At 43.6% G+C, this 61,199-nt stretch overlaps 1 protein-coding gene and 2 long non-coding RNA genes across 5 annotated transcripts; all 3 read right to left on the bottom strand.

Annotated features, from left to right (window-relative positions):
* Positions 1-3,536: 3,536 nt before the first annotated feature.
* Positions 3,537-6,252, bottom strand: LOC138919415 (uncharacterized). 2 transcript variants are annotated; one of them, XR_011429580.1, is made up of 5 exons: positions 6,187-6,252; positions 5,720-5,830; positions 4,895-5,076; positions 4,268-4,371; positions 3,537-3,792 (listed from the first exon to the last, which is right to left on the bottom strand). It is a non-coding gene; the product is annotated as an uncharacterized lncRNA (long non-coding RNA). The 2 variants fall into 2 exon arrangements; XR_011429579.1 differs by having other exon boundaries at positions 6,117-6,231.
* Positions 6,253-19,988: 13,736 nt separating this feature from the next.
* LOC138919414 (butyrophilin subfamily 3 member A3-like) lies at positions 19,989-33,483 on the bottom strand. Of its 2 annotated transcripts, none has more exons than XM_070244172.1 (10): positions 33,321-33,483; positions 32,208-32,351; positions 29,237-29,362; positions 28,633-28,980; positions 26,939-27,220; positions 25,205-25,363; positions 25,016-25,036; positions 23,752-23,778; positions 23,273-23,299; positions 19,989-21,729 (listed from the first exon to the last, which is right to left on the bottom strand). In XM_070244172.1, the coding sequence occupies exons 3-10, from the start codon at positions 29,319-29,321 to the stop codon at positions 21,200-21,202; spliced, it is 1,479 nt and encodes a 492-aa protein (XP_070100273.1). In that variant the 5' UTR covers positions 29,322-29,362; positions 32,208-32,351; positions 33,321-33,483; the 3' UTR covers positions 19,989-21,199. The 2 variants fall into 2 exon arrangements, with proteins under 2 accessions (XP_070100273.1, XP_070100274.1); XM_070244173.1 differs by having other exon boundaries at positions 32,208-32,354; positions 33,321-33,479.
* A 17,683-nt stretch (positions 33,484-51,166) lies between these two features.
* LOC138919413 (uncharacterized) lies at positions 51,167-53,149 on the bottom strand. The gene is made up of 3 exons (XR_011429577.1): positions 53,000-53,149; positions 52,058-52,249; positions 51,167-51,471 (listed from the first exon to the last, which is right to left on the bottom strand). It is a non-coding gene; the product is annotated as an uncharacterized lncRNA (long non-coding RNA).
* Between the last annotated feature and the right edge of the window lie 8,050 nt (positions 53,150-61,199).

Raw genomic sequence — 61,199 nt, 5'->3', positions numbered from 1 at the left:
GTGAGGCAGAAAGAGATTAAAGGACTTTTCACAATTAGAGAAGAGTGACTCTTTCTAGACTTTGAAATGAAGCTATTGGGTCCCAGAGTCTGCTGCGCACCAAACACCACTGACTATACTAACAAAGAGCCATGTGTTGGTGCTGTGATAAGGGGAGTGGTGAGAGAGGGCGGGGAAACTTCTTGGAGGGGTGGTCTGTGAGGTATGACTTGGAAGAAAGGAAAGAGAGAGTGGCTAATAAAGACAACACCAGTTAAAATTTGAAATTCAGATAAACAACAAATAATTTCTTTGTATAATTATTTGCCAAACATGGCATGGGACAAATTCAAATGGGCATCCTGTATTTTTATTTGCTTAATCTGGCAACACTCCCCATTAGTCAGGCATTTCCTTGTATAAAGACTGCATGTCAGGAGTTGAGGGTGTGGAGAGGATGAGACTGTAGAGACAGACAGGAGCAGGTCGCAGAGGGCCTTGGACGCCATGCTTAGCATTTTATACTTTATTCTCATGGACATTTAAATGGAGACGGGATGAGAGGCCCATATTAAATGTGTGCTTCATGAAGGTCTCTCTCAGGATAAGGAGGAGGAAAGGTAGTAAAGGAAACAGGAATTAGGGAAACTGCTGTAACAGTCCAGGGGAGAAACTGCAGTGACATGGACAGAGGCCATGTGGCTGAAGAGGAGGGGCAGCTCCAAGAGGTGATAAAGAGAAAGAAACAGGGATGGCTTCAGAGGGTGTCACCTGTGCAGTTGCACAGGACCCTGCACTCAGAAGGGCCTCACACTGATTTTATGCTCTGCTGTTGCCATCTTGAAATTCTTAATAATTTTATCTTTGAACTTGTGGGTTTTTAAAATTAAGATATAATTGACATATAACATTATATTAGTTCTAGGTGTAAAACATAATGATTTGATGTTTGTGTATATTGCAAAATGATCACCACAATAAGTCTAATTAATATCTACCACCATACACAGTTACAAATTTTCTTTTTCTTCTGATGAGAACTTTTAGGACTTACCCTCTTAGCAACTTTCAAATATACCATATAGTGTTATGACATTATATCCCCAAGACTTATTTATTTTATCACTAGAAGTTTGTACCTTTTGACTCCCTTAACCCATTTCATCCACCCCCATCCCCTGACTCTGACAACCACCCATCTGTACTTTGTGTCTATGAGTTCAGGTTTTGGGGCTTTTTTTATATTCCACATACAAGTGAAGTCATTCAGCACTTGTCCTTCTCTGTCTGACTTACTTCGCTTAGCTTAATCTGGTCCATTTATGTTGTTGCAAATGGCAAGATTTTCTTCTTTCTCACGGCTAAGTAATATTCTATGATATATATACATACCACATTTTCTTTATCCATTCATCTGTTAATGGGCACTTTGGTTGTTTCTGTATCTTGTCTATTGTAAATAATACAGCAATGAACACGGGGGTGCATATACCTTTTCAAGTTAATGTTACTGTTTTCTTTGGATAAATACATAGATTGGAATTTCTGAATCACCTGGTAGTTTTCTTTCTAACTTTTTGAGGAACGTCCATGCTCTTTCCGTAGTGGCTGCACCAATCTACATTCCCACCAGCGGTGCACGCGGCTTCCATTCTCTCCACATCCTCACCAACATTGGTGATCTCTAATCTTTTTACTCGTGGTCATTCTAACAGGTGTGAGGCGATATCTTATTTTGTCTTTGATTTTCATTTCCTTGACAATTAGTGACACTGAGTACCTCTTCATGTACTTGTTGGCTATCTGTATGTCTTCCTGGGAAAAATGTCGGTTTAGTTCCTCTGCCCATTATTAAATTGGATTGTTTGGGGTTTTTTTTGATACTGGGTTGCATGAATTCTTTATATATTTGAGATATTAATCTCTGTCAAATATATGATTTGCAAATATTTTCTCTCACTCATTAGATTGCCTTTCATTTTGTTGATGGTGTCCTTCTCTGTGCAGACACTTTTTAGTTTGATGTAGTCGAGCTTGATTGTTTTTGCTTTTATTGCCTTTGCTTTTGGTGTGAAGTCCAAAAAATCATCCCCAAGACTGATGTCCAGGAACTTACCGCCTATGTTTTCTTCTAGAAGTGTTATGGTTTCAGGTCTTATGTTCAAGTGTTTAATCCATTTTGAGTTAATTTCTGTGTATGGTGTAAGATAATGGCCCAGTTTCATCCTTTTGCATGTGGCTTTCCACTGAACGTATGTTTTTTAAGTGAAATCCAATGGACCAACAGAGTATGTTCATGGGTAAAGTATGTATGCGCAATATGGGTGTCCACTATTCCTTGCCAGTCCATTCACAAATAGCATTAGTGATGCCCCATGAGCACATGTTTCCAGTGGATCCACATGCATGGGGGTTCAGTGAAACTCAGGGTATGTATAGGATAAGCCAATTACGTCCACTACTGAGTAAATTCAAGTGCTGACAGCGGCTAGAGGTCACGCTTCCCTTTTGAACCAAACCTTGCTTCAAATGCAAAAAGAAGTCAACAGAGTTCTAAGAAACATAATTCTGTCATATCCTTTTGTGTGTTACTCCCCTGTATTTGCCAAAAATGTGTTTTGAAAATAATGACATAGATGGTAAGGAAAAGAGAGAGAAACCTGTAGTTGCTTTTCTTTCTGCTCCTTTCTTGAGCATCAATAAACCAAAGATAGTGTTGGTAGGGTGTATACATACCAAGAAGAGAAATAAAAAGAGTTGAGTTAGTTTTGTACAGGGCATCCACCCTTATGGTAAGAATGGGATACATGCACAAGCTATGAAATGCAAATGATGCAAGTTTAGTGATTCCACACATGTGTCAATGCTCTTATATTTGCATTTGAAACTAACATTTCACATTATAAAGATGAATGGTAAAATTCATGGTAATAATTAAAAATTCTAATGTTCCCTTACTTAGAACAGTAACAAACAGCAAACAAAAGCCACTATGACAAGTCAGGAGAGAGAGAAAGACTGTAGAAGATAGAGAAAAGTTTTATATTTTTGTAGTTTTAAACGCACTTGTTCCTGCTTTTTAAACAAGGGTACCACATTGTCAATGTGCACTGAGCCTTTCAAATTATGTGACCAGCCACTATAGAAATGACGCCTATTAGAGGTAGGGTAGAGGGAATGAGTTTTCTGGCATGATTCCAAGGTCTTGGTTTGGTGACTGAGGATGACAGTACCACTGCTGGCTCAAGGGAGCCAGGAGGAAGAGCAAGGGGAGATAATGAAAGCAGCTCAGTAAATGTTGTGTTTGAGATGTCAGGAGGACATTCAGACAGACACATCAGGCAGATAGACACCCAGGCCTGGGCTTGAGAGAGAGTTGGGTTACCCACAGAAGGGAGGCCTCAGGCAAATAGTGAAGGTTGTTCAGGGAGCAGTCAGAGAGAGGGAGAGGAGCTCTGAGGAGACCTAAGATGCAATGGGAAGCAGTGTGGAAGGCGGGACCTGATGTGTAGAGCTGGATTTGCCCATGACAATCCAGTACAAGAGATGTCATATTATTAATTTTTCTAGACAAATTTAATTCTGGCCCAGGATCCCATTTGAGAGATTGTCAAGAAGCCCTCACCCAGTCACTTTGCATGGCTCCACGTTCCTCTGCTGGGGGAGCAGCTCTCTCGAGGTTTACACAGTTTTGCAAGCTTCTTTAGTTTCACAATATTGGTGCTAAGCACCTTAGCTGAGAAAGGAAAAATGTGTCAGCAGCCTTCTTTCTTCTTTTTTTTCCTGCCCATCTCCGTTGTTGCCCATCTTCTTCTGCAGGTATGAGAGGTGGATTTAGAGGGATGCAAATAAAACTTAAGTTCCAGAGCCTGTTCCAAAGACCTGTATTTAATTTATATGCATAATTTTGTATATTTTCCTTAAAAAGGGCCCTAAAATTGTATAATCTTCAGGGCCTCAGAAGGCACAGTTTTTTCCCAGATACTGCATAATGTACACACCAAAGCCCCAGACCTGCTGATAAGGCCATGTGGTCTAGGCCTGGCATCTTGATTGCACTGTGAATGTTACACAATTCCTCTGATGCCATTTTCATCAGAGCTATTTAGAGAGGGGTTCCCAATCTGGGGAAAGGGAGGAAACTTTTTGAGATACTACCTCCCTGAAGAACTATTGCTATTTGTTTATATTCTAAAGCATATAAGGTATATATACTGCTTAATGTATTGCCAGCTGCTGCAACAAACATCTCCCAAATTGTCAGGGGTTGAACCCAACAGTAACTGACTTCTTGCTCACGTGATCCTCAATGCAGTTGCTGCTGGCTGGCAGGCAGGTTTCACAAGTGCGACTCCTTTCATCTGACTCCCCATCCTGAGAGCACAGAGTCCTCTGCATGTAGCCAGAAAGAAGGAAGAGAAAGTGGCCACTTCCTTAAAGTTTCGGTTGTGAGAAACACTCCTCTCTTCCACCCATATTCCACTCTTGAGAAACACACCCTGGACTCACCTATATGCAAGGGGGGCTGGGAAATGAATTCCCTGGCTGGACAACTGATTACCAGTGGTAACTCTATATTATGGGAGGTAAAAATATGAATTGTGGTAGACAGTTAGTTTTCTCAGCTTAAGTGGGGTAAGCTGGTAGTAAGACCACACATTCAGAGCAAATCCCACTTTCTGGTAACACTGGGAAGAGCAAATAAATGTTGCAGAAAATATCTTCTACTTTGTTTGTTTGTTTGTATGGGGCTTTCATTAGCCAAACGAGAGGCGCTCTCCAGAAATGTTACTCTCAGCTCCAGGGATGGTAATTTCTCCCTAACAGTCAGAGCACTTGTAAAGGCTGCTCCAGGCTCTGAATGAAGCACATACCTTTAAACACTGTTTGTCTTTGTTTCAAAAATAGACTGTACCTCAGGCCAATTTGTGGAATTGGAGAAGTTCGACTTCAGGATATCCAGTCTCCACTTGGTACTCAGTTTCAGATGCCCAGGGCCTGCTCACTTTTTAACTCTATCCCTTATCAGACAACCTCCTGCAAGGCAAGGCCTTTACATATTTCATATTTGAATACTTGAAGTGATGGAGTTAGAGCCTGAAAGACAGGGGTAGGTGCCGAAAAAAAGGTTGAACAAAAAGAGAAAGAAAGAGAGAGAGAGAAATTATCATCATTATTGACCTTAAAAACTCATTTGCTGTACTTCTTTTCCATTGCATCTGAAGTCTTCTCTTTCTCATTGTGGAATAAAGGCTCTCTCCTTCCTTAAACAGACTCCAGGCAACAGGAAGCAGGTGGGAGTCTTCTGGTGCAAGGGAGTCTCCTCACCTCCGGATTATCCTTTATCCAATATCCAAATCCTGCCCTGGGGTTAATCCTGTTTTCAACACTTTCCCTTTAGGGGAGGGAGAGCAAGAGCCTTTCCTCCTCCTGTTCCTTCCCCACCTTCATGCTTACCAAGATGATTAAGCTGCTCTGATGCACAAAACAGGGAACCTCAGGCCCAGCCAAAATAGCCCCTAACCAATCAGTGTCGAGAAGTTACCATTATTATCTTTTTTAAAAAACAATAATGGAAATAACATTTACTCTGTACTGGGTATGTGTATTGGACAGGTTTCTACGGCAATCGTGCCTCAAAACAGACACTGAACATCTCAGGAAATTATGTCAACATTTACTTTTCTCCTTCATGGGTCTGCAGGGTGACTGGACTGCAGCTGGTCTGCGGTGGGCTCACCTGGGCTTGACTGACTAGATTGGATTCCAGGCTGGAGGTTGGGTTCTTGTCAACTTCAGAGGTTTCTTTATTCTGGGACCAGGAGCTACAAGACATGAGCTTCTCCAAGTCCTGGCAGATGGCAGAAGCGGAGGAGCCAAGTCAAACCACGCAAGCCTATTTAGAGCCTCTATTTCACTGACATTCCGCTATCCAAGCAAGTCACATGGCCAACCCCAAAGTCAATGAGGTGTGGCACTGCACAGAGTCATGGATGACAACAGAAGAAGTGGGGACAGTGAGCCTATCCATCACAGGAGAGAGCTTTCACCACAAAAGTAACGTGTGCTAAACACACACACCAGAAATACACACACAGGCACATGCACACAAGCACACAGAACATACATTATCCTACCGATAAAGGACACAATTGGAACACTTTTCTCCTAGTCTCCCACCATCCACCCAGATGCTCAAGCCAAAACCTCAAAGTCATCCTTGCTTCTATCCTCCTCTCGCTCCCAGCACCTAATCCATCATCAAGTTCTATCTCCAAATAAGGCTGGAATCCACTACATTCTGCAATTCCATGGTAACCACCACAGTCCAAACCTACATCATCACCTCAGGCATAGCCAACTGCAATTGTTTCCTAACTGGTCTCCTTCCTCCACACTTGCTCCTGCCCCAGGGACCCACCACAGGATAGACACAACATGTACCCACAACACGGCAGACACAGCATGTACCCACCACACAACAGACATATCATGTACCCACCACACAACTGATAGACTGAACTTTACCATGTTGGGCTCCTACCTATACCCTCCAATGGTCCTTGTAGTTCAAATAACATCCAAATTCCTTACCGTACTCCAGAGCAGTGCTTCTCTAACTGTAATGGGATATCAGTCAACTGGGCAGGGATCTTATTAAAATGTAGACTGACTCAGTGAGTCTGGAGTGGGGCCTGAGATTTGGCATTTCCAGCGAGCTTGGTGCTTCTGATTCACTGACCCTAGTGGAACACCCTATCTGACCTGGTCCACCCCTTCCTTTCAACCACAGCCTATAACAGGCCTTCTCTCTATTCTTCTCCCACAGAGAAGTCTTCCTGCTCTAAACACTTGGCTTCCTCTGCCTGGATGCTCCCCTCTTAGCTCTACATGTGGCTTACTCCCTCTTGTCGTTCATGTTCAACTCAACCATCACCTCCTCAAACAGGCTATTCCTGAGCTCCCAAGCCCCCAGCCCCATCTTACTTGGGAGTTTCTCAACCTCAGCACTGTTGACAGTGGGGAGCTGTCCTGTACATTGTAGGATGTTTAATAGCATCCCTGGGCTCTCCCCTCTAGATGCCAGTAGCATAACTTCCTCTCCCCATTTTTAGTAATAAAAAATGCCTCCAGATGTTGCCAAATGTTCCCTGGAGGGCCAATCATCTCCAATCCCCAGCTGAGAACCACTGCTCTTTCTCGACCCTTTTATTTCCTTCATACCTCTGGCCTATTACGCTCTGTCATTATCTTGTTTACTTGTTTATCGTCATTCTAGAGCGTGAACTTCTGCATGCCTTGGTCACCTCTGTGCCCAGCACTTTGAACAGTATCTGACACATAGTAGGTGTTTGGCAAATATTTGTGGAATGGATCAATGAATGAACGTGTTTTTCTTCCAAATGAACTCTTAATGTTTTGTGGTCTGCCTTTTTATACTTAGCAATGTTCTAGGAAGACTTTCATGTCATTTATTTCAGTATATTTTAAACTTTTTAGAATAAAAATTTTCAAACATACAGAGTAGAGAATATAACATAAGGAGTCCCTCATGTGTCCATCCCCAGCTTCCACACCTTTAACATTTTGCCAGATGGAAAGTATTTTATTTCTTCATCCTCACTTCCCCCCGAACCTACACCATATGATTTCATCCATAAAGATAAATCTACAATTCATAAGAATGTTTTTATATAACTGCAATGCCTTTATTATCCTAGTAAAAATTAATCATACTGCAATTTCTTTGAGTCATCTAAAGCTGGCCATATACCAATTTCCCCAATTATCTCAAAAATGTGTTTTTACAATTGGTTTGTTCAAATCAGGGTCCAAACAAGGTCAGATCATTGCCATTTAGTGCATGTCATAGTCAGTGGTGTTTGGGGGATGGGGATGAAAACTAGTTTTATTAACTGCTGTCTATTGGCTTATTCTTTCACAGGCACTGTGCTAGCATTTTATACAGGCGTTATCACATGTAATTCTGAAAACATCACTTTTAAACTGTAAATGATAAACTCATTCTGCTGATAAGACACCGAGGCCCAGAGAAGCTGAGTCACCTGCCCCAGGTCACGGAGAGAGGAACATGTTGCTGAGATTTAAAGACAGAGGTCTTATCCCAAAGTTTCTGCTCCTGACCTTCATGCTGTTCTGAATCTGCACAATAATAGAGAAAACGGTGGACAATGATTCAGGTTATAGATATTATAACACAAATATACTATGAAGGAAAACATTTTGACTTTATGAATGAAAGTAATGCAGAAACGTGTTATGCCCCCTGCTGACTGTGAGCATGATGCAATGTGACAGTTGTATTTCCACTAGACTGTAAGCTCTATGCTTTTTTTTACTTTTTCTTTTTTATAATTTATTTTTATGGCAGTAACATTGGTTTGTAACATCATATAAGTTTGAGGTGTACATCATTATATTTCAGTTTCTGTGTGGACTGCATCATGTTCACCACCCAAAGACTAATTACCATCCATCATCATACACCTGTGCCCTGTCACCCCTTTCACCCTCCTACCTCCTCCCTTCCTCTCTGGTAACCAGCAATCTGTTCTCTTTATCTATGTGTTTCTTTCTTGTTTTTTATTAACTCTAAACTTAATTTCCAAAAATGATCAAGAGGAGAGTTCAAAAAGGATTTGTTGAGTGAATGTGTGTCATTAGATACATGTCAGATTAATTTATAGGTAAATTTTAGTTGAATCATAAACTGTGAGATTTAGAAAGAATTATAAAACTCGGCTAATTTAGTTGCCCACAAAGCGCAGAAACCCTCTAAACTACATCCTTCAGTGGCAGCCATGAGATTTCTGCTTAAACATTCCCCATATGGGGAACTCACTACCTCACAAAATGGACAAGGCTAATTGTGAGAAAGCTTTTTCTCCCACAGAGCAAAATCTGCCTCTATGTACCTTTCATTTTTGTTTGCAGTTCTCCTCTGTGGAGCAAATCAAAATTAATCCAATCCCTCAAACATTACAGCTCCAAATGTTTCAATTACAGTAATAAACTCTCTCAATTTCTCTTTGCATTGTTCACGTTTACAGAGCACTTGCTAAGGCCTACAATAACTCCTTTGTTCCTCACCAGAACCGTGTGAGGTGGGGGCCGTTGTCCCCATGTCACAGATGGGAGACTGCTCAAAACCCTCCCTGACCACTCCCCTTGCCCTGCCCCTCTTTCTCTCTCTTCATGATTAATTTTTCTCCATAACATTTAGGTCACCACCTGACATGCTATATATGTTACTGATTTATTTTCTGTCATCCTCGCACTAGCATGCCAACTCCCTGAGGGCAGCCTTCTTTTTAAATTACTTTATTGAGGTCATATTGCCTTACAACATAGTGTAATTTCAGGTGTACACTCTTATATATCAGTTTCTGCATATACTGCATTGTGCTCACCACCAATAGTCTAATTTTTGTCCGTCACCATATACGTGTGCCCTTTTGTTCCTTTCACCCACCTGCCACCCCCTTGCCCTCTGGTAACTACTAATCTGTTGTCTTTATCCATGTGTCTGCTCATCTTCGACATATGAGTGAAATCATACAGTGTATGTCTTTGTCTGTCTGGCTCATTTCGCTTAACATAATACCTTTAAGGTCCCTCCACGTTGTAGCAAATGGGACGATTTTGTCTTTTTTTAATGGTTGAGTAGTATTCCGTTGTATATATACCACATCTTCTTTATCCACTTACCCATTTATGGGTACTTGGGTTACTTCCACATCTTGGCTGTTGTGAATAATGCTGGAATGAACATAGGGATGCATAGATCTCTTTGTATTGTTGATTTTATGTTCTTTGGATAAATACCCAATAGTGGTATAGCTGGATCATATGGTGTTTCTATTTTTAATTTTTTGAGAAATCTCCATACTGTTTTCCATAGTGGCTGCACCAGTTTGCATTCCCACCAGCAGTATATGAGGGTTCCCTTTTCTCCACAGCCTCTCCAACATTTGTTATTCTTTGTCTTCTTAATTATGGCCATTCCGACAGGTGCGAGGTGATATCTCATTGTAGTTTTGATTGGCATTTCCCTAATACTTAGTGATGTGGAACATCTTTTCATGTGCCTGATGGCTATCTGTACATCTTCTCTGGAAAAATGTCTGTTCACATCCTCTGCCCATGGTTTGACCAGGTTGTTTGGTTTATTGTTGTTGAGTTGTATGAGTTTTTAAAATATTTTGGAAATTAACCCCTTGTTGGATATATGATTTGCAAACATTTTCTTATAGTTGGTGTGTTGTCTTTTCTTTTTGTTCATGGTTTCCTTTGCCTTGCAGAAGCTTTTTAGTCTGATGTAGTCCCATTTGTTTATTTTTTCCTTTTGTTTCCCTTGTCTGAGTAGACCAGGTATTGGAAAAGACTCTGCTCCACCCTGCTGCCTCTGTGTCTGAGCTGTGACATGAGGATTGCACCTTCTGATGTCATTCAGAATTCCCACCGAAATTGATTTAATAACTGCGAAACATAGTAAAGGTCCATTCACCTTGACATTCCCCAAATGTTTCTTTTCACTTCGTCATGTATAAAGTAAACGTATATTTTTTAATCCACAATGTTTCAGGTTGCAAATAAAATAAAATGTGTGTAGGAATCCTTATCCAACTGGGTTGTTATTGCTTGGAGAATATGAAAGGATATCTATAATATGTTGTAAAATGTAAAGCACCTACAAATGTCACCAACTGCTGTCCAGAAAGTTATTTTTTCCCTCAGTAACCTGCCTTCCCCTCCTCTGCTCTTTCCACCTCTGATTCCTCCTTCCATCCTTCCTACTCACCTCTTTCTCCTCCTTCCCCTTCCTTCCTCTCCTCCTTCCTCTTCCCTTTTCCTCCCACTTGTCCTCCTCCCTCTCCTCCTCCTTCTTCACCTCTCCTCTTCCCTCTCCCTCTCCTTCCCCCTCTGTCCTTTTCCTGCTCCTCCTCCTCCCACTTCTCAGGGGATAATCTTTAGGCTTCTCCGCCCCCTAGTGGCCACTAGGCGTCACTGCGTGCGCTGTGTGCCTGGGAAACAGGGAACCACTTCCCAACCTATATGGGAGAGGCCTACAAAGAGGGAGCCAAGGGCCATGCACAGACGTAGATTTCCCCCGCAAGGAAGTTGTAACAGAATTAGAAGCTCCCCTGAATAAATTTGAATTCTGTAGGCCGCAAACACAGAAGTAAAATTTGTACATTTATTTGGAAGTAAACTGAGATTAATTTCAGTCCCCAATGTCCTTTTCTGGCTACTCCTAAGTCAGTGGGCTTTGTCTTAGTCAATTCAGGACTTCATCAATCGATTTTGAGGCTCCCTGTTTCCTCAATTGTATCTCAGTTTGGGGTGAAGAGAAGAGCTCTGTCTTGTCCAGGTTCAGGGAAGAGTCACCAGCTCTGCATTGTCACCTGTCCCCTTGGGCATCTGCTTCCACATCCTCGTGCCCTGGGTTCTCTGCATGGAACTACACACATCCTCACTTCTTTCCTCTGCATCCTGGCGAGGTGTCCTTGGCCTCTGTGCCCCTCAGACATCCACACCCAGCAAGCGAACCAGGAAGCTGCGGAGCTTCCCTTCCACCCTGTGGTTCAGCCTCAGTTCCTTCCCCCACAGCTGCGTCCCCCTCCGTTCCTACATCTTAGTTCTAATGTCATCTCAAACCTGTTTTTTTACTGTGATATAGTAAGAACTACATTTTATATCGTGAGTCAGGACACACATTCAAATTTATATATACTGTATGCTCTTATATTTCCATTCTGTTTTATTTGTTTTTTTTTTTAAATGTTGGTCACTACTCAATATACGGATTTCACAATCCATTGATGGACCAGGACCTGCAGGTTGAAAAGCACTGTTCTGTGGTTATTGTCTTACAGCATAAACATTATGCCCCAAGTCCTGCATGGCTCTGCTTTTGTTACCCAAAAGACAGTTTTGAGACTCAAAAATTTACTTTCAAATTATAGTTTTTGACATGGGGTTTAAAAAATAATTTTGGGGGCCAGCCCCGTGGCCGAGTGGTTCAGGTCGCAGGATCTGCTTCGGCACCCTGGTGGCTGGGGGTTCACTGGTTTGGATCCTGGTTGTGGAATTACACACTGCTCATCAAGCCATGCTGTGGAGGCGTCCCACGTAGAAGAACTAGAATGACCTACAACTAGGATATATAACTATGGGCTGGGGCTTTGGGGAGTAAAAAAAGAGGAAGATTGAGGGGCTGGCCCCGTGGCCGAGTGGTTAAGTTCGCGTGCTCCGCTGCAGGCGGCCCAGTGTTTCGTTAGTTCGAATCCTGGGTGCGGACATGGCACTGCTCATCAGACCACGCTGAGGCAGCGTCCCACATGCCACAACTAGAAGAACCCACAACGAAGAATACACAACTATGTACCGGGGGGCTTTGGGGAGGAAAAGGAAAAAATAAAATCTTTAAAAAAAAAAAAAAAGAGGAAGATTGGTAACAGATGTTAGCTCAGGGCCATTCTTCCTCACCAAAAGAAGTATACTAAAAAATAATAATTTTGAAACTTAAAAATGCATATTTTTATTCTGTTATTTCTCTTCATATTAATGCTATAAGATTCTTTTGCGCATGAGGCAAAGCAGACAGTTTTCTCATGAAAAACGATAAACACATGGGTTAACATTTCTTAGTATTTTCTTGCCTCCCTCTCCCCCTCATATATATAAAATACTGCAAACCACACATCTATGTCAAATCATTGTATAGATGTGTACTAGATTCCCAGGGCTGCAGAAAGTGCCACAAACTGGGTGACTTCAACAACAGAAATTTATCTTCTCACAGTTCTGGAGGCTGGAAGTCTGGGATCAACGTGTCAGCAGGGTTGGTGCTTTCCGATGAGGTTGAGGGAGAATCTGCTCCAGGCCTCCACACTAGCTTTCAGTGGTTTGCTGCAGCCTTTGGCATTTTTTGGCCTGTAGAAGCATCACCCCAATATCTGCCTTTGTTTTCTCATGGCGATCTCCCTGAGAAACTTGTCTTTCTACCTTCTCCCAAGGAGAAAGGAGCTGAGTCAGTCCTGTATTTCCGACTAAATGCAGTCAGAGCTCAGAAAATCCATTTCAGTCGTCTGTTAGAAGGACCTCTCTTGATTTAACTCAAATGTGATACCATCTCCTCTACAAAGTCTCATCTATGAGCTCTTTTATTTAATGATGATGTTACTGCACAAAATGGGGTTCTCCAACAGATGCACATAAATACACCAATTAATTATGGCATCACTTTATGGCAGAGAAATCAGCTTTATTCTGTGAGATCAATCTGCAGGGAGATGGGGGTGTGCACCCTCACATCTCTTACTCTCATTCAGGATTTGGGGCAAAATTTAAGAGGTTAGGGAGAACAGACTGGCAGTTGGAAAAATTAGTGGGACAGGTTTTGATTGGTGGGCTTCAAGCATTTATGGTAAGATTCTAAACATTTATGGTAAGGTTCTAAACATTTATGATAAGGTTCTAAACATTTATGACAGAGTTCTAAACATTTATGGTGAGGATTTAAACATTTATGATAGGGTGGAGAAGAAGTTTGAACACTGGATCTTCCTGAATAAGGGGCCCCTCCCTTCTGATAAGAGTCCAGCTTTTAAGTTCCAGTCCTGTCCTTGTCCTTTGGTTCTGTGGGAAGGAGAAGCTTTGGTTCCATGGTCATTTCAGGTCAAGATGTTTTCTTCTGCGCATGCTCTAACTACATGACTTTGCAAATTTTCGGAAAGGCAATTCTTAGTCACTTTGTTGGTAAGAAGGGGTCAGTTGAATTGGTCCTGGAGAGCCCACGGTTACAGTGTAACTACACGTGAGTGAAGGAAGAGATATAAAGACCAAGGTTAAAGAGGGATGGTGGGTGTGGGAGAATGAGGTTGAGGCTCAGAAGACCTAACTTAAGCTCCCACACTCTAACCATCACTAACTGATTCCATACCATTGGGTGTCAGATTGCTTTATCAGCTTAAATAATGAGTAAGATTTTTCTCATTTAATAGGAGGTCCTGCAGTAGGACATGGGGAGGATATGGTGAGGTGGCAGCCCACAGCCATCCTTGCTCCCTCTAGTGGTCTTTTCTGTACTGGAGAAGCGGGAAAACTAAAAACATTTCTCAGATTCCATGCAGCTATGATTTGGGAGAGATTTAGTTTTGTCAAATCAGACGAACTCATGTGGGATGTAGATGATGGAAATGAGGCAAAGGCTGCATTTCTGCAGGTTTGAGTGTTGTTTTGAGGCTGAGTACCTGAGGGTTACTATAAATATTCAATAAGATCACCTTTAGACCTTGTTCCCAACAGAGACATAGATGAAAAGAAGTTAATCTTGTCGATTTGCTGTTTTCTTGTTTAGCCTGAGGGGTGACTCAAGGGTCACAAGGATTTATGAGCTTGTTTTACATAAGAAAGAGAATGCCTTCAAGGAAGTTATGATCACCAGATAACCAGACTTCAGTTGCCATTGATGCCCATAAGTCAGATTACCCAAGGACTTATTTGGAGTGAAAGAGACACAGATCACCCCTTTGTTTCTGCAAAACTCCTCCTGCCAAGCCCCTTAGCTCTATAAAATCCCCTGCTTTCTTCTCTCATTAAGGTGGATTTGAGAGAACCTATCCTCCCACCTTCTCATTTTTTCCAATTCGAATAAACCTGTCTTCATCTCCAAGCATCCATGTCTCAGTGATAGGCTTACTGCACCCCAGGCACATGGACTTGAGATTGAGAGGTTCAGCATCACATTGGTTTTCCCAGGTGGTGTTAGCAGAGTCCTCAGTGACCTATTACTGATTTTGTAAGAAGTGAGAGGCAAGCCGGACGGTATCTGCTTTGCTGAAGCGGATGGTAGCAGGTGCTGCACGGTTCTGGAGGTGGCAGCAAGAAGAGCTTCCTCGTGGTAGGAAGCCCTTCCTTGGCTGTGGCAGTGGCATTGTAGTGCTGATTACAGAAGAGCCAGCAGCCCCCTTGGTGGCTCAGTTCTGCAGCATGGCTTCGGGAGTCAAATCTGAATGCTCAATATAGAGAGCACCTTGTAATAAATTCTTTCCTGCTTAGACAAAAAATGCATTCTATTCTCTGCAACTGAACCCTGCCCAACACTGGCAACAACTCCAGGGCATGTCATCAAAGATCCAGATTCTTTCCATCTTTATACTTTGCAGGCTTAGCAAATCAGATTAGCTCTCCTCATGGTCAAAGATAGCTGCAGTTGCCCCTATGATCATAGCCAGGCTTAGTAACATCCGAGAGAAGAATTTCTTTTTCTTTTTGATTGTTTTCTTAACTGAAGTGTGCCCTGAGTCAACAAAAGTGCCTGTCACATAGCAGGCCAATAAAAAATGTTTGTTAAATGAATGAATGTGTCACTAGAACTACAGAAGAGTCTGTTAAGGGGCCGGCCTGCTGGCCCAGCAGTTAAATTCACACATTCTGCCTCAGCAGCCCGGGGTCCACTGGTTCGGATCCTGGGTGTGGACCTATGCACCGCTTGTCAAGCCAAGCTGTGGCAGGCATCCCACATATAAAGTAGACGAAGATGGGCACAGATGATAGCTCAGTGACAATCTTCCTCTGCAGAAAAGAGGAGGATTGGCAGCAGATGTTAGCTCAGGGCTAATCTTCCTCAAAAGAAAAAGGCTCTGTTTACTTTTCTGCTAAGAGGATACAGTGCCGCGAAAATGAAAAGAATATTTCTTTTAAAGTAACACACACACACATACGCAACATAGGTTGAGTTTTCATATTCTAATACTTTGGTTTCTAACCACGCAACTCCAACTCAATTAAGGAGAAAAACAAAAGAATGTATTATATTATTATAAAGATACAGTGACAACTTGTGGAACTCAAGAATAGCGCTCCAGCTGGGCCTCCAGCCAGGGCTGGGAACCCGCAGAGGCAGAGAGGCAGGCAGACCAGGCTGGCCTGCAGTTGTTGCTGAAAGTCAGTATGCACTCAGGTCACTGCTAGGCACTCATGTCTGTGGGCTGCATGGGCTGGGGCCTTGGGCAGCAGTGCTCATGAGACAGCCAGACCCTTCTGTCTGCATAGACTTGGCTGTCCCCATGGCATTCTGGATATGGTCCCAGCACCAAGAGAGGAGCAGCTACCTCTGTCTCCAAGAAAATGCTTTCCTCTAGCCCAGGGACCTGGAGTCATTTTTCTATAAAGGGCCAGATATTGTATATTTCCTGCTTCGCAGACCACGTGATCTCTCTCATAATTACTCGTATAGCACAGCCATAGTTAATCGATATGGCTATGTCCCCAGAAAAACTTTTTTATGGGCACTGAATCACAAAAATAATTTAGCACCCCCTTTTCCAGCTTAGCAGAGGGACTGTGCTTTCTGACCAATGCTTCTCTACCTGGGGCAGCCTTAATCCACATCACCTATCCTGGCAGCCAGGAAGCTTCCCCTTCTCTGGGGGACCCCACCTTTTCTGTCACCAGGTTCCCTTCCTCTACTTACCACCCCGCCCACACTCCAGAGCTGTAGAGCTTCCCCTCCCTTTCCTAACTTCTAGAATTCGCTTCTGCATTTTCTTTTCTCATTGACACTCAAACGGTGATCTTCTGCTTATCCTTCTCTCCAACCTGCTCATGGGTACAGTCACAACCAGAGAACAAACTACGTAGGAAGCAGAAAAGATAATTTTCTTATCTCCTTGTTACTCACAGTGTGTGGGGCTGCTGGACCTAGGACTCTGTACACTATGTGACCACAAAGTCCCAAGATTTCCAGTGCATGGTTTAGAGATCAGGATTTGCTGGCTTTGTGTCAGCCAGCTAATGGTATCCCTGAGCCTGCTCTCTCCTAGGTGTTACATAGGATATACAGAAATCGTTAAAATTGCACAACTGCAAATAGCCTTTTGAGATGATCTGGCCTTTTTATTTCCTTTCTCTGTTTTCAGAAGCAAGATACTTTCATCTTTTTTGCAAAACCTTGAGATTCCCCAAGGTTTGTGGTGGTGCTAACCAAGGGGAGAGAGGCCTCTGTGTGTAGAAGTATGTATGCGGTAGTGGATGGGGTTGGGATGGGGAGGTGATGAGGTAAAAACAAGCAACCCTCTGTTTGTAGGGGCAGTGGAGACGTAAAGGGAGACACAGGGAGGGGTCACAAGGGTAGAGAAGGAAGCAAGACAGCAGCTGCAGTAGTAGACTGTAGGCCTTGTCATTCATTCAAAACCATTGAGGGACAGATGCTGAGGATACTGAGAGGAAAAGCCCTTTTTCTCAGGGAGGTGGCATTCTAGTGGGGCAGGAAGATGGCAGCAAGGAAAGACTTTGTAGTTGGGCTTCATGTTCTGCCAGTAGATGGATCCATTCAGTCCAACACCCCCTACACCCACACAATGCTTCCTTTCCATGCCCCACAGACCTCAATCAGGCCTTTCTAGAGATTTATTAATCTTCTTAATAATCTTCCTGAGGCACATTTCTTCACATTTCCCTCAAGAACCTAAGTGCTTCCCCTGGAGGTCTCCAATTTCTTTCTGGTTCAACTCAAAACTGTGCTATTAACACACTAGCAATGGCTCCACAGTATCCTTCCAGGACTGGGTTGCTCTTGGGAAAGGACAGAAGAGGGGGCTGTGAGAGTCTAAGAGCCTGGTCTGACTACAGCTTATACCTGAAGAAAATAAGGCCCAGGGAATTCTGAGGAGGTTTGTGCCAGAAGCATCAAGTGAAACCTGGCCTCAGCTCCTGTGGTAGCTGACCTGAGGCAGAGGGAAACACCTGTGTTCTGAGCATGATGAGGACCCATTGCCCACGAGGTAGCTCAGCAGGAAACAAGGTCCAACTAGGGTGTGCCACTGCAGATATGACAAGCTGACCCAATCATTCTCTGTCATAAGAAAAATAAACCTAGAGGGTGAGTTCCTTACTGTGAGTCTCCTCCAGCTGCAAATTTCTTCCAGGTAAGGCCAAGACATCTTGGCACACAGAAAAGATATTTCAACTCTGCCCTGTTCAAATTCCAAATTACAGACTCATGGAATCAATAAGCATATGAAAATGGTTGCATTAAGTTGATAATTTTCAGGGCTGCAGCAATAGTAACGAGTATATTTACCTTGTCATAAGATAAGAAATTTCTCAGAACACACAGCATGAATAAAATTGGGCCCCAAAGGCACTGGAACCAAAGATGGGAAAGTTGCTCAAACTCTCTCCATCTTGAACCTCTCTCTCTGCACTCCTCCTTCAGTCTAATCTCTCTGTAGATCTCCCTCCTTTAGCTTCTCTAGACCACACTGTGGATGGAAACTGCCTTCCCACAGCTCCCATGAATACCTGCTACTAATCAGGTATAACTGGCTACACATCAGTCAGCCATTCAATCAAAATGTGCAAGGTGTTCCCTCTGGCCTAGTGTGGGTCAGATGTCCATCCAAGATCCAGTCCATGTCAGGGGACAGTGGAGCCACATTATACGGACATATGTTGGAAGACAGGAAGTCACCAGTGCTAAATTAATGGGGGTAGAGTGTGGGCACATAGGTCTTAACAAACATTCAGTATATTCTCAGAAGCAGAGACTTATAAAGAAATACTGTTGATGCCCAATCCTGTAGCCCATTGATCCACTTCAGGTAGACAGTTTCCTGCAAGGGAACAATTTCTCAGGTGCCTGCCCTTCTTCTCCACCTGAGAGCTTTCACTACAACCAATGATGCTTGCTCCCTTGCATACATGCAGCCCAACCTGGAAGTGCAGGGGAACATCCCAGGGACCACCTTCAACCAAGGGGGATAAGAGTTTAGATGAATGACCCAGGCTCCCCAACCCTAATAGGAGGATTCAGAGGAATAGCCTATATTTTCACATGATTTCTTAGAGTCTCCTGGGTGGGACCGAGCCTACTTGCCCACACGATAACCAAATAATTAACATATATTCTTGAATTTTTTACCTAGTTGGCATCTCCTCTTACCTATTTTCAAACTTGGGTTTCCTGGGATCACTTCCAAAATAGACTACCTGAACTCAAGTCCATGACTCAGAGTCAGTTTTGGGAAACCAAACTGAGAGATGGGATAAGGTAGAAATTTCACCACATATTGTATCCACCAGTGAAATTTATCTTTTCTGGAGAAGTACACGCTGAGCTGTATACCTTAGTCTAGTAAGTGAAGAAAGAGCTACAGATAAAATTTCCAAAGATTCACAGGCATCTCCAATCATGGAGGCCCCTAGTCTATAGAGGGGCCTACCAGAATGGAGGTCTCCTCCTCCTTCAGAGTGAGCGAGGCTGTGACTATGGTAAGTGCAGCAGGCTAAATACACCACACCATCATCTCTGCAACCCATGAATATGGTACATTATATGGAAAAAGGAACCTTACAGATGGAATTAAGATTTTGGACCTTAAAGTAAGGAGATTATCCTGGAATCTTAGGAAAATTATCCTGGAATATCTGGGTGGACTGAATATAATCACCTGAGTTCTTAAAAGTGGAAGAAGGCAGAAGAATCAAAGAGATTTGAAGGAATAAGAACCAAGAGACATTCAAAGATTGAGAGGGACTCAAGCTGCCATTGCTGCTTTGAAGATGGAGAAAGGGGGCCTCAAGCCCAGGAAGGTGACAACCTCTAGAAGCTGAGAATAGCCCTCAGTTGACACGCAGTAAAGAATAGCAACCTCAGTCCTACAACTGCAGGAAACTGAATGCTGCCAACAATCAGAATGAGCAAATAAACAGATCCTTCCCCAGGGCATCCGGAAAGGAACTCAGCCTGCAGGCACCTTGATATTTGCGTGATGAGACCCATGTTGGATCTCGAAGCTACAGAAATGTGAGATAATAAATTTACATTACTTTAGGTCCTGAAATTTGTGTTAATTTATTATGGCAGCAATAGAAAACTAACAAAATAAGGATTTTGTGAAAATATTGCAAAGAAGGAAACTGTGAAACTGTGGTGGTTAAACAGTGTGAGTTTAAAATCTAGGAAAAGCTCAGTTGAAGAGTGAAGATTATTAATAATTTTATTTGAGAAATGTAACTTGACAACCACATGCTGAGTAGAGTGGATACCGTGGTGAACAATAACAGTGATGATAATGAAGAGTAGCCTTTCCCCAGTATCCATCAGTACAAAGGAACATCCATTGACATCAATGCATGATCATGGGCGGAAATATCCCTTTCCTGGAGATGGAGTCTACAGTGTGGATAAAAATACCACTTAAGTTCATCTAGCTTCTGTCCTCCCAAATTGTTATTCCATAGACAATCTTTAGGTGTTAATTTAGGCTTGTGGAGAACTTCAAAGTAGGAGGATTGGTTCTGGCTCCTTAATCATGCATCACATTGACAGAGTGAGTACTCATGTGTCCATTGTTAGTGAAGGGTTTGGTCTCTAATCCCTTCACATCCTGTATGATGCAGTCCCTGTGAATTCACTCTCTGGACCACATCGCCCTGCACACTCAACCCAATGAAGTGCCAGACCTATGGCTCTGACAATCAACTTTGAAGGTACCAAGTGGGGATGTGGCCTCCATAGTCACCTACAGTGAGCCTCACCCTGGGGTGCCCTGAGCAGCAAGACTCAGGGCTGCTTATAGTACCTTGGGGAAAACAGGACAGGAAAAGAACAGGGTAGGGCCAGGAGGTAGGACAGGGCCTCAACTTCTCCCAGCAGCACAAATTTCTGTGTGAATTATATAAGTTACTTCACTTGGGCCTGCCTCAGTTTCCACATTCTCAAAATGAGACCACCTCACAGGGTTTTTGTAAGGGTTAAATGAGTAAAAGTCACTTAAACCATTTAGCACAACACCCAGTACATTTTCAGTTATCTATACATTTTAGTTATTATTGTTCAAATTCTAACTGTCATTCACTGCTGAGTCACCTTGGGAAAGTTAATTCAATTTTCTGCATCCCTGTTTCCTTATCTATAGAAGGGAGACAATAAAGTGGTACCAAACTCAACTGTCATATGGAATAATGGAATTAATATGAGTGAAGTGCTTCACACAGTGTGTGTATTTAGCAAGTATTTCATTGTTGTGATGTGTTGCTATGAAGGAGGAGGCCCTCAGCTCCACGCTGGGCAAGGGGAAGCTAGGATGTTACTTCATCCTTAGAGTCCCTTCCAATCAGCAGAGCCCAGGGTGCCTGGGGTCTCCAGGGAAAGCTCAGACACCAGGTCAGTAACAAGAGAACTCTGCATTCAGGTCAGTGCTGGGCAAATGGTCAAGGCAGTGGGATCTAGTGTTGAAATTCCAAAAATAGGGCACAGAGGCCCGGAGAAGGAGGTTTGCGGGAACGTGTAGATATGAGATCCATCCACAGCATTGTAGAATGAGACCTCACCAGTCTCATAGTCCAGGAAAACCCCCACTCTTTGAGGAGGGTTGGCAATTGTCAGCTTGGTCCTGAAGTAAGTGAGAGCTTGATAGTGTTCCCCATTAGACAGCTCCATAGTCCAGAATCCATTTGTGGGTGCTCTATAAATGAAGTATTTCCTCTCCACATTCTCCATGCACACCCCGACATGCCAGTTTTTCCTGTCTCCCACCTCCACCTCCCAGAAATGTCTCCCTGATGTGAAGCTCTCGCAGCCAAGCACATAGTAATCCGAATCAAATCTCTTAGGGTTGTCTGGCAGATTCTGTCGTCGGTCCACCCACTGCAAGCTCCTCTGGTCCTCAGAAACAAGGAGATTGGGGTTTGCTGTGTTCGGATCCAGAATCACATCCGCTGCAGAAAGTTTGGGCATGGGTCGTGGGCTCAATCATTGTTCCCAGACCTCAGATCATCAGACCTTCAAGATCTTCAAGACATGGGTCTGGCAGAGGAGGGCCGAGTCCAGAGCCTGGTGTCCCCAGCCTGCCTTGAATGTGACCCTCTCAGCAACACCGAAGGAAAGGGCCAGGGGTCTTTTGTTCAGTGGAGTACAGTGTTTAGGGTCAGGATCTGCCTAACTTGACGTCACTAGTTGGCTCCTTCCTTCCATCTTTTTCCTATTTCTCTCCCCAAAAATGATTCAGTCCACCTGTGCTTTATAGTCACATAGATTTACATTTCAATCCTTGCTCTGCCACTGCTGAGCTGAATAACTTTTCTCTTTCTACAGTCTCTTTTTCCATAGTCTGAAGCTATATATCTTTGAGCCTTAATTTCCTTATCTGGAAAATGGGGATAAAAGTACTAATCTCTGGGTAGAAAAAGACAACAAATGTTTTATACGAAGCCCAGGGCCAGGCATGGAGGAAGTACCTGATGTTATAGTAGCTCCATGCCTTTTCTGTGCTAGAGGGCATGTTGGGGGCTTTCTGTGCTCCCAGATCCCTTCTCTTCCTTCCTCTACCCACTTCTGGGCCCCAGCAATCTGTCCTCTGTGGACAGCATCACTGGGCTCCCTTGCCTTGGTTACCTATTGGGTTTGGCCAATGGGAGGTACTAGCTGAGGATTGGAAGGAGAGAGAGAAGAGAAGCAAACATTTATTTCCCCCACTTCCTCCCAGCCAGTGTTGGATGGTGATGGCCTAACACAGGCATGACTCCTCTCAGGCAGCCCTGTCCTTGAGCTACGGCTTCCTCTGGGCTCCAGTAACTTCTCCCTCTCCCTGTTCCTTCAAACCTATGGGTGGTGACAGATCACCACTGTTGTGACCCCTGGGGAACATCACATTCCCTTGTTGGTTTCCTTTAACCCTAATCCTGCCTTTGTAAAGAGTTCCTTTTCTAAACCTTCTTCAAACCACCCAGTTTGAACATGCCGTTTATTTGCAGTTGGTTTTTTATGACCCATACACATTCATTACCTCATTTAGTCTTTACCTCTACCTTCACATAATAGAGATTATGATCATCGTTTAAAAACGAGGAGACTAAAGTTCAGAACGTTAACTGACTTAGAGACACTCAGCAGCAGGAGGTGGCATAAGAAGCTTGGGGAAAGTAAAAATCTTTGCACATTGCCTTCTCTCCTTGGTCATTCCACGTCCTCCCTCTCCCTGCAGTGTTAGTTCACTCTGCCTCTCCTTCCCTCAGTCTACCCTTTATGCCTCTTCCTTCCCATGAAGATCTGTGGACCCAGGAGAGCAATCCTCCCTGCTTCTCTGGGCTCTCAGCAGGAAGGCCCTGGAGATGGGCAAACCTTTGAGACCAGGACTTCAAGTCACCCACTTGGAACACTCCCAGTCATGGGGAATTTCTTCCCGGAATCTCAAGAGTTGGAGAAAAACGGCATAAGGTCCCTCAGGTTGTTGTCCTAGGGAACATACAGTGATTCACTCACCAGCTTGGAAGAGGGCCATCTTCCATTCTGAAAGGCAGGAGACACAAACAGGGAACGGGCATTATTTCTGTTCTTGCTGCATCCATTCTCCTCACTAAGCTTTTTCCCTCTCCCTTTCTTCAGTCTCTTCCAATGTCCAGCTTCCTTAATCTACAGCTCTGCCGAATCAGAATCTAAAAACTAGTGGACTTCCTTCACTCCATCATGCTGGGGCTGCAGGCGAAATGGGCAGGCTTTGCTAGGGTGTGAGCCTACGTGCCAGCAGGGTAAGGGGTGACTGAAACTGGCCAGAACCTGTGTCTGGAAAGTCCTTTCTGGGGTTTCAGAAAAGCATGGGTGGTGTCTCCCACAGAAAATGAGCCTCTGGGCTAGATCTAATTATTACTACTGGGAATGCCAATGGGTCATACAACAGAGAAAATGTTTAAGTGCTTAGTACACATGTGCCAGGAAACTCAGAGAGCATCAGGGTCACTCACCATCATAGTACAGAGACTTCAATCCACCTACAATGGAAGAAAGGTAGAGATGTCACCTGAACTATGTCACTTCTGTGTGATCTAATTTCTCTTCTTTTGCACCAACCTAATCTTTCTTTTTGACCCCCATCCCCTCCATCCCTACCTTCTCCCTCTGCCTGTTCAATGCGCTCCTCCCTCTCCTCCTTAGTATGAAATCTGAGAACATCAATAAGAAATAAGGGTGACTGTTTGGGGGCAAGCACAGGGAGGCCATGTTTTTAATGGGGAACAGGTCCTTCAATCTCTCTCCAGGAGGGGCCTACAGACTCTTCAGCCCAGCAAGGCACCAGGGAACATATAGGGGTGCACTTGAAAAGAAAGGAGGAGGAGGAGGAGGATGGAACTCCCTCGATGAAGTGCCTTCCCTATTCCCATCAATTGCATGCTGATATACCACAGGCACCATGCAAGTGCTTTCCCAGCTGAGACCTGGCAGCTCTATTCTGTATGTATCCATACTCCCATACAGGGGCACAGGTGTCACTGTGTGTATACCTGGACATGTATATGTACTAGAATCCATCTTTCTCAGGCTTTATGATGTCCTGCCCACTTCGAAAAAGAATCGGACAACTTAATGAGGGAATTTCAGACACTGTTTTTTTAAAAGCAATTCTAACAAGTCTATGACAACTAAGCCACTGTGGTACTCCTTTTTTTTTAATGCACTTTTCTCTCTCCTTCTTCTCATATTTCCTCATTCTTTTAAATCTTACATTCTTTGTTTTCTTCTCAGCAGCCTACAGATTATGTAAAGCAATTAGTGAGATTCCCAGCATAGGGAGGGCACTTTATCTAGGGAGTTCCATCCCCCTCCTCCTCCTTTCCTGTCAAGTGCACCCTGGATATTCCCTGGTGCTTGCTGGGCTGAAGAGTCTGTGGGCCCCTCCTGGAGAGAGATTGAAGGCCCTTTTCCCTAATAAAAACACAACTCCCTTATGTTTCCCCCCAAAGAGCCAGGCTTATTTCTTTCCCTTGGTAAAGGGATCCTGGATATTTTTCAGCCCTGGGCAGAGTTAGGGGTGAGGAAAGGGGCTGGGAAATATTGGAGCAGAGAGTCTTAGAAGCAAATTCAGAGAAAGTGTCAGAGACGCTCAGGCATGAGCCATGACAGGCGATCCATCTCTCATACATCTGCAATGGAAGGAACCTGAAGGGTCATGAAGCAGCTTAAGGCAGAGATACCGAGCCATGGTGGACCCCTCGGGGAATCTGAACTTACACAGTATACGCTGGAGGCACCCTGGAAAATAAGCAGGGAAAAAAATTACTGTTATGTGGAGGACCTTTGGAAAATAAAACCTACTAATGACCCAGTACAGTGGTTGGTGCTTGGGGTGGCGATGGAGTGAGATCCTTAGGGGCACCCTCCCCTAAGCCAGTGCCTCAGGTTCCCTCCCTGGTCTGATACCTCTTTCCCTTCGTTCCTCTTCCTTTTCTGCTTGCTCTCTCTTTATCACCTGCTGCTGTTTCCAGAGGAAGTAAGCAGCCCCTGCAAGAAGCAGCAGCAAGACAGGCAGGGTCCCAGCCAAAGCTACTATCCAGGGCCTGGCTCTCCAGAAGAAGGGGTCTGCAATGGAATGGAGCATTAGCCTCTCATCCCCAGGGTGGGGATCACAGAGTTGATCTCATGACCTTAAATGATTCTTCTCCACCTAAAGTCGCAGAAAACTCTGGGGAAAACTTCGGTAAACTCTTACCATAAAATAGTCTATTCCTTGTCTTGAAATGTCTGCTTCTCACATGTGAATAGGAGTTACTTGAGCATCAGAATCACATTTTTTCTAATTTAATTTTTCAATAGTTTACATTTACATGGTTCAAATATCAAAAAAATATAGAACGTTGTCCAAGTCTCCCATCCACTGCCTCCTCCCTCCCCCCATTTATTAGTATCTGATTAGTCAGCTTAACATGGTTGTTAAGAATAGGCACTTTGGAGCTGGAGGGCCTGCATTCAAATTCTGGCTCCTCCACTTGACTGGCTGTGGGATCTTGGACTAATTCTTAACCGCTCTGTTCCTGGTGTCCTAATCTGTAACATGAGGGAAATAATAGTACCGTACTCATAAGGTTAAAGGATTAAATTAATGCTTATGAAGAGTTTGACACGAAGTGAGTGTTATTCAAGTGTGTATTAAATTTTTTAAATATAAATATCCTTCTATTTTTTTCTTTTTTACACCAAAGACAGCATTCTACACAAACCACTCTGCATGTGGCTTTTTCTCTTCATCTCAGAGAATCTGCCACATTAGGACAGAGCAAATGTTTGTGTTTTCTTTCCCAGCTGTGCAACATTCCATTGCATAGAAGTTCCCCACTGGTGGACTTTTGCATAAGTTCAAACTTTTCCCTATCATAATGAATGCTACAACAAATAGCCTTTTACATGAGTCATTTCATACATACGCATACATTTCATACAAGCATATCTGTCAGAGAAGTTCCAAGAAGTGGGATTCTGAGATGAATATATAAGTAGTTGGGAGAAATACTGCTTACTGCCCCTAATAGAAGTTGTGCTAATTTATACCAAAAATATACCAAATTGTACCTACAAATGCCTGAAAGTGACTCTCTCTCCACAATCCTGCCATCAGAATGTGTGATCTGCAACCTGGTTTTGTTGTCTTTTGTTTAGTTTCCAATCACAAGTGGTAAATGTTTTAATACTTGCTCCTCTATAGACTGAGATGGGACATCACCTTATGTGTTATTCCCTTTTATGTGAACTAATAATTCATGCCCTTTGCTCATTTTTCTATTTTCTATTGCTCATTTTCATTTTGAGTTGTTTTATATTGTAAGCAGATTAGTTCCTTCTATAAGACATCAATCGTACATATTTTTTTCCCATTTTGTCATTTGTCTTTGCTTAAGGGTCTGATCTTTACCATGTTCCCCCAGTTCTCACTGCTTGTCACAGTGCCTGGCACGCAGGAAATACTTAGTAAATATTTGTGACATAAATAGCTTTATGGGGAAAAGAAACATGCCAAAAGTAAGAAAAAGGCTCTGGATCCCTGCTCTGTGCCTTATATTCACTACAAAGATCCAAATCAGCAACAAAGAATTACACGTCTTCCTTCTTTCAGTAGCCACAGCTAAGCACAGTATACCTAGGACTAAGCAGGGTACTGACCTGCGATGGAAATCCTGGCTGACTTTTCCTGCCTGAGGAGGGGATTTCTGATGATACAGGATACCTCGTCTTCAGAGTCATCTTTCACGATCACAGATGCTGCGACTGCATACAGACCTGCTCCGTCCAACTCCAAAGGTCCTGGCACAGCTGGCATGTCTGTTCCCTTGGCGTCTATCCACTGTATTTCGGGTCGAGGATACCAGCCAGCGGACATGCAATCCAAATGGATCCCTCCATCCTCATGACCCTTCATTTCAATGTGACAATCAGAACCCAATGCTGTGGAAGGATAATTGAGCCTGAATTCTTTACAAAGAAGCCTCTTGCATTAATGAGAGTCTCAACAGGAATCCAATGACACAAGCACATTAGATAATTCAAGGGGAGTTTCATGAAGGAGGTATTTACAAATGCATGGTTGTGGTGAGGGGAAAACTACATAGGATGGAGCAACACCCCAGGGCCAAGAATAGTGGAGCTGTTACCAGCCACCGCTAAACCCAAAGGGAGGTGGAAAAGAAGCCATTTTGAAGCCTTAAAGAAGAAAATCATATAGAGACAGCTTTCTTGAGAGGAGCTGGGAGCTTTGGGAATGGAATGCAGCCAGCTAGAGGTGGTCCTACAGGGAGAAAGCCTATGGGGTAAGTACCTGGACCTCTCTCTCCTCTCCTTCCCTCCATTCTCTGCTTTGGCCCCCTATTGACCAACCCAGCCAGAAACCACAGGCAAGACAGAGCCCTGAGAAAGAGAAATGCAGCCCTTGACATCTGGACATCGGCCTGGTTTCAGTGTTCTCCTGTTGAACATAAGCAATTTCAAGGTACGTCAACATCAGACAAAGGGACCTTGTCACTATGATGGGTCAAGACAAAAAGAAGACCACTCAACAATCATGTTTGACCGTAGAGGAAAACATGTACACAGTCCAAACCACAATCACGACTAAACATTTCCCTATCCTGGCTATGAGTGACTGCCGCTCCTTAACCAATTACGGCTTTAGCTTCACTCTAGTCTTCCTCCTGATAAGACTTAAGACACCCACCCACAGAATCACACCCTCCAGTTTCCTGATAGACCCAAGCCAGATCAAAGTCCCACTTCCATAAACCCTCCTGAATCCCCTAACAAAAGCCCAAATTCTATACCAATCTTCTCTAACACCATCTTAACTGAGACACCCCACGATTACCACACATGAGCCTTCTCCCTCCCTGCAACAAGTAATAAACACAACTTGGTCAACTGCTGGTGTGATCCTGGGGGCCTTTGGTGGGAGAACATTGGCAGCACAAATGCTGTCCTACAAGTCAGCCTCTGGGGGCCCAGAGCAGTGTGCACCTGGAGGAGCCACAGAAGCCATCTGGAACACAACTGAACCCAAACAACTCTGTGCCATCACTGAGGAGATATTTTCTTATTCTTCCTAACTCTGACCTTTCAATTCCTGTCTTAGACCCTGGTGGCCAGCATGAGGGAGTTCGTTGCTTGATGTTATATGGTACAAGAGGGATTATTCCTAGACGAAAACCTGTGTCTTTCCCAAGAGCCTAAGAAACAAAGTGGGAAGGCAGTGGAGGCACTTCCTAGTGACCAGCCAGGATGCTCTGAGGTGGATTTGGAGGAGGACTTCTTCCTCCACTTCCAGGTCCCAGGGAGGAATGAGCTGAGAACAAAACTTGGAGGCTCACCTGCAACTTCCAGCTCCACCATGGCTTTTTCATAGAAGTTTTCATCTTGGAAATAACACAGGTAGTTTCCACTGTCAGAGGCTGTGACATCATAAATTCGGAGAGTAGCCTTCCCTTCAGTGATGCCATCTCTTAAAATCGAAGTTCTCCCTCGATACTCTGCCATCTGATTCTCTTCTACCTCCTTCCCATTTGCATACTCATATACTACCTCCCTAAGGCTGGATCTCACCCACAACAGCTCCATGGTCTCCGCACTCATCTTCGGGGAAAGATGACAGGGTAAATCAGCGTCTTCACCCACCATGGCGAGGATGGGGCCAGGGGGTCCAATCACAGAAAACTGAGCTGATAAGTAAAAGGAGAAGCTCCATCAGAGGAAGTTGGGACAACGAAGGTAAGGGAGGGGGGATCTCACACAGGTTGGTGAGGTACGGAAAACCTAGAGAGGAACAGGATCCTGACAGAAGTAAAATTTGTCTTAATGGCATGTGCGCCTTCAATTAGGATTGGATTTATAGGTATGATAAGTTGTCAGAGGTTCTGACAGGGCACTAACAGGTAATTGTCTTCTTCAGATACATAAAATCAGAATGTTCCCTACCTGAGCAAGGGGTAAGCAGCTGGACCAAGACGAGGCAGACAAAGAGGTCGAGCAGAGGGAAATCTAAGGAACTTGCCATTTTCATCTGTGCTGCAGAGAGACGGTGGAAAGAGGCAAAACTATGACCTGGAAGAAGATGAAGAATTCCACATTAAACTTCCATCTCCAAAGGCTGACTCAGGGTGAAACACAGAGTCACTAATATGGTGACTCAACATCCTTTCCTACTAAAATTTCTGTTTGAGAGTCTCTTAACCTTTGAGTTCCAACATAAAAAATCACTCGTAAAAATATGAAATGTTAAGTATACATACATTTAACATATAAATGTTATGTATGTCCTGATAAAGGTACATGTATTAACCCTTAACCCATCAGGAAATCCTTGACTCTACAGTCCAAATGTGTCTCTCTCTGAGTCCCCTGATTCAATATGTGTCCCCTATAATCTGTGCTCAACACAAGAACCTGAATGGTGTTTGAGTCACATCATGTCACTACACTGCTCAACACCTTCCAGTGGCTCCCATTTCACTCAGAGTAGATGCTGAAGTCCTTACAATGGCCCACATGGCCCTCCAGGACCTGCGCCTCTCACTTCATCTGCCTTACTCTCCTCATCTGCTCCAGACACACTGCCCTTCTTGCTGGTATTTGAACAGGCCAGAACAGAGGACTTCGGCCCTGACTCTTTCTTCTACCTGGAACTCTCTGACCCCAGTATCCACAGGCTCACTCCCTCACCTCCTTCAGGTCTTCCTCTAAAGTTCATTCCTCCATGAGACTTTCCCTGACCACAGGATTATGGCAACTGCTCCCAACCCCCTGAGCCTGCTCTTTTGCCCATTGAATTTTCCCCATTTAACATATCATGTGTTCACCGTCTGTCTCTACCTGCTCAAATGGAAGCTCCACAAACTAAAGATATTGGTCTATTTTGTTTACTGATATGTAAGAGCTGGTACAACAGTGTGTGGTTCACAGGGAACCCTCAGTAAATATTTGTTGAATGAGTGAATGGATGAGGGGTAACATATTAACCAATAAATATTAGAATTTTAAATCAATTTAGATGATCAGATTAACATGTTGTCATCTGGCAAGATGGGAGGTGGAAAGTTATGAAGACAAGTAGTGACCTGCCTCTGTAGTGACCTGCTATTTTAGTCTGACTCAGAGAGCACAGCCTGGCCTCCTGTGCTCCCACTGGGACTTGTCCGTATTAATGTATTTATTCCTACTTTCCAGTGAAGTGGTTTCAAGGAACAAGCATGTCCTGAATATGCATGTAAGAGTGTTACAACTGGGTATGCTTCAGTGCACTCTTTTCACAATTGTTCTTTTGAGGAGAAATATCCATAGGAAGGAAATTATTCATTTCCTGCCTTTCTTTCTCTAGATGTTCACCAATGCTCCTTGGCAGATGGCCTCTGGGCTCACCAGCAATGGGTAATTTCCCTGGTCTTAGTCTTTCCACTGGTAGAGAAGTGGGTTTCAGAGGCAGAGATGTAAGAGCTGGGACTTATGAACAAGGGGCCAATATGTCCAGCCGGGAGCACATAGCAGCCTAACAAAGCTCATGCCTCTACAAAATGCTGAGGTTCTCTAAGCTCAGAGGCAGGACCCCTGCAACTCCCCACTCCCAGCCCAGTGCTCCCAACTGTTTCTTGGCTCAGAAAAGCAACTCCACCATCTTTTAGGCATGGTCTGTGGCATCACTGTGAACCTTTGTGATAAGGAAGTGTGGGGCTGTCGCCAGCTGGCAAGGCTTGATTCAAACTGGAGTTCATGCTTGGCTTCCATCCCAGCCACTCCAGATTTGTTTGAATCCCTAGATAGTGGAGAGCCTGAGAGCAGGCCTAGGTGGATTACTCAGAGACAGGACTGAGACCTCGGGACCTAAACCCTCCCTTCCCCCTTGGTCCTCTCCCATCTTGTATCCTCTCCTTCCCTGAAGATATCATGTGGGATTGGTTGGTGACAAATGACTTGATGGTGTGCACATCTTGGGAGCAACACTGTGGAATCCTCCAAGCCTCAACCCATAGCCATCACCACCTTCAAATCATGTCCGCATCAGACTCTGCTTAAGATCCAGGCAGACCCCCTGGTGGAGGCTCTGGAGTCAGAGGCTGAACCCACCACTTCTTAATCACAAGACCAGTGAATGGGAGAGCTAGGAATAAGACCAGCTATCACCCATCTTATCATTCATTCATTCAATAAACATTTACTAAGCACACATTATGTGCCAGGCCCACTCTGTTAGGTGTGGGAACAAAAAGGATGTGGAAACTAGGTAATGGCACTCGGATTCACAAGCTGTGTGAAGTCAGCCATGTGACAAAACCTATTTGAACTTCAGTTACTCATGAAACAATGTGAAATATGAACTTTGAAGTGTGCATAATCAGCCCAGCAGATCCCCTTCCAGATCTGGGTCAGCAAAGCACTTGCATGAATCCAGAGAGAGGAACGTGTAAGGATGACACTGCAGCATTATCTTTAAAAGTAAAAGAGCGATCAAGAACCTAAACATTGGAGACTGGTTAGTTGAATAATGGCTCATTGCTACAAAAAAATTCAATGAGGCAGTTAAGACTAATTTATAATCACTAACCCAGATAATCAAGATATATTAAGTGAACAAAAAGCGCATTGCAGAACAATACTAACGATTCTATTAAAAAAAAACAAAGCTATAAATTTGTATATACATTTTTGTCATTGCCCTAAAAGAAGACTGAAAGGATACAGGCTACACTGAGAGTTGGGGATTGAATAAAAGATACTTTTATCCTTTTTGCCCTATATTTTGAAAATTATATGAATGTTTTAAATTTTAAAAGTTTTCGTATATAACTTAATAATAAATCATTGTTACAAGCAATTATAGTGACTGCAACATATTTGTTGTTCAGAAAATACCAACTCCTCAAAAACAAACCAGATGAGGCCCCAGTCATAGTACCTGCAAGTCCGGGAACTGCCGGGGGACAAGGGAGTAGAAGTCTGGTCAGCTGGCGGTGCTTCAGACCCTTGTCTGAAGCCTGAACACCTTCAGACAAAATGTTGTCTTCCAGTCCATCCTCTCCTCTTCAAACTGTTCTCTATGCTGCTAGAGAGAGGACAGTATTATTATTACTATAATAGCCAAAATTTCCCTGCTGTCCTCAGAGTGGGGAAAAATGTTTACACTTACTTTTTAGGGTATTTCTTGATTTTTGTTCCTAATTATGCATAATTTTAAAATAGGGAAAAATATATAATTTAAATACTCTGTTATGGTAATGATAAACTTCACTTCACGAGAATGCAAATATTTCTGGAAGTATTTTGGCCATATATATATATATATATATATATATATACACATATATGCCAAATGCCTTAGAAATGTTTCATCGTTTGATCCAGAAATTCCACTTGTACGAATTACTCTTAAAGTAAAGCAATCAGATGTTAACACAAGGAGTTCTGTTTAAGGCTGTTCAACACAGTAAAATCTACAATAGCAAACTGTAGACACAATTTAGATACCCAAGGTGAATCCAATTTTGCTACAATTATAAACGAAGCTCTTTATTAAAAACGTAATTCCTAATAACTGTATGATAATCCCTCTGCGATTGGACAACGTGTTGTTTATTCATGCTCCAACTGTTGCATATGGATACGTATGCTGCAAATGGAGGTTGATGCAGATTTTTCTATATTATAAATAATTCTGTAATGAACATGTTTACATATAATTCTTTGAGGCACTTTTTTTTTTAGAATCTATTAGGATGCCTTCCTAGACGTGAGCTGGAGAGATTGAGTCCTCTGCTCCTTTCTGGCTAGAGTAAGTTCTTAAGAATACCCAGTTGGCAAGTTTCTTCATTCAGGTTGTCTCTCTCCCAGCAAATTTCCCGATGCAGGGCCTTACCTTTTGCACCTGCCCTCATCCCCCATCCCCTCATCTCACACACAAGCATCAAACCCCTTTCTCTGGGTGAGGAATTCCCTGTACCCACTCTCAGCTTTTTAGCCTCTCTCCTTCCAGGGCCTGTGGCACTGGCTTTTACCAATTTCCCCCACTTACCCCTTGGCATTTCCATCTGAAAATTATAGCCCACAGAATGAAGGTAATCAATACTTCTCCGTTGTAGTTAACAGTCAGCTCTGAAAGAAAGAGAAAGGAAAGAAAGGCTGTTTCCTGTGAGAAAGAGAAGCAGTCTCTCTTTGGAAGAATTACTTTTCTGATTGGCTCAGAGGGGTATTTCTCATCAGTTGCTGGGCAGACACCAATGAGGAAGGTAGAAGGAAAACTGAAACTGTATGGGACTGTAGAAAAGAAGAAAAATTACAGCCCTAATTCCCCCACTGTTTATGTTTACCTATTTGAATCATTGTGTGTTTGTGTATAATCAGTATTTCATTACATACATTTGTTTATGTCTTTTATATCACAATACTTTTATCAGCAGAACTAAGCAGAAAAATTAGAAGACTTTAAAGACTGAAGAGAGGAAGAGATGCGTTAATTACAACATTTCTGTGGTCATTTTATAACATCTGTGTGCATGTAGGTGGACACATGGAGGAGGACATCTTTTACAACAGAGCCAAATGGATGTACGAACAGAAAGAAAACCAGATCCACTCTACTGTTTTAGCACCTCTGAAACTCAAGTCTCAGATCCGTGACCACATCATATAATTTTATGGTTTCCAGAGGCAGTGCTGCCAGTAACTGATGGGCATGTCTTACATTTTCAGAGCATTCTTATTTGGAGGGTTGCTGAGAGCTTCATCCACTCTCTGCCCCTTACTTGCGCTACATTTGTATTTTCACGTATATTTGTTTCTCCTCTGCCTGCAGGATTCTGTATTCTCTGAGGTTAGACTCTGGATAGGCTGTGAATCCTGCTTCTATAAGGTGTATTTGAGAATAACTGGTCCTATCTGTGGCCTAGGGCCTCCCAAGACACATTATTGTGATCTCAAGACAGTGATTAAAGCTTCTAGGGCTTTGAAGTGAACTTGGCTTGTGGAATTTGATTAAATTCCAGCAGTTTGCATTTAGGCTTTGTGGTAGACATGGCTGGTGGTTGTACAGTATCTATTCCCTGCTTCTCCTTATTGATCAAACCCATTTTGGGGGACTACTTCAATGCACCCATCCCCCTTATAGAATAGGAAAGACCAAAGGACTAAGTTCGAGCCAATGATTTGTAGGTGGAGGTAGTTGGGTTGTGTTTCTCAAGAGAGGCCCATATTCTTCCTACTTCCTCCTTCGTCTTTTTGTCTAGAACATGGTCCTTGGAGCTGGAGTACAGGGACCATCTTGTGACCAAAATGGAAGCCACATTCTGAGATGGTAGAGAATAAAGACAGAAGGAGGCTGTGGCATGGATCCATCTCTGAGCTGCCAGACTAGCTCTGGACTGCTGCCCTCTGAATTCATTTTACGTGAAAGGAAAACAAACCTTTGTTTTGTTGAAGCCAATGGTACTTCTGGCGTCTGTTATCAATAGCAAAATACAATTCTTCCCTCCCCACCACCCCCCATCAGCAGTCTATCATGAAACTTTTCAAGCATACAGCAAAGTTGAAAGACTTTTTCAATGACTGCCAAATACACCTACTATCTAGATTTCACAGTGAAAATTTTACTATACTTGATTAATTATAGTCTGTCCTTATATTCATCCCCTATCCATCCTTATCTATCCATCTACTTATTTATTTATTTATTTGATGCCTTTTAAAGTAAATTGCAGACATCAACGCACTTTCCCCTGGATACTTCAGCACACCTATCACGTCGAAGAACAGATTCCTGAAATGCTGGAGGCACCAATGCTCTGTTTGAAATACAAATGTAAGAGTACTTTCTAGTCATATCTTCTAAAATGAACAGTGGGATATGTTTATCTGGGGATCTCTAGCTCCTAAATGCCTATCCATCCCCAATGATATTGACAGTCTGGCCCCAGGTACCTGGCCCCTCCTAGTAAGAATCAGGCTCCCTCCAGGAGGCTGTGTGAGCAGGAGGCTCCAGGACTGCCTCTCAGCAACAGCTTGAGACAGGGACCAGCCCTGCCTCAGGGCCCTTCTGTCCATTCCCTGGAATCTGCTAGAGAAGTGCTCTCTTCTTCACTGAAACCACAAGAAGGGAATCAATGTTCTGGAGGGTCTGCAGGATATAGGGCCCACAAATCACTTGAGGAAGAGCAGGCATAAAAATCACCTTTGAAGGAAGCTGAAGAGAGGCATGGGGTTGGGTTCAGAGACAAAATAAAAGAGGAGAGTGGGCATTCCATTACAATGGGAAGAGAATGTAAAAATTAGCTCAGAATGTTACAATAAGACCTGCCAGTCATCAGGTTGGGATAACAGACATATTTGATAAAGTAATCACGTAGTAAACAGAAATAATATTTCTCCCAAAGTCATGCTGCAGCTGCAATGTGGGGAAAAACCACACCCTTCTCTGAGTGCTTCCTGTTTTCTCACTCACTGAGAAACTTCCTTTTAAAAATTCAATAACATTCATTTTTTTGCATGTGGCTGTCCAGTTTTCCCAACACCATTTATTGAAGAGACTTTGCATTCTCCATTGTATGTTCTTAGACTCCTTTTGAAGATTACCTGTCCATTATCTTACACCATACACAAAAATTAACTCAAAAAGTATTAAAGCCTTGATGTAAGACCTGAAACCATTAAACTCCTAGAAGAAAACATAAACAGTATTTTCTCTGACATGGGTCTTAGCAGTATCTTTTTGGGTATCACGTCTACTAAGGCAAAGGAAACAAAAGAAAAAATAAACAAGTAGGAGTACATCAGACTAAAAAGCTTCTGCAGGGCAAAGGAAATCATCAACAAAATGAAAAGACAACCCACCAACTGGGAGAAAATATTTGCAAATCATATATCCAACAAGGAGTTAATTTCCAAAATATATAAAGAGCTCACACAACTCAACAGCAACAAAAAATTAGCAACCTGATCAAATAATGAGCAGAAGATATGAACAGATATTTTTCATTTTTCCAAAGAAGATACACACATGACCAACAGGCAAGTGAAAAGATGTTCTACGTCACTAATTGTTAGGGAAATGCAAATCAAAGCCACAATGAGATATCACTTCACACCCATAAGAATGGCTAGAAAAGAGAAGGAACAACACGGGTTGGAGAAGCCGTGGAGAAAAGGAACCTTCATACACCTTTGGTCAGAATGCAACCTTATGCAACCACAAGGGAGAATAGTATGGAGATTTCTCAAAAAAATAAAAATGAAATACCGTATGATCCAGCCATTCAACTATTGGATATTTATCCAAAGAACATGAAATCAATAATCCAAAAAGATTTGTCCACCGCTGTGTTCATTGCAGCTTTATTCACAATTGCCAAGGCATGAAGGCAACCCAAGTGCCCAACACTGAAAGAATTGATAAGGAAGATGTGATGTATACAATCAATGGAACACCACTCAGTCATAAGAAAAAGACAAAATGGTGCCATTTGTGAAAACGTAGATGGACATTAAGAGTATTATGCTAGGTGAAATAAGTCAGGCAGAAAGACAGATACCGTATGATTACACTCGCATATGGAAGAAAAACAAACACATAGATAAGAAGAACAGATTAGTGATTACCAGAGGAGAAGTGGTGGGAGAGGGCAAAAGGGGTAAAGGGCACACATATAAGCTGATGGATAAGAACTAGACTGTTGGTGGCAAACACAATGCAGTCTGGACAGAAATTGAAGTATAATCATGTACACCTGAAACATACCCAATGTTATAAGCCTATGTGACCTCAATAAAATAATTAAAAAGCAAAAACTCAGAGTCTGTCAAAAGCTTTGCTGCTAGAAATCATATCAATAAGAATGAACCATTCCATTCTTCTCTGGAGGATCCAAGTTACTTTGACCCAGAAAAGCAGCCTTGATTTCCAACCAAGATGCTGAACTTCAGATAAGGGGGTTCTAAGTACAACATTTTCTGTCTCTTAACTTTATGGTTTCCGAGGAAATAGGGCCCTGGGTCAAATTCTCATCAGGAACTTTACATGAAGCTCTGAGAGATAAATGTGTATGAAATGGGGCAGTAAAAATTCATTAATTCCACAAATTTTAATTGAAAACCTACCTACGAGTAGGTATCAGCACTGAACTTAGAATTGGTGAGAAGAGAGGCATAATGCATTAGGTGAACCACAGACTCTGAAGCCAGGCTGCCGGGGTAACCTTTATTAGCTGTGTGATGTTGGGCCACTTACTTATCCTCTCTTTGCCTTAGTTTTCTTATCTGCATAATAAGGGAAATAATAGTGTCTGTCTTTTTGCATTGCTGCTGTGAGGATGAAATGAAATGATTCAGGCAATTTTCTTACAACAGTTTCATAAACAATAAACCACAAAAATGTATGTTAAATAAAGAGTAGATTTGTTCCTCCCTCTCAGAGTTGATAGCTTGGAGTTTCCCCTTGAGGAGAGGGAGATGACGGGGATTGATGCCGAAGGATTGAAAAACTGAAGGATGGGCTTCTACTGTTAACTTTAGGAACTGAGCATGATAGATGCCAAAATGTCTGCAGAGACTCCTTTCCTGTAGGAAATAGCTAGGTGTGTGCATATACTTAATAACAATTCAAGTCCCCTTTGTACAGCAATTGCACTTTCAAGAATTGATCCTAATGACAAATGCCATTGGGAAATTTATTCTGTGGAAGTGACTGGACCTATGCAAAAATGATTTACATACAAAGATGTTTATAGTAGCATCATTTGTAAGACCAAAGAAAGAAAACTATCTTCATTAACAATAATACAAGATTAGTATTTAAGATTAAGTGTTGTAAAAAAAGCATGTCATGGGACAACATATACAGCAAGGTTCAATTTTCATTGAAAAACTGTGTGTCTATTAGAAAACTGTTAAAGAATATGCACTTAGTAGTTAATGCAGTAAAATGCTTTAAAAGTAGGAAGTTATTTATGGAAAGGAGCAATAAGTGAATTCAAAAACCAGAAAAGAAATCTTGAAAAATCTGGGGTGAAAAGTGACATTGAAAGGGTCATTGAAATTGCTTGATAAGGAATGCCTGGATTCTCAGGGGTGGTAAGATGTGGCATTAGAAGTAAGAATGTGGAATGTGGCATCAAGTCGCAGAACAGCAGATGACCTGGAGAAGGGATATGGGGAATCACAGAGTCACCTGAAAATGGATTCTGGTTCCTGGAACTGTGTGCTAATAAGTGTAAGGCCCTGACCTCCTTGGGACCTTTCTGTGTTTTCCTCACAAACCCCAAGCTCCCAATAAGTCCTATTGCCCACTTCTACCTCCCAGTAATGTCTCCCTAAAGAGAAGGGCTTGTGGCCCAGCACACATGGGTCAGGAAAAAACCCTCCAGGTTTTTCAAGGAGATCCTGCCGTGTATTTTTCTGCCTCACACTTTCGCAATCTTCAGACAAAAACAGTTCACAGTAGGCGGTGTCTGGATCCAGAGTCGCATTAGCTGCAGAAAGAGCAAGAAACAAGAGAGAGCCAGGTCAACGATGTCATCTCAGGGCCCTCAGTGACTGGGAAAGAGGAGAAAAGAAGCTGACCCTAACCCATGAAGGCCCTCTCCTTCCTTCTCCAAACAGCTAGAGTGATAAGCATCTTCCCAAATGTCCTCAAGAACAGGTTTCAAAGAGTCTCTGGGAGAGCTCAGAAACTTTTACAAGGAGAAGATAATCTAGATTCCTGAAATCTGGATGTCCCAGGTCCCGGGCAATAGGGGTATCTAATCAGGAATTCCCCCTTCCCACCCCATCCTCTCCTCTCCAGCAGCATTTTGTACAAATCTCTCACTTGTCACTGCACTTTTATAACTAGTTTCATATTTCTCTCTGCTGGTCTAGGACGTGAGAAAGTAGAGACTGTGCATGGTCATCACTGCATTCTCACTGTCCAGCACTGTCAGTCCCGGGCTCCAAAGTGGTGCTTAATGTTTGTAGGGTGAAGGAATGGGGAAGGTCCTGTGAGAGCCTGCAGCCATCCCTCTCTGCCAGCCCAAAGCCCAAGGGGAGCCCACAGGGGACTAGCTGGCCAGGGCTTTTCAGCCAACTGTGTAGGATCCCTGATCTGATCACTACCCATCTTTAACACACTTTCCCAGAATCTCATAGCTTAGAAGAATCAGATGAAAGAAACTTTTGATAAAAACGACAAGCAATAGCATATATTGGAGTATATGAGGAAGCCATTTGATGTAAAGCTGATTTGGCCTAACCTTATTTTTTTTCTAAAAGGGCCTGACGTGGCTGTTAAGCGTGCACTGTATATCTGCTTTCAGCATTTCCGAGGTCCCTAAGGCAAGAACAAATGCCCTCAAGATAAAGGTGCAACTTCCCCCATATTAGCATTTCCTTAAGGACAAGCATCTCTCCCTAGACTAGGAATTGATTGCTGCCCTCACCTGTGACCCCTAGCCGAAGACAACAAACTTGCTTCCTGCTGTGTCCATGGAGACAGCAGATCTACTACCTGCTATGTCCATCAATCACTGTGCTGACAGGGCAATCTTGTGACTACTGTAAAAGGGACATTTCAGTCATGTGTGATACATGCTCTGTGACAGTATATAACCACTGTGTACACTCCCACTTGTTTCAAGTGCTCCATTCCTTTGTGGAAGGGCTCTCCTGGCCTATATGGTCCTCACGTTTGACTCAGAATAAACGCATCCCATTTTGATTTATAGATTGGTGATGGATCATTTGTGTTGACACTTTTATGTGTCCACCAAACAGTAGACCCTGTCCTCCTGGTGACACAGCAAAAACATTTCCCAGCCTTCCTTGCGTGCCCAGGAGGAGAGTTGGCCCCTTCCAGGCCTGGCCCATGAGAAATCTTCTGCACAATATTTCTACCTCTTTTTCCCCATCTGCTGGCTGAATGTAGAGGACAGAGAGGCCCTAGAAAATCTGTGTGAAGCAGAGCTCACCTCCGCATATGATCTGCCCTGAAGTCTGAAGAGATAGAGAAATACACTTTTATTATGTTTATCTACTGAGACATTGGGGTTGTTTGTTACAACAGTTAGTTTACCCTGACCAATGCAAGCCATGACTGAAAGTCGACTCCCTTTACAGTTTGTTTCTGCAGACGGTTTTCCCCTGTGCTAGATACTGAGGACTCGCAAACGGTAACACCCAGTCCCTGCCAAATAAAGAGGAAAATATCACTTCAAAGAGAAAATCTGTAACATCCTCTCAGTTCTTCCTTCTAAAAGCCCTCAAATCTCTGTTTTCTTCCCTACGTTATTTATTTAAGAGAATCCTTTATGGTTGATTCCTTTTCTCTTAAGTATACTTATTCACATCTGTTTCCAAAGCTTAAACTATCTCTTCAGTGGCTCATCTGGAGCCCACACTACAGAGCCAAGCACCTCTTTCCTGGACCAGGGCTTCTCTGCCTGGCCGAGCAGTAAAACCAACCTACCCCTCACTATGTCTCTGATTCTTCATTTGTTCTTCATCAAAGTTCAGCACTCACTTTCATTTGTCAAATCTAATCGTCAACTGTCAGTTCTCACCTTATTCAAACTCTCAGCCACATTTGACATAAACATTTCCTCCTCCTTGACATATTTTCTTTCTTCTGATTCTGGGACACGCATCCTCCCGCAATATTCTTCTTATTCCACTGGTTACTTTTCTCAGTCTCCTTTGCTGGATCTTCCTTTTCTCAACCTCTAAATGTGCTTTGAACTTCTGTTCTTTTCTCTCTGAACACTCTCCCTAAGGAATCTCATCCAATCAGATGATTTTAAATTCCAGGTGCACGCATGACTTCCAAGTTTCAAGCTCCAGCATCATCCAGGCATTCCAGACTCATACATTCAGTTGCCTACTTGACTCCACTCCAAAAGAAAGCTTTTAATTTCATCCTAGAAATTCCCCATCATTCTACCCAGTGGCTTGAGCCAAAAATCTAAGCAGGACCTATCAAATGGACCTATCAGTAAGTTTTTTCAACTCTTCCTTCAAAACGTATCTCAAATCCAACAACCACATTTCACCATCTTCATCAAAGCCACCATGATATCTTGCCTGGATTCCCAGTGTACCATTCTAACTGGATTCCTTCCTTGCCATCTTGCCTCTCTACACTCTATTCTCAACACAGCAGGAGCCAAAGTTATCCTCAAAACCATAAATCAGATGATGTCATTCTCAAGCTCAGAAGTCCACAGTGGTTTCCCATCACACTTAAAATAAACCCAAAGACTACAGCATGGTCCGGAAGATGTTTCATGATACAACTCCACTTATCTCTTGCACTACATCTCCTGTCATCTCTAGATCCACTCACAATGCCCCTTCCATGCACATGGGCTTTCTTTCAGTTCCTCAAATACTCTGGATCTTTCCCAACTTGGGATCTTTGTATCTGCCCCCCACTCTGCCTGGAATGGGAGAAGTCCTGCATCTTAATATTTCGATTCCTTTCTATCCATTGTGTCTTGTTTTAAATGTCATCTCCTGAGAAAGATGCTCCCTGACCTCCCTCCTCTAATAAGTGTACCTCCTTTATTCTCTATTGCTGCATCTATTTAGTTTCCTTTATGGCCTGGCATATGAAAAGCACTTAGTTAATACATATTGCATAAATGAGGCCAGAACAAGAGAGAAACAGTACAGTACAAAGGGTTATCTGGAGCAGAGCAATGCAGGGAGAGTAGACGATGCAGTTGAGGGTGACTCAGAAGGAAGATCTGCAAGGATTGGCTAGCCTATTAAATCAGGATGATAAAGAAGGAATCCTGGGTGATTGAAGTTCTTCTTTGTGCAGTAAATAATGATGTCATTGATACAAATAACAGAGAAGCCGAAAGAGTAAGCATGCTTTGGATGGTTTGGGAGAATTTTTAATTTAAATTTGTCTGCGTTACCATGAGACAATCCAGATAGACAAATTTTAGGGGGCTGGTGGAAGTGGAGCTTAGGAAAGAAGTCCAGATAAGAAAGTAGGAGGATCCACATGCAGATTTTCCAAGGAGCATGTGTAAAGGGACAAGTGGACCCAGGAACACCTGGGGAACACTCACACTTAGGAGGTAGACGTGGAAAAAGAGTCAGTGTCTCTTGAGTCAGAATTAATCATTTGTGTCACCTTGAAGAAGTTACTTGAAATCACTGGGCCTTCTGTATGTTAAGTATAAATGCTGAAAGTAGATCAGTTCCACCTCTACCCCATATGATCTGAGGAGTGTGGGACCAGAATCCGTGAGTTTGTGTCCTAGTGTCACCCCCTCCTGGATGTATGATTTGGAGCAAGGTTTTTACTGTCTTTGTGGATTAATTTCCTCCATTGTAAATAGACATAATAGCACTTACTTCTTATGGCTGTTGTGAGGGTCAATAAATAGGAGAATATTTGTAAAGAACCCAGACCTGTGCCTGGCACATGGTAGTAGCTTCTCAATAAAAGTTACCTACTTAAAAAGACAAGGTACAAGATTATATTTATCCCTCCTTTCTAGGGTTCTCAATGGGGGAACCAATTGTGAAGTGGTCCCTCTGCTCTGAAGAGACAGGCACGTAGGTCTAGAGAGTTGTTAGGTCTGCTCTAAGATGCATGGAACCTACTGAGACTGAATGTCATTTGAATGGAGACTTTCTATCTGTACCCTGAGGCCTATAGTGCTGAAAGTGTTGAGGAGTAGAAAAGTCCAAGAGAGATTGGGGTGGGAGGGCTTTAAGAAAGAAGGAAAACAAGATCTAAATCTGGAAAGGAAAAGATACAGGTGCTGAAGTGGGATGAGGCAAAACTTGGCCAAGGTGCCGCATAGATCTTCCCTGGGTCTCCATCCATGACCCACCCAGCTAGGCCACTATTTAGAGCTGTAAGATGGAGAAAGAACACTAAGATCTTGTCTGATGGAGTCTGGAGCCTGAGACCATAGATATGACACAGTGACTCACCAGCATAGGACTGCGCTTTTCTCCAGTCTAATACAGAAAAATGAGAGGTGAGTGCTCCCTGGCTAGAGCCAGACAATTCTTGGCCTTTTCTGTGCCCTGTCTGCCTTCCCTTCCCCTCCTTGGTGCCCTCTTCACTCGTCTCCAGCACTTGTCTGGCTGCCTTTCATCGTGTTCCTCACAAAGATGTGTCCAGGCAGAGGGAGGCCAGAGGACATAGACTCTTCTATTCCCCCTTCTTGGTCCCTGAGCACAGACTTTGACTCCACCGGCAGCTCCTTACTCATCTCTTCTTCCTTACATTATATGGCCTGGCGCCTCAGTATCTGAAAGGCACCAGCATGTGCAAAGTCATGTCAAGTCTGCCATTGCATGAGACACAATCCTGGATGGAGGAAAGAACTATGGTGGATTCACCCTTCTCTTCACAGTGACCTTGGTCCATTCACTCCCCTGGTCAGGCACTTGATCGCATCTTCTTCATCTTTTCCAAGACCTAGTGCAGTGTCCTGTAGGAAGTAAGTGTGGCCAAGTGCCTGGAAATCTGTCTCTTTGACTTAGTTAGCCTTAGCAGGAAGAATCTATTTCTCATGGTTACTATGTCACTGCTCACTGCCATTAGAAACTCCCAGGAACACAAATTTGTTTTATAGCTTTACCTGGGGAGTTGCTTGTGTGTTGCAGGCACTATGGCTTATGGTCTACTAGACCACAGTTTTTGTCTCTATCTCCATATGTTGTTATCCATGACTCATTAGGCGTGAAACTCAAAGTCAATTAAGTAACTACTCAGTGTCCGTATTTCCTCATCCTTAGGGTGGGGATAAAACCAACATTTGCTTCTTAAGTCATCTGGGGAAGACTTAGAACAGCACCCCTGCATATTAACCCTCTATGAATGTCACTGTCCTCCATTTTGAAAGGTTCATTCACGACCCCTGCATTGTTGACTCTCAAACCTACCTCCCCAGGACACAGCATCATCAGGTGTCTGGTGTGGGATTGGGGTCATAGCCCCAAAGTGAAGAAGAACCTCTGAAATTTTGACGTGAGAAAATGCGTACATTGAAAATCACAGTAGGGCAGGTGTAGGGGGAGATGGGAGGCAGCAGCATCATTTACATTGTATTCTCTGTTATGACGCCTCCTGGGATTGCACAACGTAGCAGGTCCTTATTGGAGAGCCAGATGGGAGGAGGCAGGGAGATGAAGCAGAAGCTGCTGTGACACTCCAGGCAAGAAATGATGAGCACTTCAAGCAAGGCCCTAGATTTGGGGTCAGAAAAGAGAGAGGTGGATTTATTTACTACTAATAATAATAGGCAATGCTTACATAGAACCTACTATGAGCTTGGCATTGTGCTTGGGGCTTTACATCTATTAACAACACTAAGAGGTAGATACTCTTATTTCCCACATTTTATGCATGAGGAAGCTGAGGTCCAGGGAGGTTGAATAACTCACTCAAGGTCACACAAGAGGTTACTGGTTGAGCTGGACTTAAGTCCAGGCAATCTGGCTCCGGAGTCTGTGCTCTAACCACTAAGCTGGACTATTTTAAACGAAGTGCAAATAGCAGGATTTGGCTGTTAGTCAGAAGTGGTGGATGAGACAGCTGAAAGGAGTTGAAAATGATTCTTAGGTGGTGTAATTAACTCAGATAGAGAGGGAGGGCAGGGTTAGTGGGATTTTAGTTTTGGATTCACTGACTGTGAGATGTCTTCAAGGCCTCTGTAGGGAGGTGTCATGTGGACAGTGGCTGAGGCAGTGGGTGGGGCTAGAGCCAGAAATCAGGGGCTGGTGAGGGAGGGTGGTCAGCTTACAGGGTAGAGGCCTGAAAATGGCTTGGCCCCTGCAGGGAATGTGTGTAGTATGAAAAGAGGGCCCAGCACTGAAGCCTGAGGAATATCAGCAGTAATGGAGCAAGAGGGGCAAGAATTCTGAGAAGGAGCTTCCCAGGGAGTAGGGAAAGAACCAGCACAGGAGCCAGGGAATTGGTGAAGCAGATACCAAATTAGGGAGGCAGCCCTACTCAGGGAGGTCCATGAAGAAAGGATCGAGAAATGCACATGGATTTAGTGACTGGGAGGGTTTAGTAACTGGCAGGAACTATTTTTATGGTGTAGTAGAGGGGAGATCAGCCATCATGGCAGACAAGAGAGTGGAGGGCATGCGTGTATTTTCTTTGCTGTGACCTTGCTGGTGTGGAATTAGAGCCCTAGAGAGAAGTGAAGAGGAGCATATTGCACAAGGAAGGGGAAGGAAGGAGCTGGTGAAGATGGGAGACGCTTGTGCTTCTTCTAGCTTGCTGTGTGGCAGAAGACTCTATTGTGGTCCCCCGTGGTTACTCACCTTGTAGTTCACATCCTTGGGTAATCTCATCCCTTTGACTGTTGGCAGAACCTGTGACTTGCTTCTACTCAGTAAAATCTGGGAAAGATGGTGGGCAGTCACTTCCATGATGACATTGTTGTATAAGAGTCTGTCTTGCCAGCTGGCCCACTCTAGAGGCTCCCTCTCTCCTCCTGGATTTGAAGAAGAAAGCAGTCATGGTGGGAGGCCCACATTGCAAGATGCTGAAGGGGGCCTCTGGGAGCAGAGAGCAGCCTCCAGCCAACAGCCAGCAAGAAGTTGGGGCCCTCGATCCTACAACTGTAAGGGAATTAATTCTGCCAACAACCTGAGTGAGCTTGAATGTGAATTCTTCCTCAGTGGAGACTCCAGGTGAGGACACTACAGCCTGGCTGACACCTTGATTGCAGCCCTGTGAAACCCTGAGCAGAGGACCAAGCTCAGCAGTGCCTGGATTTCTGACCCACAGAAACTGTGAAATAATACATGTATGCTGTTTTAAACTACTAAGTTGATGTTAATTTTGTTATGCAGCTATAGATAACTAATACATGAGGAAGGAAAAAGAGACAGTGGGAACAACAATGAAGATTCAGAGGAGCAAAAAGACTAATTTATATTTCTAGCCCTGACTTCTTGTCTGGACTGCGCACTTGGTTCTCCAACTGCCTACTCTGCGTCTCCACTTGATCCCTAATAGGCTCCTCAACCTTGACACAGCCAAAATGGAACTTCCAATCCTGTGCACCTCCTCGCCTTGTCCCCACAACCTGCTTTTGTCTCAGTTTCCCCATCTCAGTAAATGGCAACTTCACCTTCACATTTTCTTAGGCCTAAGACCTCAGAGTCATTCTTGATCCACTCCTTTATTCTTATTCCAAATCCAAGCCCATCAGCAAAGCCTTTTTACTGTATTTTAAAAATAAATCCAGCCCCGACCACTTCTACTGCTCCCCTTGGTATAAGGCATTCTCATTTCTCGCCTGGATCCCTGCAGTAGCTCCCAGCTGGTTGCCAGATTTCTGTTCTGCCACCTCTCCCCACATCCCAGGCTCAGGTTAACATCTGAAGTAACTTCTTAAAACGTAAGTCAGATCCAGTCCCTTCTCTGCTTAAAAACTTTCAGCGGCTCCTCTCTGAGAGACAAAGCCAAAGCCAGATGATATCTTTCAAGGCCAAACCACTCTGACACTGTCTGCTCCAATTCTCCTGGTCACTCGCTGTCCTCTAGCCACTCTAGCCTCTCTATACTCTTCAAACATGCCACATTTGCTTCTGCTTCTGGGCTTTGGCCCTGATGTCCTGTCTACTTACAATGCTTTTCCACAGGTAGTCTGTGGCTTGCTCCCCTATGTCATCAGCACCCTATTTTAAATTGCACTTCCAGTGCAATATTCCTTCCTCTGATTGATTTATCTCCTGAGTACTCATCATCATGTGCCACACCACAATTTTACTACTTATTTAGTTTTCTGTCTCTCTCCCTCCACTAGAAGGTAGGTTCTTGGTGAATGGGGGATTTCTCTTTTGCTCACTTCTGTACCCCCGGCTACTAGAACAGTAACCAGTGCATAGTTAGTGCTCGTGGATCTTTATTGAGTGAATGAATGAAAGAATGGACTGAATAGAGAAGCCCTGAGGGGAGCTGGAGAGTGAGGGGTCCAGGATGAAGGTGAAGAAATAGCCTGAGACAGGAGAAAGGACATGTGCTCCCTCGAAATCAGAGGAAACAGATGAGGAGGGACAGGTGCAGGTGGTGGAGAAGGGGGTTTGGGACCTCCGTCTTCTGTCCTCTCTCTGAAGTGGCGGGTTGCATCCTCATCAGAGACTTGGGGAAAGAATGTGGTGATGAGGATAACAGCTAATGTTCACTGATCACAGCCGTGTGCTACATTCTGTACTGGGTGCTCTCCACACTTTATCTCATTCCCTAACATCTGCTCAGAGAAGTGGGTGTAATTAACTCACTTTATAGGTGAGGAAAATAGAGTTTCAGAGAGGTTAAGGAAGCTGTCTCCATTTCTCTATGTAAGTAGGATATTCAAGGGCCAACCAGGTGTGTTGAATCTACAGAGAAAATGGGCACAGAAGTGTGAAACCCAGTGATGCATTTGGGGCACTGCAGGTGGTGTGGTCAGGGCAGTGCAAGGTGGCACACGGCAGGGAGCAGCCAAGGGTGGAGCAGAAATATGAAGACTGGACCGCTGAGTGTCTGCAATGCAAGGATAAAACGTCCAAGGATTGGGCTTTATCTTTTAGGGTAGTGTTTCTTCAACTGAGTTACACAAAAAACTTGCCTAGACAAAAACTAACTTCTAGAACACATCTGAAACTATAACTTCAAACCCTAAGGGACCCAATTTGAAAATGCAACATTAAAATAAAAAATTTGTCAAGGCCAGCCCCATGGCCCACTGGTGAAGTTTGCACGCTCTACTTCGGTGGCCCAGGGTTTCGCTGGTTTGGATCCTTGGCATGGGCATGGACATGGCACGGGTCTTCAGGCCACACTGAGGTGGCGTCCTACATAGCACTCATGAATAGTATATACAACTATGTACTGGGGAGCTTTGGGGAGAAAAAGAAGAGGAAAAACACAAAGATTGGCAACAGTTGTTAGTTCAGGTGGCAATCATTAAAAAAATAGTTAAAATCTGTCTGTAGGGAGTTCATTTGTCACTGATGGGATTGTAAACATAGCAGTTAGCTTGGAAACCTGGACCACTCAGCAATAATTGATTATAAGAATGATAACCAGATGATACAGAGTCTGCTTAGGTTGTATTTATTTAGATTAAAATTGACATTAAGACAATTTTTCAAAAGAATTAAAAATTCTTTTAGAATTTACAAATCTCCACAGCAGCCCCTACCCCACTAACACTGCAGAAAGCAATGGGAAGCCACAGGAGGTTTGGGAGCTCAGGAATGTAATCACATGTCTGTTTTAGCAACCTTACTCTGAGACTCTAGACTGTGGGCAACACTGTAACAACTTTTCGAAAGCAATGTGTTGTTTATGCTGGTTGTTTTCCAGACTTCTTGTCTGTTTCCTGATGTTTGTTTAATCTTAAGTGTTAAGAGGAAAAGGACAACAGTAGCTCTTGGAGGAAGGGAAGCAGAAACCAGGGAGGTAGAGTGGTTTGCTGGTGACGGCTGTGAAGAGAAGGACTGTGGGAAACTGAGTCCCATGGCTCCTTGATAAAAGAAGAGAGACAAATTGGAGGAGGTGGTCCATGCTGAGAAGGGGCCCCAGGCTAAGATGTAGAAAGGACTTTCCCTGAGGGATAGGAGGGAAAGGAGCCCACCTGGGCGGGTGGTGGCAGCCTTGAGGAATCAAGGCTGCACAGGAGGAAAGGACATGACGTTCAGTTTTGGAGAGAGGATTTAAAAAGCTTTGGGGCATCCAGGAGGTGTGAGCCAGAGATATTAGGATTGTAGGAGGTAAGTCCAGATAGTGTAGGAGTGAGCAAGGCCTCAGGGGAAAGAATCAGGTTAAATACACCTAGAAAATGAGGCAGATGAAGCCTTAGATAAAAAACAAGAATTCAAATTTAGTCACCATCCACTTTCTGGGCTTTTCTCCAACCTAAAGTAGAACAAAGATACCTCATGAGATAGCTGCCACTTGAGAGGGTCTGAAATCATAGACAGAAGAGAGGGAAGCACAGAACTTACTGGGCTCTCTTTGGAGTTTCTCTTCAAAAAGACATGAATCTAATCAATACTGTCCATAGCAGAGGAGGCAGGTCTACTGGGCAAAGTGGTCTCTTGGAGACCCCTTCCTGGGCTATCTGTTCGGGGAGTCCTGGGAGCTGTCCCAGAACCAGGAATGCTAGGAGACAGTCAGGGTCACAAGAGGGGGAAGGAAATGGATCAGGCTTGGTGGTAGTGAGTGAGGAAGGACTGCGTTGAACATCTCAGTTAAAACATGTCCTGATCCTCTGCATCTTCATCCTCTCCCTTTCCTTCTGTCCAACCCCATGTTCCACATTCTTCATTAGACCTCATTGTCTTGGTCTTTTGATTGCTTTACCTGATTGTTTATTGTTCCTTTAACCCTCACAACAACATTGCTTGTTAGATATTTGGGGGAAATTTGCTTCTGGGGCGTGCATTGACCCTAGACTGTTGAATTCTCACTCTTTCTCCTGATGAAGTTTCCAGATGAAACACAGTGCACCCACCAGAAGTCCCAGAAGAAGCAAGAATGAAGTCTGAGCTTCTGCCCAAGGAAAGTCCTTCAGGAAGAACGTGCCTGAGTCAGAACAGCTGAGCATTATTCCTTCAGAGAAAAGGAGGAAAGACCCAAAGACATCGGGGTGTTGGTGCACACAGAGATGCCTCTAGGACTGTCCAAGATTCCTGGTCCAGCCCGATGGGAGGAAGGAGCCTGGCTGGGATAGTGACTTTAGCCTTGCCCCATTCTCTCCCACTCAGTGGTTGGGAAACCATGAAACCTTGAGAGTCATTGTGAAAAAAACAACACAAAACAAAAACCCTTGGGACTTAAGGGAAGCACAAATCACCCCTGAAACATGGAAATGAACCTGAGATCTGCAGGAATGGGTGGACATTGTTCCCTTTTCCTCAAATCGTGGGAGGAATAGCCTTTAACTGAGAATCACCTTGAACCTTGGAGCCCCTCAAGTTACATGCAATTGTTGATTGAAGCGTATTTTTGGCAAGGAAGGAGAAGACGGTAGGAATGAGAAGCCCTGAGTACTAGTTCCATCTCCGCGGTTTACTCTACGTGTGGTTTCAGCCAAGCCATCTAGTGTCTCTGTGTCTTGATTTCCTACCTAAAATGGAGAGTTCAGTAATGTTACGTGTGCTATTGACACTCTCAGATCAAAAAGAAAATTGTGAGAAGAGAACTTGACCATGTAGAGGAACTTTTACGCATGTGCTTCTTGTGAACTTTCCTCTGCATACCGCAAATACTAGTCATTTCGTAAGCGTCCAATAAATACCATTGAATTGAAAAAAATGAGACTGTGAATCCTTTGTCTCCAAGAAGAAGAATTCCATGTGACTAAAAAGCCTTTTCAAGGAGGTGTTGCCAATTCAGTGAAATATCCTATTCATTGGAAAAATTAAATTAACCAAATAAAAACTACCCCTACCCATACAGCCAGAACAAAGTCATAGATGGACATAAATGCAAGTCTAGGGTCAATGCATGCCCCAGAAGCAAATTTCCTCCAAATGTCTAACAAACATTGTTGTTGTGAGGGTTAAAGGAACAGTAAACAATCAGGTATTGCTATCTTTCTAATATGATGGAATTTTTTTATTAATAAAGTAGTTTCCGACAATTTTCCCTGAAACTTGAACATCATGTTTTTGTTTGGTTGGTCATTATCTTCTAGAGCAGCCCACACAGGACTTCCTCATTTGCTGTGCTTATGTTCTTTCCTCCCCCCAAATTTAACCCTAGATTTTGTACTGTTTTGTTTCTTCTGGTAACAGCTTTAGAGTGAAAGCCGCATATGTCCTGATAAAAGATGAGTTTCAAAAAAGGTTAATATATATAAAGAACAGGTGCCAAAGAGTTCATTTAACTTATTAACGAGGAAACCAGTAAAAGTGCTAAGAGTGGTTCAAGTGAGGATTTTATTTATAGAACTTTATGTTCTCTATCAGAGAGAAATCGTGTGCATTGCCTAGGACAGGAATCAACTGTATTCCTCTCAGTGTTCCATGAGTTAACATCTGTTGCTACACAGCTGTACAATAGCCTAGAAAAAGAAACAAAGGCACACTTCTGTAGATCAAAGATCACCAGTGTGAAGTCCATGAGACAATGCCAGTATTCCATTGAAAAGATACCCAGTCAGCTTTTTCGACCATTTGAAAGTCTTTCACAGTTTTTCCTGGCTGATCTTCTTTCTTTCTTTCTCCTACAGTGTTGAGGACAAAACAGGCAGTGGTGGTTCACACAAAGGCAGTAAATATTAGATAAAATATGAAACAGAGGAACTGACTGTTTCCCAAGAAATACTGCCTAAGGGGCACTTAGAAAAGATCCAAAGTGATTTCCAGAAATGATCAGACCGTTTGCAAAGAGCCTCAGTTGAAGAGAGAGGACTACACTCATGCACACCCTCCGTCCCTTTAAACAGCATCCTCACCTGCCTCCTCCTGTCCGGCAGTGGCTTCAATGATGTCACCTCTTTGTAAAATGGCAAATATTCAAGGACTCTTACTTGGCATTTCCTGGTGTAAGTGCTACAGGCCTCTCCTCTGTGGTACTGATGAGTCCTGTCCTCGTCGAGCCCATGACCAGAGAGGATGCACCTACAGCTGTTGTACCCTATGCCTGAGTCTCACCTCCAGGGAGAGGGACAGGGGAGCTCGCTGTCCTTCACATCTTGGCTAGAAAAGTAGTCACCTCAGGGGTCACTCCCTGCCCATGGAACTGGTTACCAACCAGTAAGAGGGAGACGAAGTGGAGACATGTGAGTAAAGGGAGGACCCTGGACTAACCTCAGGATGGGTCATGTTCTCCGTCAGAAGTCTGGGGAGCAGACACAATCTGAGACCTGCTTCATTTTGTCCATAACACTTATAACCAATTTATCTTTCTCTTTGTTTCTTATGTGTCTCCTTGTTCTTGCATGTAAACTCCACAGGGGCAGAAATTTTTGTCTGCTTTGTCTTCTGCTGGATTCCCAGCACCTAAAACAGAAGGTAAGACGGATTGCCAGATAAAATACATTGTGTTTTTGTTTGCTAAATCTGGCAACCTTAAACACAGAGGACTCTCAGTAAATATTTGAGGAATGAATGAGTACTATTTTCCACTTGGAGCTTTGATTGAAATAGAGAAACCAAGCAAGGCAGCAGGCAGAGGAGAAAAGGGGAGCGGAGTTGAGCTTATAAGCAGAAACCCCTGTCTATTTGCTGTGAGTCAGACACTGTGCTGAGCAAACAGATTAGGGAAGAGAAATAAAGAGAAGAGTGGGAGAGAGCCCTGGCCTTCAGGGAGCCCTCTGACCTCAGGCTTACACCCTCCCATGTCCTTCAACCACACCCTCCTGGCAGTCTCCCCACAGCCCTTTCTCAGACACTCACATTTCTCTGCTCCTCTGACTGACTGAGTCTTTGGATCACTTCGTGATTCAGACTCTGGGCTGGGCCAAGGCTTCAGTCACGACTCTCCACTGCCTCCAGTATCTCAAACTGAAATACTGTTAGAGGCAGGAGAGCATTCAGGGGCCAGGTATTGCCATCAGCAGAGCTCCCCTGAGGACCCCATGTAAATTTGTGTGGGGCCCGGGTGCCCCGTATCTGAGCCTGCCCCAGGGCTGAAACAGATGATGACAGGGATGAACTCTGGACTGTGCAGCGCTTCCCCCTACACTTCTGATGTAAGATAGCAAGGATTTCAGGGAAAGAAGCTAAGTCTAGAGATTGTCCTACACACACCTGGGCTGGTCAGTCTCTCCACAGCACTGCCCATCTGGCACTCACACCAGTGGGCATGAGGCTTTTCAGCTCAGCCGGCCTGTTGACAATCCCCTATCTGTGCTTGGGGAGAGTGGATGATGCACTGGGGTTCCCAGGAATGCGAACAAGCTGGAGAAAAACAAATTTGTATTAAAACAAAACCAAAAATAAACCACACTTCAGCATGCATCTGCTAAACACTTTTGACTTCCTTGGTCCTACAAGGATTTGCTGGAAGGTGGGAGACAATGGGGACAAGGAGCTGTTGCTAGGCAGCAAGATCAAGTAGGGATGAAGTCAGAGACTGCAATTTTCTTATGAGGAGAGAACTTTGGTGGCAGGAAGTAGACTGGGTGAAGCTGCAGAAATGACTCTGTTGCTACTGAATCATTCAGAATTTTCAGTCAATTCTGAAGCTGCAGAAATGAAGCTCTGGAGCAGTGAGAACCCAGGGAAGATATGGACCAAGTGAGTCATCCAGCATTAACACCCTCAGCCAACTTTGGTGGGATAAATGCTCTGCAAGCTTCCCTTCAAAATCTGAACCTCTCTCTGGCTGTGGCAGCATTTACGGCCAACAGACCCAGGTGCAGGTAGTAGCTGTGCTCTTGACCGAGGGGCACAGCATTTTGGTTAAGCGTGTGAGCTCTGGCGTGACATAGTCTGGATTCACAGGTGCCTCCACTAACTTCTCTGGCTGTGTGACCTTGGGCATATTATTGATCTCTCTAAGCCTCCTCTACAAAATGGGTTGAATTGTAGTGATGACTCATAGGAAGGCTGTGAAGATGGAACAAGGGCATACGTGCAGAGCCTGGTACAGGATGCTCAGTAAATCTAAGCTGTTGCTCTAATATCTCTTACTCCAATTTATTTGATAATGTGGTTACTTATTAACATCTAGCTATCTCTCCAGATTGCAAATCCTTGAAGAAAGATGTCTGGCCTGGTTAATCTTTATTTGTATTTTACTCCTCCTCCCACCATCCCAATCCACTCTCTGCTCTTTTCCAGTCAGCTCTGTGCCCCACAGGCTGACCTCTGAGGACTGTAGCAGCAGCCTCTGCAGTCTGGGTTCTGGTGGAGGTCTGCCAACAGAAGACAACAGGAGAAGATCAAAGGGTGGAAGGGCAGAGACTCCAGGGTATCTATTCTCCTAGCTCCCTCCATACTGGGCAGCAGGTGATGGTGGCCGTCTTCCTACTCTAGAGGTCACAGCTCTGTCAGGATGCTCTAGTGTGGCTTTAAGTCTCATCTTCTGTGGAAATACTCTCCCCTAGCTTCATCAGACCCACTGGTGGTGGTTCCTGCTGTAGCCCTAGGGTGTGTCACCATTCCTTGCTGATATCCCTTAAACCTTCCACTGACCTTTGCAAATGGTCCCTCCATTAAATTCTCTTCAGTTGCCTTCTGGACTTTGCCTGATTTCCTGCCAGGACTGTGACTGATTTGGTACTTTATCTCACTCATTTGTTCATGTCTTCAAATGTCTCCTCATCCATGAAAGCTTTCCTTGATCTTTATAGCCAGGAAAAATCTCTCCTTCCTATGAATGTTCAAACCACTTTATAAGGCAAGAAAGGGACCTGGAATGCCACTAACCCTATCAACTCAGCCATTATAGAACATAGGCTTCCTCAGAATTCACAATATCACTGGTCTAGTCTATCAATAGGCTATCTTTCTCCTTTCTCCCTATCCTTTTGTAACCACATCAAGAAGGGGTTCTCCTATCCAATGCACATAAAATAGCCAATAATTACAGTATCAGCTTTTGGGAAAAGCAAACAACTTTATTGCAAATTTGATCTGCGAGTAGACAGGAGGCATATAATCTCCAATCTGTATCCCTGATCCAGGGCTTGAGGCAAACTTTATGGGATGAAGTGTGGAGATAGATGATTGGAGTTAAGCAGAAGTGAGGTAATTGATGACCTGCACAGGCATAGTCAAGCTTCATGGCTCTTCATAGGATGCGTGTTCGTAAATGATGGTGTTACTACGATCTGAGGATGGAGTTTTCAGCCCCGTGACTTCAAAAGGGTCAGTTATCAGGCTTTTGCACAGGCCTAGTTGATGGGTTGGTGGTCTCAACTGGCCTGAACTGGACAAGGGGTCTCAGTTCCTGAAAAACAACTCTTAGTTGCTCTGTTGACAAGATGGGCTCATTTTGGACTGGTCCTAGAGGGCCCATGGTTACACTTTTGCAGAAGGCAATCAAGACTAACATGCTTTAATGGAGTTGCCCAAGGTCAGAGCTAGTTGATTTTCTGATTTATGGCCTAGTTATCTTTCCCTGGTCCCAAGCTGCTCCTGTTTAACTCTGAGACTCAGATCTGGAGGTTCTCTAAGGGGAAAGAGTCCCTTGTCCCAGGAATGGGAGACTTGACCTGGCAGTTTTACATTTGCATTCAGACAGAGAGGCTTCCTCTCCAAAGGACCATTCCATGCATACAAGATGAAGGCATCTCCTGCATGGTCCAAGAGCAGGGGTCTATGACAGGACAGGGGACACCTGAGCACAGGAAAGGAATTAGCCAAAATGGACTGGAGAAGCAGAGTCTGAAGAAGAGGAGGAGGAGGTGGTAGAGATGGTGGAAGGCAGGGCTGCAGTCTCACTTCTGGGTGAGACTTCTTGCTGTGGGCAGCATTCCTTAAGCTCCATCGTTAGTCTCCTAAACTGCATTAAGTCAAAACTCTTTCTCTTCTCTTCCATCCCCTCCTCCCACCCTCCTACCTCTTGCTTGCTACTAAAGATTTCAAGTAAGAACAACCATTCTCAAAATTTTTTTCTGCAGCTAGAATAGCTGCCACAACAACAATGGGATGAACATTCCCAGACTTGCTGCAGACTGTTCTTCCTAGAACAGCGCATGTCTCTAGGATATTCTCTTTCAGCCCAGCTCCTACTATGGATCTGTGAATACTAAGACTCTAGGATCCTTGTTGGTCTTCCATCCAATCCCTGCTCCCTCAACTTACATGAACAAGCAAACACCAAGATTGAGGGTTGGCTTAATGACTCTTTTCCTTAACCTTCCTTAAGATAGTGGCAGCTCTGGAGCTCTCTGACTAACCTTATGACTATTATTCCAACTCACTGCCAGTGTTCTTCACACCCAACATTGCCTTCCCAATCATTGCAATGTGAAAAGAAGTTTAACAAAGTTGGAGACTGTGGGGGACATCCATGCCTCCCAAATCTTCATCATCGCCCATTCTTTATTCAGTTGACATTTTCTTCAATTGCATGAGAAGTTCTGTGTATATGCAGCTTTAGGACCACAAGACGCACACACAAGTGCCCCTCTATAGAGAAATCTGGATCCTCCCATCGTCTTCTCATATGAAAACTAGAGAGTTCTCTGAAGTGAGGAAGATCACAGAAGAGGAAGGGAAGAATCTCTCCTCTCCTCTTCCAAACTTTGCTCCTTCTTGGGAAAAGATCACAGTTCAGAATCCTTGCTGTTCCCTCTCCCTAAGACTCCAATAATAGCATCCAGTAGTTATTGAGTGGTCCCCCTGCTCTAGCAGCTGTGTGCATCCCCATGAGTGAAGCAACCCCCAGGGGATGAGTTTTGTTTATCCTTCTCACTGGATCAAACCTGCCTGGCAGGTATTATGATCCCAATTTGTACAGGAAACTGAGGCTGAAAGAAGTTAAAAGACTGGATCAAAGTACTTGGTTAGTGAGCAGCAATGCCAGGGTTGAAGCCTGCTTTGTCTGACCACAAAGCCTGACCTCTGTATAGCTTCTGTTGTACAACAGGCCCTACCATCATTATTGTGGCCTGTTGTGACCACTCACACTGACCCTGGGGAAGCAGAACCTCAGCTCAGACTGGCACAGCTACCTGATGACCACAGCCAGCCAATGAGAGCAGGAGAGAAAGTGCCAGCCAGCTAAGAACACACAACAGGGCAAAGGTCCTTTTCCAAAACACAAGAGGTCTTTGTCCTGCCCCCACACCCCTAGAGTTTATTTGCCCAAAGAGAGTAATATGATAGGGAGAATACAGTTTTCTTGTTTCTTCTCAGCCTTCCCCCATACTTACCTCACACTGAATGTTCCTTGTCCTTCTACTTCCCCTGTTTTCTCGCTCTTCGGGTAGACAGATATGAAATGTTCATTCTCTGGAATTTGTCAGAGTTGGGTCACAGGAGCAGAAGAGCCTGGCTCAGAGGCTGGACCAGGCAAGTCCAGGCAGAGGGGCACACAGTAGCCTCTGCCTACAGAGACCGGTCAGCTGCAGACTCAGCAAACACTGCCGCTGAGATGGGAGAAGGGCAGAGCCAGGGAGGTGATGAGACCTAGAAATAGGCAGATGTGTGGAAGTAGCAGAAGGCAGGGTGGACAGCTACCCCAGGAAGGACATCCAGCAGGGATGGGAAAGATGGAGCCCTGTCAACAGGAGTCTTCTTGACCCCGGATAAGGCCATATGCCAGGAAAGGTTTTATAATCTTCTTTCTCAGGGTTCTAGGTTGGAGTTTAAAGCAGACAAGTTCATTCGATAAGCACACCTCATTTGTGCGGCAGGGATCGCATGAGGAGCCAGGGTAGCAATAAATAGAACACAGTTCCTGCTGGCCAGGAATTCACAGCCAACTCATTCAAACAAAAAATAATTACATTTACTATGTGCCGGAAATCACTCTAAGTGGTTTATACCTGGGTGAATTCCGGAGTCCTCACAGCACTCCTCTGAGCCAGGCATTGTTACCCCCGTGACCACCATCCTCATTTGACAGATGCAGGAAGTGAGGCAGAAAGAGATTAAAGGACTTTTCACAATTAGAGAAGAGTGACTCTTTCTAGACTTTGAAATGAAGCTATTGGGTCCCAGAGTCTGCTGCGCACCAAACACCACTGACTATACTAACAAAGAGCCATGTGTTGGTGCTGTGATAAGGGGAGTGGTGAGAGAGGGCGGGGAAACTTCTTGGAGGGGTGGTCTGTGAGGTATGACTTGGAAGAAAGGAAAGAGAGAGTGGCTAATAAAGACAACACCAGTTAAAATTTGAAATTCAGATAAACAACAAATAATTTCTTTGTATAATTATTTGCCAAACATGGCATGGGACAAATTCAAATGGGCATCCTGTATTTTTATTTGCTTAATCTGGCAACACTCCCCATTAGTCAGGCATTTCCTTGTATAAAGACTGCATGTCAGGAGTTGAGGGTGTGGAGAGGATGAGACTGTAGAGACAGACAGGAGCAGGTCGCAGAGGGCCTTGGACGCCATGCTTAGCATTTTATACTTTATTCTCATGGGCATTTAAATGGAGACGGGATGAGAGGCCCATATTAAATGTGTGCTTCATGAAGGTCTCTCTCAGGATAAGGAGGAGGAAAGGTAGTAAAGGAAACAGGAATTAGGGAAACTGCTGTAACAGTCCAGGGGAGAAACTGCAGTGACATGGACAGAGGCCATGTGGCTGAAGAGGAGGGGCAGCTCCAAGAGGTGATAAAGAGAAAGAAACAGGGCTGGCTTCAGAGGGTGTCACCTGTGCAGTTGCACAGGACCCTGCACTCAGAAGGGCCTCACACTGATTTTATGCTCTGCTGTTGCCATCTTGAAATTCTTAATAATTTTATCTTTGAACTTGTGGGTTTTTAAAATTAAGATATAATTGACATATAACATTATATTAGTTCTAGGTGTAAAACGTAATGATTTGATGTTTGTGTATATTGCAAAATGATCACCACAATAAGTCTAATTAATATCTACCACCATACACAGTTACAAATTTTCTTTTTCTTCTGATGAGAACTTTTAGGACTTACCCTCTTAGCAACTTTCAAATATACCATATAGTGTTATGACATTATATCCCCAAGACTTATTTATGTTATCACTAGAAGTTTGTACCTTTTGACTCCCTTAACCCATTTCATCCACCCCCATCCCCTGACTCTGACAACCACCCATCTGTACTTTGCGTCTATGAGTTCAGGTTTTGGGGCTTTTTTTATATTCCACATACAAGTGAAGTCATTCAGCACTTGTCCTTCTCTGTCTGACTTACTTCGCTTAGCTTAATCTGGTCCATTTATGTTGTTGCAAATGGCAAGATTTTCTTCTTTCTCACGGCTAAGTAATATTCTATGATATATATACATACCACATTTTCTTTATCCATTCATCTTTTAATGGGCACTTTGGTTGTTTCCGTATCTTGTCTATTGTAAATAATACAGCAATGAACATGGGGGTGCATATACCTTTTCAAGTTAACGTTACTGTTTTCTTTGGATAAATACATAGATTGGAATTTCTGAATCATCTGGTAGTTTTCTTTTTAGCTTTTTGTGGAACGTCCATGCTCTTTCCGTAGTGGCTGCACCAATCTACATTCCCACCAGCGGTGCACGAGGCTTCCATTCTCTCCACATCCTCACCAACATTTGTTATCTCTAATCTTTTTACTCGTGGTCATTCTAACAGGTGTGAGGCGATATCTTATTTTGTCTTTGATTTTCATTTCCTTGACAATTAGTCACACTGAGTACCTCTTCATGTACTTGTTGGCTACCTGTATGTCTTCCTGGGAAAAATGTCGGTTTAGTTCCTCTGCCCATGATTAAATTGGATTGTTTGGGTTTTTTTTTGATACTGGGTTGCATGAATTCTTTATATATTTGAGATATTAATCTCTGTCAAATATATGATTTGCAAATATTTTCTCTCACTCATTAGATTGCCTTTCATTTTGTTGATGGTGTCCTCTGTGCAGACACTTTTTAGTTTGATGTAGTCGAGCTTGATTGTTTTTGCTTTTGTTGCCTTTGCTTTTGGTGTGAAGTCCAAAAAATCATCCCCAAGACTGATGTCCAGGAACTTACCGCCTATGTTTTCTTCTAGAAGTGTTATGGTTTCAGGTCTTATGTTCAAGTGTTTAATCCATTTTGAGTTAATTTCTGTGTATGGTGTAAGATAATGGCCCAGTTTCATCCTTTTGCATGTGGCTTTCCACTGAACGTATGTTTTTTAAGTGAAATCCAATGGACCAACAGAGTATGTTCATGGGTAAAGTATGTATGCGCAATATGGGTGTCCACCATTCCTTGCCAGTCCATTCACAAATAGCATTAGTGATGCCCCATGAGCACATGTTTCCAGTGGATCCACATGCATGGGGGTTCAGTGAAATTCAGGGTATGTATAGGATAAGCCAATTACGTCCACTACTGAGTAAATTCAAGTGCTGACAGCGGCTAGAGGTCACGCTTCCCTTTTGAACCAAACCATGCTTCAAATGCAAAAAGAAGTCAACGGAGTTCTAAGAAACATAATTCTGTCATATCCTTTTGTGTGTTACTCCCCTGTATTTGCCAAAAATGTGTTTTGAAAATAATGACATAGATGGTAAGGAAAAGAGAGAGAAACCTGTAGTTGCTTTTCTTTCTGCTCCTTTCTTGAGCATCAATAAACCAAAGATAGTGTTGGTAGGGTGTATACATACCAAGAAGAGAAATAAAAAGAGTTGAGTTAGTTTTGTACAGGGCATCCACCCTTATGGTAAGAATGGGATACATGCACAAGCTATGAAATGCAAATGATGCAAGTTTAGTGATTCCACACATGTGTCAATGCTCTTATATTTGCATTTGAAACTAACATTTCACATTATAAAGATGAATGGTAAAATTCATGGTAATAATTAAAAATTCTAATGTTCCCTTTCTTAGAACAGTAACAAACAGCAAACAAAAGCCACTGTGACAAGTCAGGAGAGAGAGAAAGACTGTAGAAGATAGAGAAAAGTTTTATATTTTTGTAGTTTTAAACGCACTTGTTCCTGCTTTTTAAACAAGGGTACCACATTGTCAATGTGCACTGAGCCTTTCAAATTATGTGACCAGCCACTATAGAAATGACGCCTATTAGAGGTAGGGTAGAGGGAATGAGTTTTCTGGCATGATTCCAAGGTCTTGGTTTGGTGACTGAGGATGACAGTACCACTGCTGGCTCAAGGGAGCCAGGAGGAAGAGCAAGGGGAGATAATGAAAGCAGCTCAGTAAATGTTGTGTTTGAGATGTCAGGAGGACATTCAGACAGACACATCAGGCAGATAGACACCCAGGCCTGGGCTTGAGAGAGAGTTGGGTTACCCACAGAAGGGAGGCCTCAGGCAAATAGTGAAGGTTGTTCAGGGAGCAGTCAGAGAGAG

This window comes from Equus caballus, chromosome 20 (assembly GCF_041296265.1).
Source record: "Equus caballus isolate H_3958 breed thoroughbred chromosome 20, TB-T2T, whole genome shotgun sequence".
NCBI lineage: Eukaryota > Metazoa > Chordata > Mammalia > Perissodactyla > Equidae > Equus > Equus caballus.
The sequence above is the reverse complement of the archived record's forward strand: the minus strand, read 5'-3'. Positions and strand labels throughout refer to the sequence as shown.

What these genes read in the sequence shown, in the direction of transcription:
- LOC138919414 (XM_070244172.1), bottom strand. Translation starts at nt 29,321, where the DNA reads ATGAAAATGGCAAGTTCCTTAGATTTCCCTCTGCTCGACCTCTTTGTC. An exon ending in GTGCCTCCAGCGTATACTGT is followed by an intron (nt 23,779 to 25,015) that starts GTAAGTTCAGAT and finishes CTTCCATTGTAG; the next exon opens with GTGGATTGAAGTCTCTGTAC. An exon ending in GATGGCCCTCTTCCAAGCTG is followed by an intron (nt 21,730 to 23,272) that starts GTGAGTGAATCA and finishes AACTTTCTGCAG; the next exon opens with CGGATGTGATTCTGGATCCG.